Source organism: Petromyzon marinus, unplaced genomic scaffold (genome assembly GCF_048934315.1).
Source record: "Petromyzon marinus isolate PM22_M1 ecotype Great Lakes invasive population unplaced genomic scaffold, UKy_Petmar_22M1.pri1.0 PM_G_Scaffold_49, whole genome shotgun sequence".
NCBI lineage: Eukaryota > Metazoa > Chordata > Hyperoartia > Petromyzontiformes > Petromyzontidae > Petromyzon > Petromyzon marinus.
In genome coordinates this window covers 516,351-588,439 of record NW_027423001.1, presented here as the reverse complement: position 1 = coordinate 588,439, position 72,089 = coordinate 516,351, and the positions used below count along the sequence as shown (strand labels likewise).

The 72,089-nt window shown below is 45.5% G+C and overlaps 1 protein-coding gene and 1 long non-coding RNA gene across 3 annotated transcripts; both read right to left on the bottom strand.

The window, feature by feature from the left end:
- Window positions 1–4,550: 4,550 nt before the first annotated feature.
- LOC142917413 (uncharacterized) lies at window positions 4,551–13,884 on the bottom strand. 2 transcript variants are annotated; one of them, XR_012936982.1, is made up of 6 exons: window positions 13,692–13,884; window positions 10,374–10,514; window positions 10,153–10,230; window positions 9,675–9,767; window positions 8,609–8,759; window positions 4,551–5,591 (listed from the first exon to the last, which is right to left on the bottom strand). It is a non-coding gene; the product is annotated as an uncharacterized LOC142917413 (long non-coding RNA). The 2 variants fall into 2 exon arrangements; XR_012936983.1 differs by lacking the exon at window positions 10,374–10,514 and having other exon boundaries at window positions 4,553–5,591.
- Window positions 13,885–25,715: 11,831 nt separating this feature from the next.
- LOC142917425 (heterogeneous nuclear ribonucleoprotein L-like) lies at window positions 25,716–33,697 on the bottom strand. The gene is made up of 7 exons (XM_076062088.1): window positions 33,447–33,697; window positions 31,463–31,581; window positions 28,957–29,194; window positions 28,490–28,575; window positions 28,262–28,358; window positions 26,691–26,824; window positions 25,716–25,749 (listed from the first exon to the last, which is right to left on the bottom strand). Exons 1-7 carry the CDS (start codon window positions 33,669–33,671, stop codon window positions 25,716–25,718), a joined length of 933 nt encoding a protein of 310 aa, XP_075918203.1. The 5' UTR covers window positions 33,672–33,697.
- Window positions 33,698–72,089: the final 38,392 nt, after the last annotated feature.

Sequence of the window (72,089 nt, the reverse complement as noted above, 5' to 3'; positions counted from 1 at the left end):
GTGGGAGCCAGAGGACATCCCTGTCGCACCCCAAGGTTAACAGGGAATGGCTCTGACTCCCGGCCACGTAGTTTTACCCGTGCCCGCTCACCATCATGAAGGTCCTTAATGATCGTGAGCAGAGGGTCAGGTACTCCAAAAGCACGAAGAACGACCCAGAGCCCAGGCCTACTGATGGTATCATAGGCCTTGACCAGTTCAATAAAGCAGAGATGTAGGTCTTGTTGGAATTCCCTACACCTCTGCTGTAGCAGACGGACAGAAAATATGGCATCTGTGCAGGACCGCCCTTTCCTGAAACCGCATTGGGGCTCCGCAAGCCTCTCCTCAGCGTGCCTGGCAAGGCGATGTTGAATAATCCTTGCCAAGACCTTTCCTGGTACACTGAGGAGTGAGATGCCCCTGTAGTTGTTACAGTCTGTGCGGTCCCCCTTCTTAAAAAGGGCGACCACCAGGTCATCCTTCCAATCCTGCGGAACCCGTCCAGTGGTCCAGACTGTTGTTATGATGTCATATAGGGCAGTCTGTGCACAAACGCTGCCCTCCCTCAGCATTTAGCTTAGGAGATCATCTCTGCCCGCTGCCTTTCCTGGTCTCAGACTCCGGATCGCCTTCAGTACTTCCTCAACAGATGGCACCTCAGCCAGCCACTCACAGGGGGTGACTTCTTCCAATATTTGAGGCACCGCAGCCTCAGCAGGGTCATCCTCACTTTGTGCCACGATGTTTTCCTGGCTGAGGGATTTTCCCTCCCCCAGGACCTCACAGAAATGCTCAGCAAATCTGCAAACCTGTTCCTGGGGGTCGGAGACTGGGTCACCGTTTTTTCCCCTAATGATGGTAATAGGTGTGGCGCTGCAGATTACTTTTTTGATGGAGTTAAATAGAGATTTGTGATCACGGGCCACTGAGGCAGACTCCATCTCCTCAGCAAACCCGCGACCACCACCCATCCTTGCAGCGCCTCACGGCTCTCCGAACCTCCGAGCGAAGGCTGCGGTAAGCCTCCTCATTCTTTGATGTGGGATTCTTTAGCCGATGTCAGTGGGCCTGTCGCTTTTTCTCAACCATCCTTAACACCTCCTCTGTCAGCCAGGGTCTCTGGGGAGGTCTGGACCACGTACCCAAAGCAGCCATTGCAGCTGCATGAGTCACAGTGCATGAGTCACAGTCCTAAACCTCGCCCATTTACCCTCGACATCAGGAGGAGTCGGGGACGATGCCAATCTCAGCCGCAAACGATGATGAAATTCTCGCTTGCAACTTTAATCAGATAACTGAGACCAGGCGACTTTAGGTTGGAATGGGGTCCTGGGTGTACACCCACCACCGTAGTGGAAGAATGGCAGGCGCATCTTACAGATGACTAGCCAATGGTCAGATGGCAGATCAGCTCCACGGTAGGTCCTGGTGTCAAGGACATGGGCTCGCATCCGCTGGTCCGTCACTATATAGTCCAGCAGATGTTCTTGCTTGGACCCGGCATGCATCCATGATGTTGTGTGGATGCGCCGATGCCGGAACAGCGTGTTGGTAATTACAAGCCCATGGGCTGCACAAAAATCTAGCAGCCTCCTACCGTTGTTATTGAGCTGATCTGGCCCATTCCCTCCAATCACTCCAGACCAGGTGCCAGTATCATGACCAACTAGGGCATTGAAGTCACCCAACATGATGACTCTATCCTAAGGGGCCACTTTAGCCAGTACCTGTGACAGGAGGTCATGAAGGCATCTGACTCATTGGCTTTGCCTGCATCCCTCCACGGATGTTCATCTTCGGTGGGGACATAAGTAACCACGACCACCATTCCTCGCCTCCGGTTGATGGGAAGGCGAGCCCAAAGTAGCCTGGGACTTACAGCTTCCCACACCTCACCGCCACGCTCCCACGCTCCCTTCATTCTTTTGTTCAAAAGAAGAGCCACACCGTGTTGTTTGGCAGTCTGCTGCCCCGAGTAGAGGACTGTCCACCCCTCATGGTGGCAGGAGCCAGAGCCGGTCCACCGGACCTCTTGAATGCCACAGAGATCCAGGCGGTACTGGTCCAGCTCCCGACAGAGGAGTGGCAACCTCTCCTTCGCAGTGAGCATTCAAACATTCCACGTGGCCACCCGTAGTGGCTTTTCGTTGTTTCTGGAGGAGCCCCGAGGGTAAATATTCAATCTCCTGGCTCCGCCAATTGGGGTTTGGCCAGGAGACGTCATAGACGCCTGGTCCCCCGGGGCCTCCGGCACAAGCTTATTAGTTACATATTTCAGTTTAACTCGTGGTTTAGTGGTAATTAATTGAAGGTGGAGGGGTTACCAGCCCCTCGCACCCATCCAGAGCCCCCGTTTAGCCCCTGTGGTGGACACAGATGCCATGAGGGGAGGAGCCAATCAAAAATTGGACCTCCCCCCACAGCACTGTCCACGACAGAGTTGCCCGTCCGGCACCGCGAGGAGGTAGGGGGTTGTTTTGCCGGACACAGTGTATATACACACAGTGACACACACACAGTGACACAGTGACACACATTGTGTGCACACGCAGTGTACACACACATAGTGTACACACAGTGACCCACACACAGTGACACAGTGACACACACACACAGTGACACACACATACAGTGACACAGTGACACACACACACAGCGACAGTGACACACACACACAGTGACACACACAGTGACACAGTGACACACACACAGTGACACACACACACAGTGACACAGTGACACAACAACAATCGCCATTCGCCACTAAGTGGCAGTGACGTCACCACGACGCTTGTGCCAGGCACAGTGACACACAGTGACACAGTGACACACACAGCGACACACAGTGACACACAGTGACACATACAGTGTATACACATAGTGTACATACACACAGTGTACAAACACTCACAGTGTATACGCAATAATGTCCACGTTGTTGCTAAGCTCACACACCCAAGGGAGGGAGCAATGGAAAATGAATCTAAATCAACTTAAACTCCAACTCTGTGACGTCACCACTCTCCATTACCTCATCGGCGTGAAACGCCAGGGGGAGGTGTACCTCGCTAGTGACATCATGTCACTAAGGTATTCACCCCTCCCCCGTCCACAGCGCTCTTGAGCGTGACGTGACCTCCGCTTGTGTCACTGCCGATATCGTTCCAGTGGCAATCCTTATTTGGGCAAAGCTACGCCCAGTGACTGGCGGCTCATTAACATAATGTATCCGTTAAAGCCGTTGCGAGTTTATTGCGACGGGTTCAGCGCCCAGCCCCTACCCCTCGACATATGGGCCGGTCTCATTAACATAATTTATTCAGTTAGTGAGCCGATGTGGGAGGGAAGTGACGTCATACTACTTCCTGCTGTCGCGAGGCAACAGGAAGCTGCCGTGTGCGCGCTTGCACTGAAATCCGAGGTGAGAAATTCTCATCGTTGTGGTGGTGGTGGTTGTTGTTGTTGTTTACCAAGGTAGAGCCTCTCTCTCGTAGGGATGTCAGTTGAGTAGCAGCGAGCATGGGAATCGATGTCCAGGTTGGAACTTTACAACGCGGGGCCTAGCCACGCGGGGCCTTGCCTCCTGCCCTCGCCTGATTACATTTACTTTAATTATCTCACTTAAGTTTAATTTGTCTTCACCCGGCTCGCCACTTAGTAACTTTGTTTTATTGTAAATATTCACACAGTTTTCATTTTCTTTTGTTAGCAGGCCAAGCCCGCTTGAGCTGCTATACCGCTCTTGTTATCAGAAGCGACCTGCCCACAACAAGACAAGGTGAGGCTTTGTCAACGTGTGTGAATGTTTTGACTTAAAACTTTGGTGACTGCAGGAATTAATATTCTTGGTTCTTTCGGTAAAGTCACGTAGATAGAAAATAAAATAAAAGGTAATAATTTTTCTTTTTTACAATGAAGCAAAAAACCCCACAACGTTTCTATGGCAACATTAATGTTGAAGATGCGAGGGCTTACAGGAATATTTATGACATTTGCCCTCTCATTGCGTGCCATGACAGTGCTGTTTGTACAGTCACACATAGTCACTGTAAGATGTTTTTCTCGGTCGTGTTTTTGTTTTGTTGCTTGTTGTGGTTGCACCCGATTCAAGAGCCGAATGGCTCACGGGACTATAACCAAAATAAATCAAACTGAAAATCAAAAAACTGAAACCGCGTGATGAATTTTGGGAAAGTTTTTCACTGCATCTCCAAATATATATAAACGGAAAAGTTGTGATTGTGTGTGTTGTCTGTTCAAAATGTTTAGCGTACTTAGCGACATGCAACAAACTGGAAATTTGCCATGTGGGTACTTTCCAGACTGTACACCGTGCAAACATTATACAAATACACTTTTGTGTTGTTTTTTGGGGGGGGGGGGGGGAGTTCAATAATGTATAGATTTTTTGCACGGCTAGTGAGCTGTGACGTCAAATCTGTCACGTGACCCTCGCATGTGGAAGCGTCACTCATTGTAGTGTAGCGGTTAGCGTTGTCTGTGTGTGCGTCTGTGTGTGTGTCTGTGTCTGTCTGTGTGTGTGTCTGTGTGTGTGTCTGTGTGTGTCTGTGTGTATCTGTGTGTGTGTCTGTGTGTGTATGTGTCTGTGTGTGTGTGAAAGCGTAACGCATTGCAGTGTAGTGGTTAGCGCTACGCCGCGCTACGAACCCGGCGACCCGAGTTCGATTCCCACTCACGGCCACCACCGGTGACGATTATTTTAACCGGTCCTGGGCCTCCCCTAGGTCGACTCAGCCTCAAACGAGTACCTGCTGTGGTGTGTGAACATCGCCACTGGGGAGACAAAGGCGGCCGGACGTGGTGAATCCAAGTCCCGGGCGAAGCCGGGTAGTGGTCTTATATTCATAATCAGATTTTTTTTATTTCGACTCCAGGAAAATCGGTGAAATGGAAGCCAACGATAGGCCCCAGTTGTGGGCCCTTCTTAACCTGCTAACAAAATATTATTATTCTTTGTCAGTGATGTCCTCACCTAAGCGTGTGAGACGAGACGGACGCACGAGACTCTAGTCTCCCGTTGCTGTACATCACTCACAGAGCACCACAGCGCCCCCCCCAGATCCACAACAGCGTTCGCCCCGCGAGACTCTGGCACCTTCTCCCTGCCTCAGCTGGACCATCAACAACGGCAACATTTGTGTCAACAACAGCAGCAACAGCTAACTTGGCATGTTCCGCAGCACGGAACAACTTCAGGGCGGAACAACTTCGCAACTCGTGTTTAAAATCGTCACGCAAGACGGCTCTCCGCGAGACGTCGTGGGCACACGGCGCGTTACTTTTATCCCCGAATAAAACTCGGACAACGTGAATGCGTGGAAACGAGAAACGATGTCGGAACGCAACGGGGCATCGCAAATCGTGAAGATTTTTGCGAGAGCGAGAAAGAAAAGCTTCCTTCTAGACGTCGCCGCCGCAGCGCCACGACGGCACCAGCGTGAGCAGAAGCGCCGTGGGCCAAGCGGCACCGGGGCAGCAAGACGCCTTGCTGGTGGCGGACGCCCGCCCCGCTGACGTCGTCGCCGCCGCTGACGTCGTCGCTGATGACGTCGTCACCGCTGATGACGTCGCTGATGATGTCGTCGCCGCTGCAAAGGGGCAAGCGGAGAAACGAGACGTCAGTCGCCATCGCTATGATGAGAGCGATGTACGAGTACCGGGGGGGCCTCTTACAACCCTCCGCCTCCTCCTCCATCTCCACCACCACCAACACCACCAACATCACCACCAACACCACCACCACCAACATCACCACCACCAACACCACCACCACCAACATCACCACCACCAACATCACCAACACCACCAACACCACCACCAATACCACCAACACCACCAACACCAACACCACCAACACCACTAACACCACCACCACCAACACCACTAACACCAACACCACCACCAACACCACCAACACCACCACCAACACCACCAACACCACCACCAACACCACAAACACCACCAACACCACCAACACCACTAACACCACCACCACCAACACCACCACCGCCACCATCTCCACCACCACCACCACCTCCTAGGGAATGGAAGATTTGTTGGAGGTTGTTGGTAGTTGAGTCTGAAACTTCTTCCTCACTTGTTCACTCTGCCACTCACCCAATCATTCAGAGAGACGATCCATCACACTACGTTTAAAACTATTTGGTAAATTAAAACGCCGACTGTCACATCATCGATGTCGGGTGCCCGATTGTAACTCCTCTGCGGTGAGTGGTGGACCACCACCACCACCACCACCACCCCCCGCGTGTCAACAACGCTCTTTGCCAAAACAGCAAACCCCTGCCCAGAGTTGCGATGCTGAGAATATTTTTATTGTCAAAGCGTTCTTTTATCTCCGTTTGACCGGAACTTTGTTGACTGCCCTCGATGTGTGCACCTCCGTGAGTCTATGGGAGCCTTTAACATTGAAGTCTATGGGAGCCTTTAACAGTGAAGTCTATGGGAGCCTTTAACAGTGAAGTCTATGGGAGCCTTTAACAGTGAAGTCTATGGGAGCCTTTAACAGTGAAGTCTATGGGAGCCTTTAACAGTGAAGTCTATGGGAGCCTTTAACATTGAAGTCTATGGGACCCTTTAACATTGAAGTCTATGGGAGCCTTTAACAGTGAAGTCTATGGGAGCCTTTAACATTTAAGTCTATGGGAGCCTTTAACATTGAAGTCTATGGGAGCCTTTAACATTGAAGTCTATGGGAGCCTTTAACATTGAAGTCTATGGGACCCTTTAACATTGAAGTCTATGGGAGCCTTTAACATTGAAGTCTATGGGAGCCTTTAACATTGAAATCTATGGGAGCCTTTAACATTGAAGTCTATGGGAGCCTTTAACATTGAAGTCTGTGGGAGCCTTTAACATTGAAGTCTATGGGAGCCTGTAACATTGAAGTCTATGGGAGCCTTTAACATTGAAGTCTATGGGAGCCTTTAACATTGAAGTCTATGGGAGCCTTTAACATTGAAGTCTATGGGAGCCTTTAACATTGAAGTCTATGGGAGCCTTTAACAGTGAAGTCTATGGGAGCCTTTAACATTTAAGTCTATGGGAGCCTTTAACATTGAAGTCTATGGGAGCCTTTAACATTGAAGTCTATGGGAGCCTTTAACATTGAAGTCTATGGGACCCTTTAACATTGAAGTCTATGGGAGCCTTTAACATTGAAGTCTATGGGAGCCTTTAACATTGAAGTCTATGGGAGCCTTTAACATTGAAGTCTATGGGAGCCTTTAACATTGAAGTCTGTGGGAGCCTTTAACATTGGAGTCTATGGGAGCCTTTAACATTGAAGTCTATGGGAGCCTTTAACATTGAAGTCTGTGGGAGCCTTTAACATTGAAGTCTGTGGGAGCCTTTAACATTGAAGTCTATGGGAGCCTGTAACATTGAAGTCTATGGGAGCCTTTAACATTGAAGTCTATGGGAGCCTTTAACATTGAAGTCTATGGGAGCCTTTAACATTGAAGTCTATGGGAGCCTTTAACATTGAAGTATATGGGAGCCTTTAACATTGAAGCCTATGGGAGCCTTTAATATTGAAGTATATGGGAGCCTTTAACATTGAAGTATATGGGAGCCTTTAACATTGAAGACTATGGGAGCCTTTAACATTGAAGTCTATGGGAGCCTTTAACATTGAAGTCTATGGGAGCCTTTAACATTGAAGTCTGTCGGAGCCTTTAACATTGAAGTCTATGGGAGCCTTTAATATTGAAGTATATGGGAGCCTTTAACATTGAAGCATATGGGAGCCTTTAACATTGAAGACTATGGGAGCCTTTAACATTGAAGTCTATGGGAGCCTTTATCATTGAAGTCTATGGGAGCCTTTAACATTGAAGTCTGTCGGAGCCTTTAACATTGAAGTCTGTGGGAGCCTTTAACATTGAAGACTATGGGAGCCTTTAACGTTGAAGTCTATGGGAGCCTTTAACATTGAAGACTATGGGAGCCTTTAACATTGAAGTCTATGGGAGTCTTTAACATTGAAGTCTATGGGAGCCTTTAACATTAAAGTCTATGGGAGCCTTTAACATTGAAGTCTATGGGAGCCTTTAACATTGAAGTCTATGGGAGCCTTTAATATTGAAGTCTATGGGAGCCTTTAACATTGAAGTCTATGGGAGTGTTCTATGTTGAACTTCTTTCGCTCCGCACGTGGCCAGCCATGCAAACCCGCTGGCGGCATTCACAAAACAGACTCAGCTCCCGTGCCTCTGATTAGCACGGTTGGCCACGTAGGGTGCGAAAGAAGTTCAGGTCACGTACACATACAGAGAGACCCACGGACACCCAGGTCCACGGAGGCACAGATTAGCACGGTTGGCCACGTAGGGTGCGAAAGAAGTTCAGGGCACGTACAGCCCTCGCGACAGGGAGCGTCGAGGCGCGATGACGGCGTGCCGAACGAACGAGGAGCCTCTTCGTCGTCAGGGCCGTCGTTTGCGACATGGCCGGGTAGCTTCTGAAAAGCTGCACGGCTCGGTGGGCATCAGGCGGTGAAATAAACAAAAAGAGTCTCCAGCGAGCGGAGAGCGAGAGGAGAGGCGGAGAGGGACGGACGCTCTGGCGCGGCGTTCGGTCTCACCACAGGATGGTTGCGGGCGGCCACGCCAACACCGAGCACTCAATGTACACCGCCTCTCCCTCTCTCGCCCTGTACATCCTGTCTGGCTCCAACAGCATTTGCAGGGCGCTGGCTGTGTGAGGTGGTCGTCGGGGGGCTGCCGCGTCCCCCCCTACGAGTCGTGGAGGGGGGGGGGGTCGTAGAAGGCGATTCGCACAAAGTGGGTTTTTAAAAAATATAAAAAAATCGATTTTCAGAACCCTCTCTCCCTCTCGCCTGCGAGGTTCTGCGGCTCGGAGTGGTTGTTTCTCACGTTGGCCTCTCGTCACCGTGGCGGTCGCGTGGATTTCTCCCTCCGGGTCCTTCCGGGCGTCTCTCCCCCCGCACCGCGCTCAGAATCGACGTCGCGCATTTCAAAGCGTTTGGGCCGCGAAACAAAAAAATGTCCGCGCCCGCTGACGACGGCGACGGCCCGGTCGCCGGTGAAAAAGCGCCACGTAGCTCAGTGGGGCCCTTACCTGCCGGTCAAACACAAAAACAAAGTTTTTCGCAGTTTTAGTTTTCCTAACGAGGGGACGCCGGCCCGGCCCCCGGGGGTCGACGTGGGGGGGTCACGCCGGGGTCGCGGGTCGTGAGCGACAACTCCGTTGTTGTCCGCCCGGCGGTGGGAGTGAGCTCACCGCGGTGCTTCCCGTCTAGGCGGGTGGCACGCGGTGGGGTGAAGTGTGGGACACTTCAAGAGGTTTGGCTGGCGTGGTGGAGGAGTGGGGTCCAACGTGCCCTGCCTAGAGGGGAGCTACCTACAGCCCTCTGTGTAGTGAAGGACCTCCTCCTTATCCTCCTCCCCCTCCTCCTCCTCATCCTCCTCCTCCTCATCCTCCTCCTCATCCTCCTCATCCTCCTCATCCTCCTCTACCTCCTCCTCCTCCCCCTCCTCCTCCCCCTCCTCATCCTCCTCCTCCCTCCTCCTCCTATTCCTCCTTCCACCAACAGGGGCACGAGCAAGTACTTGCAGTGCTGCACCTTAACAAACTGCGTACTCAACTGGGCCCTGTACGTGTGTGTGTGTGATGTTGCAACCGTGCACCTTTCCGTCGTGTGTCCGGAGATTGCTGCTTTGCTGCATACACCTGATGTGAGCTTCTTTGGTACCGTACGTGGCCAGAGATGATAACCGCAGCTGTGGGCGAAAATACAGCAGAGTGTTAGTAGGGTCTCTGTGTGAGTAGTGTGTGGGTCTCTGTGTGAGTAGTGTGTGGGTCTCTGTGTGAGTAGTGTGTGTGTCTCTCTGTGAGTAGTGTGTGGGTCTCTGTGTGAGTAGTGTGTGGGTCTCTGTGTGAGTAGTGTGTGTGTCTCTCTGTGAGTAGTGTGTGGGTCTCTGTGTGAGTAGTCTGTGGGTCTCTGTGTGAGTAGTGTGTGGGTCTCTGTGTGAGTAGTCTGTGGGTCTCTGTGTGTGAGTAGTGTGTGGGTCTCTGAGTGAGTAGTGTGTGGGTCTCTGTGTGAGTAGTCTGTGGGTCTCTGTGTCTGAGTAGTGTGTGTAGTGTGTGTGTCACACAGATACCCACAAGTGTTTCGAGTACTCTATCCCGCTTGAACGTCGAAGTGCTTCGTTGAAGCCATCTTTTGCAAGAGCCGGGGCGCTTCTGAAAAAAAAAAGAGCCACGAAGCTCAGTGGGCATTGCCTGGTGAAGTCAAAAGAGTCGAGTTTAGTCGATGGCCTTTAGTGGGAGTAGCGTTGAGGGGGGGCATCGTCTCAAGTGGGGTAGCGGCGCTGTTTGCTACTCACGGTCAAGGGGCAGGGCGAAGGGGTTGTGACGGTCGCCCAGCACAACGACCAGCAAGGCCACTAAACGAGTGGTGGTGTGGAAAGCCTCCATTGGGGGGGGGGGGGTGGCAGATGGTCGGCCTGGCGGCTTCCTTCACTTGGCTAGGAGGGGTGAAGGGGAGGGAGTAGGAGGAGCAGTGGGAATGATATTTATTTAGACTGCAAGAGGAGGAATCCAAAGCGCTACGAAGCTCTTTTTGTCACGCATGTCCAGCTGTGGCACTGGGTCAGAAACATGACAACAAACACAAAACAAAAACACGGCGTGAGTGCAGAGTTACAGGAAGAGTAAAACAAATCACTTTAAAAATATATATACTAATAAAACTAACCAATGTTTAATGTTGCCACGGGAAGCACACCACCGTGCTACATAGCTCTTTTTAAGAAGAGACATTGGCCCATAAACGGTGGGCTGATATCAAGTGGACATTCAGGGCAAAATACTCTAAACGCGTGGCGTTTCTGAATGTGGAGGGGAAAAAACCGGAGGACTCGCGGAGAAAAATCCACACGGCCGCGGGGAGCGAGAAACGTCAACTCCAAAGATAGAGCAGGGAGTGTCAGGGTCGGTATCAAACCCCACGACCTCCTGTGCACCAGGTGACAACCATGCCGGGTTAAAGACCTCCTCCTTCACAAGGGACAATTGGATGCATGCCTAAGGCTCCCTCATTGATGGACACGTTCCTCCTGCGTTGAGCAAAATGTTTAGGTTCTCATTTCGCAGAGGCTGCATTTTTTGCCACCGCAGAAAACGAACGTTGGGGGAAACGCCTCCTCACATCGGACTCTTTGGTTTTTGTTCGCTAAAGTCACGTAGGTAAAAAATAAATAATTTTTAAAAAACAACTCAATTTAAATCACGACGTTTCAGAGGCAGTAGCACAAGCTTCCGTCTTGAGGGGGAAACCGTCACAGCAAAATTGCTGCATCAAGTGAAGAGAACTGTTAAGACAATTCTAGATTTACAGCTTTCGTGACTGCTAGGATCCATACTCTTTGGTTCTATTCGGTAAAGTCACGTAGGTAAACAATAAAACAACAAAAATCACGACGTTTCGGCCACAACACAAACGGCCTTCATCAGGTGAAGGGATCAGGTTGTCTCGAGGACAGCGCTGGAGTGAAACACAGCCACGCTCAGACCGCGGACAGCTTAAAGGTCCACGGTCTGAGCTTGGCTGTGTTTCACTCCAGCGCTGTCCTCGAGACAGCCTGATCCCTTCATCTGATGAAGGCCGCTTGTGTTGTGGCCGAACCGTCGTGATTTTAGTTTTATTTTTTACCGTGACTTTACCGAATAAAACCAAAGAGGAACTCTAAGACACCCGAGATTGTATACAGGTTAAGGGGGGGGGGGGGGGGGAGAGACAAGAAGGGCCGTGGGGGGGGGGCTAAGTTAAGCCGCCTTCTGTTATGCTGCAGGGGGTTGGGGACGGAGAGATGGCCGTGTGCAGGTTGAAGAGCGTTACACACATGAACCAGAGGCAGGAGGCAGTAGTTAAGGTGACAAACTGGTTGCCTTGCAGATTATACTGCTGTAAACTATAAGGCTGCTAAAGTTTAATTTGGGTTTAACTTTCTTTTTTTACCTCCGCGACTTTACCGAAAAAAATCCAAAGAGTATGAATCCTTGTACATCACGAAAGCTTCAAATCTAGCGCCTCACATCGTGTTAGTTTGGCACCGATGTTCGTGCTGTTTTTTTTAAACTAGATCAATAAAACAACATTGATTACATAATAAAGTATAAAAGCTTTCGTGACTGCATAAAATTACTCATTGGTTTTTTCGGTAAAGTCACGTATGTAGACATTTTATTGTAGAAATACAATAAAATTATATTAAAAAACCAATGAGTAACATTGATTACAGCCCCAGCTCAGGTTTTTTTCCCATCAATGAAACAGCCCCTGGAGTGAGAGCACCTCCCAGGATAGAAACCAACACTGCCGCACGTCTGTCCAAGAGCTGTGTAAAAAAAACAATTGAGTTGAAAAAATGTCAAGCCGACAGGGAAAGGGGCCCCTGGCAACTGTGACCGCCAGCCAGGTCGATGTGTTGGTAATGAGAACGCGCAATTTTTTTGTATCCTTGGAAACACGGACTATGAATAAAACGAGATATTCTTAGCTCTTTCGGTAAAGTCACGTTGAAGGGAAAATAATAATAATAAAATATATAAAACAATAAAAATTCTCACGACGTTTCGACCATAACACAGACGGTTGTCATCAGGTCGAAACGCCGTGAGAATTTTTATTGTTTCTATATATTTTATATATTTTTTTTATTGTTTCCCTTCAACGTGACTTTACCGAAAGAGCTAAGAATATGAATTACCGCAGTCACGAAAGCTTTAAATCAAAATTTAAAACGAGATACTCGCAGAGTTTACGCTTCTGAATGTGCACTTGTTCAAGCGATTCACTCGGGTCTAAGAGGCAGACGCACGGTAAATTATTGGGCGGCACTTTGTAAGCTCCTAAGGTAGACAAAGCGAGCTTGAACACGACGCGCTCGAGTGAAGTCTTTGAGCGACGCATAGTTCATTTATTTGGTATAGCCCTGTGAGCCATTCGGCTCTTGAATCGGGTGCAACCGCAACAAACAAAAAACATGAACAAGAAAACATCTTAAAGTGATTATGTGACTGTGCAAACAGAAAATACAGGAAAAAATATCAAAATATTCCTGAAATAGCACCGTACACCAACGCTGTGTGCAAAAATCCCAGTGGGATGCAAGTCAAATAACAACAACAACCACAAGACAACTAAGATTAAAGCCATCAGTCTAACTCCGTACTACAATAAACAAAAACATGGCCAAAACCAAAAAAAACTTTTCGAAATCACCAAAATAAAAGCCATAAATCCAATGTAACAGTGATCATAGGGACTGTGACCGAATTTTTAACAATAAACTACATAAATAAATGATAACACAAATCTAGAGCCATAATTTAGGCCACTGAATAGCAGTGGCAGCTAGGGTTGTACAACTCCTCTAGAGCACATTGACACGCGTGCATTGCAAATAATTCAATTTTAAAACACGCAGCAAAGATTCGTTACAAAAGCCGAGCGGCAGCCTTCAGGCATCCTTTGGAAGCTTGCTAACCCACAACATAACCTAGAGACCATCTTCCAGGTCTCTATGGAGGCCATCGCATGACAGCGGCATCTGTAGCCGGCCAAAGTGCCGCCTCGGTCGGCTGGGCAATCTAGCCGAGACCGGTGACACTCCCGGAATAGGCCTCAACACGGCACTCACCAGCGCAACGCTGTGTAGGTGTCTGGGGGGGGGGGTCTTGAGCTATATCCTCCTTCGTGGTGAGGTTACAAACAAAACAATGTCCTCGTGTGTTCGTGGTGGAGGAGGAGATTCGACGCTCCGTGCCTTGAATCACGGGCAGGCGACTCGGCGGGGCTGCTATCACGTGAGGCCTTAGCAAGGCGCTTTTATAAATCGTAGTGCGGATAGGCGAACACGCAGTGCGAGCGAGGCTCAGATTCTGTAGAACTGATAAACACTGCCCATAGACTCAGCACTGCCCATAGACTCAGCACTGCCCATAGACTCAGCACTGCCCAGAGACTCAACACTGCCCATAGACTCAACACTGCCCATAGACTCAACACTGCACCATAGACTCAACACTGCACCATAATAGACTCAGCACTGCCCGTAGACTCAACACTGCCCGTAGACTCAACACTGCCCGTAGACTCAACACTGCCCATATACTCAACACTGCACCATAGACTCAACACTGCCCGTAGACTCAACACTGCCCATAGACTCAACACTGCCCATAGACTCAACACTGCCCATAGACTCAACACTGCCCCATAGACTCACCACTGTGATCTCTACATTGGGTCAAACTTAACATCTCTTAATGTTCGACGGCTTGTGCATCAGATCTTATTTATTCACGATGTACTTACAAATAAGACCGCAGACTACCTACTGGATCTCCTCTCTGTTTCAAAGAGCAAATTTGACCTCAGGTATTCGCTCATTTACCAGCTTCACATTCCTATTGCCGTACAAAAATTGGAGGAAGGGCCTTTGCTATTCATGACCCCAGGGTCTGGAATGCTCTTGCCAATAAACTGCAACTTGAATCACTACCTATGAGATCTTCACTCAAAACTGCTCTAGAGGAGTTGTACACCCCTAGCTGCCACTGCTATTCAGTGGCCTAAAATATGGCTCTAGATTTTGGTGTTATAATTCATTTATGTAGTTTATTGTAAAAAATTCGGTCACACTCCCTATGATCACTGTTACATTGCATTTATGGCTTTTATTTTGGTGATTTCGAAAAGTTTTTTGGTTCTGGCCATGTTAATGTTTATTGTAGTACGGATTTAGACTGATGGCCTTAATCTTAGTTGTATTGTGGTTGTTGTTATTTGACTTGCATCCCACTGGGATTTTTGCACACAGAGTTGGTGTACGGTGCTATTTCAGGAATATTTTGATATTTTTTTCCTGTATTTTCTGTTTGCACAGTCACATAATCACTTTAAGATGTTTTCTTGTTCATGTTTTTTGTTTGTTGCGGTTGCACCCGATTCAAGAGCCGAAATGCTCACAGGGCTATACCAAATAAATGAACTAAAATGAACTAATATCGAAAGGTACATTAACATAATTTATTCATACTCTAATTTATTTATTTACGTAGAAGCTCATTGTGGGAGGAGCGTATCCCGTCCCCCAGAAGTGACGTCATGTCACCTGCTGCCGCGTGACGTCACGAGGTAACAGGAAGCTATCGCTTCCTGCACTGAAATCCGAGGTGAGAAATTCTCATTGCGATTGTGGTGGTTGTTGTGGTGGTGGTTGTGGTGGTTGTTGTTGTTTACCAAGGTAGAGCCTCGCTCTCTCTCTGGTAGGGATGTCAGTTGAGTAGCAGCGAGCATGGGAATCGATGTCCAGGTTGGAACTTTACAACGCGGGGCCTAGCCACGCGGGGCCTTGCCTCCTGCCCTCGCTGATTGCGTTTACTTTAATTATCTCGCTTAAGTTTAATTTGTCTTCACCCGGCTCGCCACTTTGTAACTTTGTTTTATTGTGAATATTCACGCAGTTTTTATTTTCTTTTGTTAGCAGGCCAAGCCCGCTTGAGCTGCTATACCGCTCTTGTTATCAGAAGCGACCTGCCCACAACAACACAAGGTGAGGCTTTGTCAACGTGTGTGAATGTTTTGCCTTAAAACTTTGGTGACTGCAGGAATTAATATTCTTGGTTCTTTCGGTAAAGTCACGTAGATTGAAAATTAAGTGAAAATAACAATAAAATAAATGAATAATTCCAAATAAAGCAAAACAACTCACGTCGTTTTGATCGCAACACAAGTGGTCTTTTTTTATTTAAAGCTTTCGTGACTGCAGTAATTCATATTCTTAGTTTTTTCGGTAAAGTCACGTTGAAGGGAAACAACAAAATAATAAAATATATATAAAACAATAAAAAAATTCTCACGACGTTTCGACCATAACTCAAACGGTCGTCTTCAGGTGTGTTGGTTTGCATAAATTTATTTGTAAACGGCGCATTTATTTATTAAAAAAAAAACACGTTAGCGCCACGCGCAACGATTTGCCAGTTTATTTAGGACTAGTCCATCTATATTCTGAAAAGAGGAGGGGGGAGACGAAATTTTTTATAATGTATGCTGTCTGAAAGCCACTGTAAGCGTGAACAATCAAGACCTGAAATGGGTTATCAAATCTTTCCAATGATTGCTAAGATAGAATCCATCTTCTCGGTTGAAATTGTCTCTGTGCTTGTATATGTGGATAGCCTCATGAACGAATCTCTCATGGAAGCCAGATGGCTCACAAAGAACCTCTGTCTTGGAAAAGTCAATGGCATGTGAGCCTACTGAATTAGAACAATGATCTGCCACGGCCGAGGTGTTGGTCCTACCGTGTTTAAGGTCTGCTTTGTGTTCACGAATGCGGTCCGAGACATGGCGTTTGGTTTCTCCAATGTAACTACTACCACAGAGGCAACTTAGTTTGTAGACACCAGGGTATTGTATGTCCGGAATCACATCTTTTACAGACGGAACCAGATCACGGATTTTATGTAATGTGTTGAAACGGACCTGGATCTTGTGTTTATTCAAGATTTTGGAGATCTTTTTTGTGATCCCCGCAATGTAGGGTAAAGTGATGGTTTTGAAAGGCTCCTCAAGAGGGTTCTTCATTGTTTGAGTGATAGCTTTGCGGATTGTATAGTCGGAGTAACCATTAGCCCTAAGAGCTTGGTGTACGTGCTTGAGTTCACTGCTTATGTGTTCCTGGTCGGATATGCATTGGGCTCTATGATACAGAGTCTTGATGAGAGAATTCTTCTGTGATGGATGGTGGTGGGAATCCGGTTTCAGATAAGCATCCGTATGGGTAGCTTTCCTGTGGACAGAGTGGCTCATTGAACCATCAGGTCTCTTTTTAATTAGGACATCCAAAAAAGGTATCTTGCCATCTATTTCGACTTCCATGGTAAATCTGATGGCTGGGTGTATGGAATTGATGTGGTCGAAGAATTGGTCTACAGCAGGCCGGCCATGTGGCCAGATGACAAAAGTGTCATCCACGTACCTCTTCCATAAGGTTGGGCGCAGAGTGGCAGTCTGGATGGCGTCAGTCTCAAATTTCTCCATGAAAATGTTAGCTATAACTGCGGTTGAATCAGAAATTATTTTGTTGGTTTGTGTGACGAGGCTGTTGGTGGGATCTCTTTTTATTTTTGTATAACTACCATCGTCGAGTAATTCTTTAATTTTGTTGTTGTATTCTATTTTATCCATGATGACAGTAGCATTGCCTTTGTCAGCTGAGAGGACTACAATATCATTCCTCTTTTTTAATTTATATAATTCAAAACGCTCATCTTTTTTGAAAAGAATTCGTTTCGCATTAGAAGAAGTTACAGCAGCAGAGGTCAGTGTAAATGCGATTGGTATTACCCCAGAGTCGCGGCATCTCTTCAGGAAGGTGAGAGACTCGATCAGCTGAGCTTTCTTATCCCGGAGTTTGTTGAAGGATCTTAAAGTTATGTGAAAACCCTCCCCGTAGAGGCGATTAAATTTTGATTTAAAGCTTTCGTGACTGCAGTAATTCATATTCTTAGTTTTTTCGGTAAAGTCACGTTGAAGGGAAACAACAAAATAATAAAATATATATAAAACAATAAAAAAATTATCAGAATAATTTCTGATTCAACCACATTAATTGATCAATCTAAACAGTTTTCGTTGAAACCTTCTGCTGCCAGGCCACCAAGATTATACGGCTAACCAAAAATACATAAAGTAGATACACCCCTTCGTCCCATAGTCTCTACTATCGGCTCCCCCACCTACAAACTAGCTCGTTTTTTGTCTGAAATCCTGCGTCCATTCACTGGAAAGACCACCTCTGCGGTACAAAATTCTACTCACCTGGTATCGACAATCAAGGGTATTTCCCTGTCCCCAGACGACCTGCTTGTCAGTTTTGATGTAGTTTCCTTATTCACCAAGGTTCCTGTACCTGACACCATTGCAATCATTGAAGACTTGGTTTATCAAGGACTAAACACTGAGGTACCCCCCCTGGTGAGACACTGTTTAACCAATACATACTTCACTTGGAATGGAACTTTCTACAAACAAACTGAGGGCACCCCAATGGGCTCCCCCCTTTCTCCAGTTATAGCTAACATTTTCATGGAGAAATTTGAGACTGACGCCATCCAGACTGCCACTCTGCGCCCAACCTTATGGAAGAGGTACGTGGGTGACACTTTTGTCATCTGGCCACATGGCCGGCCTGCTCTAGACCAATTCTTCGACCACATCAATTCCATACACCCAGCCATCAGATTTACCATGGAAGTCGAAATAGATGGCAAGATACCTTTTTTGGATGTCCTAATTAAAAAGAGACCTGATGGTTCAATGAGCCACTCTGTCCACAGGAAAGCTACCCATACGGATGCTTATCTGAAACCGGATTCCCACCACCATCCATCACAGAAGAATTCTCTCATCAAGACTCTGTATCATAGAGCCCAATGCATATCCGACCAGGAACACATAAGCAGTGAACTCAAGCACGTACACCAAGCTCTTAGGGCTAATGGTTACTCCGACTATACAATCCGCAAAGCTATCACTCAAACAATGAAGAAGAACCCTCTTGAGGAGCCTTTCAAAACCATCACTTTACCCTACATTGCGGGGATCACAAAAAAGATCTCCAAAATCTTGAATAAACACAAGATCCAGGTCCGTTTCAACACATTACATAAAATCCGTGATCTGGTTCCGTCTGTAAAAGATGTGATTCCGGACATACAATACCCTGGTGTCTACAAACTAAGTTGCCTCTGTGGTAGTAGTTACATTGGAGAAACCAAACGCCATGTCTCGGACCGCATTCGTGAACACAAAGCAGACCTTAAACACGGTAGGACCAACACCTCGGCCGTGGCAGATCATTGTTCTAATTCAGTAGGCTCACATGCCATTGACTTTTCCAAGACAGAGGTTCTTTGTAAGCCATCTGGCTTCCATGAGAGATTCGTTCATGAGGCTATCCACATATACAAGCACAGAGACAATTTCAACCGAGAAGATGGATTCTATCTTAGCAATCATTGGAAAGATTTGATAAACCATTTCAGGTCTTAATTGATTGTTCACGCTTACAGTGGCTTTCAGACAGGATACATTATAAAAAATTTCGTCTCCCCCCTCCTCTTTTCAGAATATAGATGGACTAGTCCTAAATAAACTGCCAAATCGTTGCGCGTGGCGCTAACGTTTTTTTTAATAAATAAATGCGCCGTTTAAAAATAAATTTATGCAAACCAACACACCTGAAGACGACCGTTTGAGTTATGGTCGAAACGTCGTGAGAATTTTTTATTGTTTTATATATATTTTATTATTTTGTTGTTTCCCTTCAACGTGACTTTACCGAAAAAACTAAGAATACAAGTGGTCTTTATTTAATGTAATTGTATTATCAATTATTGTTATTTTCTATCTACGTAACTTTACCGAAAGAAACAAGAATACGTGTGGCAATGTCTATCGGTCAACGACACTAAACGGAGTGACGCGCAAACTCCAAATATACAGCAGGCGTCGGGGTCGGGATCGAACCCACGACTTCCTGTATACCAGGTGAGGTAGTTAACATCTCACCACGGAGAGAGACACGCAAACTCCTGTTAGCCTCAGCTATGTTCGTTGATCCTCAATTAATTACTTGGTGGAGTGATGAAGCATTCATGCCAAGCAGATGAAGGTGGCCAGGCATGATTCTAGACACGCCACCGCCTGTTTACCCAGTGACATTGTACAGTTTGTGTTTGCAGTAACGTCTATTAACTCTGTTGAACACGGAGGTTATAGCATAAGAATAGTTTATTTTTGTTTTCCTCTGGAACTTTTTGTAAGAATGGAAACAGGAGGTGAACACAGCACACACATGCAGCGGAAGTCGGAACTGTTCATCCCAGCATTCAAGGACATCTGAGCCTGGATTCACACCTCTAAGTGGCAATTGAACATTAATTTATGAATTTCTGCATAACACAAATAGTATTGTTTTCAACACCCTTTGCTATGTCAGCTGAATTTAGCTTTCATAAATATTCCTTTTGTAGCCAGACAGCCGAAATTGTGTGCTCGGAGTTTTGGGTGAACATTCATTTTGAAGATACGAGGACTTCCAGGCATGTTTATAACCATTTGCCCTCTCATTGTGTGCCATAACAGCCCTGTGATGAATTTGGGAAACGTTTTTACTACATCCTGAATATATGAATATAGACGTGTAAGTCACATGTGACTATATATGCATTCCTCTGTGCTTCGATACTGTCGTGTAGATGGTGTGGATATTATTTTTTTCTGTCTGCAGCTGACGCTTCCTCTGACGCTTCCTCTGCAGAATTGGTCTGATGGAGCAAATGCACTCAGCGCAGCTCGGTATGACAAGTCAACAATGCAACCAGCGTGCATACAGCACGGATCGGACTGGAAATTTGACACAGCACCAGAGAACTCACACAGGAGAGAAACCCTTCAAGTGCACTGTGTGTGGGAAGGCATTTGCACATTCATCAAATCTGCAAAGACACCAGAGAACACACACAGGAGTGAAACCCTTCAGGTGCACTGTGTGTGGGAAGTCATTTGCACATTCATAAAATCTGCAAAGACACCAGAGTACACACACGGGAGAGAAACCCTTCCAGTGCAGTGTGTGTGGGAAGGCATTTTCACTGTCATCTGTTCTTAAAGAACACCAGAGAACACACACAGGAGAGAAACCCTTCAAGTGCAGTGTGTGTGTGAAGGCATTTTCACAGTCATCTGTTCTTAAACAACACCAGAGAATACACACACGAGAGAAACCCTTCAGGTGCATTTTGTGCAGGATGATGTTTGCACATTCATCACATCTTAAAGTACACCAGAGAACACACACGGGAGAGAAACCCTTCAAGTGCACTCTGTGCGGGAAGGCGTTTTCACAGTCAACACATCTTAAAGTACACCAGAGAACACACACGGGAGGGAAACCATTCAAGTGCACTTTGTGTGGGAAGGCATTTTCACAGTCATCTGTTCTTAAAAAACACCAGAGAACACACACAGGAGAGAAACCCTGCAAGTGCACTGTGTGTGGGAAGGCATTTGCACATTCATCAAATCTGCAAAGACACCAGAGAACACACACAGGAGTGAAATCCTTCAGGTGCACTGTGTGTGGGAAGGCATTTGCACATTCATCAAATCTGCAACGACACCAGAGTACACACACGGGAGAGAAACCCTTCAGGTGCACTCTGCAGGAAGGCGTTTGCACAGTCACCACATCTTCAAGTACACCAGAGAACACAGAAGCATCAGATGATCCATAAGGAGTGGAGTCTGAAATCAGCTTGTGAAAGTCAAAAGTGCCACCATGAGCCCATCCCTCATGAAACACGAACCGGAAGAAAATCCCAGCTTGGACACTTTTAAAGTTATCGGGGTGAAATATGAAGAGGTGATGGTGAAGAGGGAAGAAGTGATGGTGAAGAGGGAATAAGTGAAGGTGAAATGTGAAGATGATTCAACTCCAAAATGGGACCTTCACATCGATGGAGGCAACGTGAAGCAGGAGGAGAATTCTGACTGTGAGGCAGAGCGAGGAAACTCCCAGCAGTTTGTGGAAGTGGAGGTGTGGGTGGACTTCCTAGACAATCCAAAGTCAAGTGGAGACCCGGTAGATGTGTAAGCCAGAGACGATGTCGCTACAATAGATGCACCTTTGTCACAGGCCTTTAATGACAAGAATGTGAAGTTGAACACTCAATTCCTAGATTCAACCTGCAGAGTAAGAGCGAGCGGCCAGTCTTTGTGGACCTGTGGATTGGGGAGATCTCTGACCAGGAGTGAGAGCCAAGAAGCCCCCAATCATTCACTATGTTATAATAATTGCATTTACTCGGTGCTTGCTTAATCGCCTCGGCAACTCGGAGTTTCGTATCTTATCTCGTCTGAAACACTCGAAGAGCATCCCCAAGTAGCAGCTGCCCCTGTGTGGTACAGGGTGGTGGCCCTGCACCGGCCTGCATTTATTATTTTTTCTGCCTGAGGACGACCGCTTGTGTTACGATCGAAACGTCGTTATCTATTATTATTTTTTCTGCCTACGTGACTTTACTGAAAGAACCAAAGAGTATGTGAACAAGAGGCTGTCAGTAGGGGGCGATGATTGATGTTTCATCTCAGTTTTGTAATTTGTCGCTAATGTTTAGAATTCGCCAGCATGCAATGGCCTACTCGTTTTGAATGACACTACAATAGTATGTGTTACATCCACTGTTAAGCAGACCGTGCGTATTTTTAAAATAGCTTCTTGTTAATACGATGTAACCTGATGCAGGATATTTCACTGCAGTAATTCAATTTTGTTAATATGCTTGTCAATAATTAAGAATGAATACTTGTCTGATTGTGTGTGTACATGTAACATTTTGTCTATGAGGGTCAAACATTGATTAAGTGTTCAAATCTAGATTGATTAAGTGATGTTAGGACAAAGTGTGTGTGTGTGTGTTTGGAAGTAACCTGTACAGATAACTCGGGTGAGATCCGTTGTTCTTGTGATACAGGTCAAAGCTACTTTTCTGTTTCACGAAGCGTTTGCCTCTGCAGCAACTCATCGTCTTTGAAATAGGGAGCACGCTCAGATCATTCATCAGTTACAAGGCATACCACTTAAAAGTTACACGTAACGGAGATGCATTCTCTACAACACGAATTGTTCATTTTGTGTTACGTGTTGATGTAGATGTTGTCTAACTAGGGCTATAAATGCCCTTTGCTGATTCACGTCTGGATGTTCCTACCTATCGGTTGAAGCAAGCCCCACTGTTGCAGTTGAGTCACTGTGCACCAATGAGGGTCCAAGCATTTTAGGGCCTTCGGCCAGGAAAGTCACAACATTTACGGCACACAAAGGACGCATTCACGCAAGCGCCCCGTGCTCCGTTTTGAAGATTTTAAATGAAACATCTTTGAATCGTGTTGTGTTTTGAATTAGATGATTGTTATTTCTTCATTAAAAGCTTATTTCATTTTACATCCGGAAGACTTCGTTGAAAAAGACATTTCGTGTGAATTTTCTCTCGTCGGTAAGTAGACAATGGCCTTGCCGGGGGTTCGGTTCGATGCGGACTTTCACCTGGTTGGGATTGCGGGATCGAGATAAGGCGACACGGAGCTGCTGGCCATCTGCAGATCGATTCCAACGTAATCGAACGTCTGTCCCTGCGCCTCCGTCGTTGGTACAGGGGGTGCGTGTCTCCGTTGTGTAGTTTCTGGATAATGTTTGGAATTGCCCCAATTTTGACCGTGACAACATGCAATGACCTGATAATTGTTTTTTTACCCTTTTATCTGGCAACAAAACTGACACCTTTTTTACAAGGAGTCATGTTTACATTGACCACAATACCTGCGGTCGGAATGCAAACAAAACAACAACTCTGATAATGTATGTGGCACTGTTCTTGAAATTGATTGGTCCACACCCGAGACAGCTTTCTTTAGAGCCTCGTCTCACGTTGGTGTTGGACCAGAAGACGCCAAAAAGAAAGTTGTCTCGGGTGTGGACCAATCAATTTCAAGGACAGTGCCACATACATTTCGATTTAAAGCTTTCGTGACTGCAATAATTCATCTTCTTTGGTTCTTTCGGTAAAGTCACGTAGAATGATAATAAAATAATAAATTGATAAAATAAAATAATAATATTCTCACGACGTTTCGGCCACAACACAAGCGGCCTTCATCAGGTGAAGGGGGCGAGACTGTCTGGTAGGACAGCGCTGGAGTGAAAGAGCCACGTTCAGATACGGCCTTTAAGCTGTGTGAGAGGAACAAAGCGCCTTGACAAAGGAATTAGCATATAATTTAGCATTGAAATGGCTGAATGATTAGCTTGTGACTGGTCACAGAAATAGCTATGTTAAAAGTTAAAGCATACACACCCGCAGAGGCACCCATTGTTAAAGGGATTAGCATAGAATTTAGCATTGAAATAGCTAAGTTAAGGCATACACATCTTGACAATGGAATTAGCATAGAATTTAGCATTGAGATAGCTGAGTGGTTAGCTTGTACCTGCTGCAGAAATAGAGCTTGTACCTGCTGCAGAAATATCTATGTTAAAGTCAGAGCATACACATTCACCGAGGCCCTTAGTACAAATCAAACAGGAGAATGTAAAAAGCCTCGTTTGCAAACAAAACTTTAGCAAGGCAGTCTAAACGTACGAGCGTCGAGGTAAATTCTCACCAACGGAGCGATTTTAAGCCCCAAACGCATCGGCACGCGTTCCGTTCGGCTTATTTCCAAGTCCCGTTCGCGGTGAATGCGGGCTTTCGTCGCTCCCGGCTTCTTCGCGGCGGTGCCGGTGGTTTGCCGGTCTGTCAGCGCCGTGTCCCCCGGTGCCTGCGGCTGGCTGCGGGTTATCCGATGGCCTCTGCCAAGCGGCACGTGGCGGTTGCGGTGCAGCGGATGCGGCGTGCTGCGCCGAGTGTTCCGTGACGTGGCGCTGCAGGCGTGGGGGGCGCGGTGTCCCCGGTTCCTACCAAGTGCCGACGAGTATGTTGCCAATGTCGCCGTTCGTGTCGTCGCTGTTCACGTCGATGGCTGTTGGCTGCCGGGCGCTTGATTGCTCGTGTGTTGCTTGCAAATTGCCTCCGTGTGCTTCTGTGTGCGGCAATGCTCGCAGATGCTCCTTGTCGCGTTGATGTTGGGAGTGAGGGAAATGCTCTTCGAAGCGTTTACGGAAATTTGGCAATAAAATCAAACCGCACCGTGTCCCTGAAGCTCCCTTGATAAAGTGGCGAGACTTACCTCTTCGGAAACTAATATCTGTGCGTACACACAATGTACTCGGGACAAAGATACCATTTTCCTGTTCAGGTTCAATCGTACCAAATTAAAAGGGTTACTTTATAATAAGTGATATTTTCAATCGTAAATATCGGCTTTTCTGACATCCTCTAAGCTTCTCCGCTTAGTACCCAGACACCACATAACGCAGTCAAGGTTTCTCAACCCTACAAAATATAAAAACGCAACGTGCAATGTCCACCTCAAATATGCCAGTGAAAGTTGGCATCTACTTCTGATCCAACAGACACACACCCTGGTAAATCTAAATACAAAGTAAAACCTTGGATTGCGAGTAACTTGGTCTGCGAGTGTTTTGCAAGACGAGTTAAAATTGTAAATAAATATTAACTTGATAAACGAGCGAGGTCTTGCAATACGAGTAGTGTACGTGTAGACACGCTTTGTACTGCCCAGCGTCACATGATCACACAACTGGTAGACGTGTAGACACGCTTTGTACTGCCGTGAGTCACGTGATCACACAACTGATAGACGAGTGTTATGATGTACGAGCGCTTTGGATTACAAACACGTTCCCGGAACAAATTATGCTCGCAATGCAAGGTTTTACACTGTAGTGTAAAAATGACCAGCCTTGATACACCCGAACAACCGAGTACCTGCCTATGGGCCACATGCACTTGACGTTGGGAAAATCTTCAAAGCTGATCAAAATCTAAAACGCCACCAACTTAATGGCAATGTCTATCGCATGTCCAGTACCAGGGCAACAGCTTTAATGGTAACAAAAAAATTAATCCAATGGATTATTGAACACTCCAGCAGCCACATGCCTCCTTGTGAATCCTGTTCTTCACAACATTCACTTATACTGCCAAATTGTTCTGAAGGGTAAACTAGAAAAAACAAAGTACACGGGCACGAGTTTAAAACCAATCTGCCCAGAGTAAACTACGCAAGCTTAGCATGGGCTAAAAAAACACAAAGATTATTTAGTTATATGTTGCGCTAGCTGTTACTACCCGGCTTCGCCCGGGACTTGGATCCACCACGCCCGGCCGCCTTTGTCTCCCCAGTGGCGATGTTCACACACCACAGCAGTTACTCGTTTGAGGCTGAGTCGACCTAGGGGAGGCTCAGGACCGGTTAAAATAATCGTCACCGGTGGTGGCGGTGAACGGGAATCGAACTTGGGTCGCCGGGTTCGTAGCGCAGCGTAGCGCTAACCGCTACACTACGGGTCACGTGACAGATTTGACGTCACAGCTCACTTGCCGTGCAAAAAATAAATGCATTATCGAGCTCCCCCCCCCCCAAAAACAAAAGTGTATTTGTGTAATGTTTGCACGGTGTACAGTCTGGAAAGTACCCACATGGCAAATTTCCAGTTTGTTGCATGTCGGGAAGTACGCTAAACATTTTGAACAGACACACATATTCACAACTTTGCCTTTTATATATATGGAGAAGATAGGTATAAACGAAAATAACCTTGACCAGCTCTACACAATTGCAGTGATTGATACAAAAGAGGGGAATGGCGTTTCAAATAACTTCCTGTGACAACGACCAAGTTCTGTAGATTGTAAACAGTACACCAATGTGCTTCAAGACAACCAAGTGTCTGCAGGTGTGACATTTTTCTGCAACCAAAATCTCAAGTGCAGAAGCTGCATTATCCTCTTGAGAACGCTCCAAACTTCCCCCTCTACTTGGCCACTGATCTTCAAGTATAACACGGCGAAGCCGGCCGCGTACAGAAATAGTCAATGCCTGTTTCATCACGCCGTGCACACCCCTCCCCTTGCGTTAAAAACGTCACCCCCCCCCCACACACCGAGGGCTCACCACCACCAGCTGTCGAGAGAGCGCGGCTCTGATATGCTCGATATTGGTCTTACCTTGCTTGAGGCCAGGGTTGGTGAAGTCCCAGGTCTCAGAGTCATTTTTAAACACATTCAGACGCGTCGCCTGTAAAGAGGACACAGCAGGGGGAAAAGATAAACATTATTCGTGGCCAGCATATAGGGCATAGATGCTGGGAAAAAATTATATAACTTTAGAACCTTCTTTGGTTCTTTCGGTAAAGTCTCCACGTAGAATGAGGATAAAAAAATAAAATAAAACAATAAAATTCTCACGACGTTTTGGCCACAACACAAGTGGCCTTCTTCAGGTGAAAGGAACAAACCTGTCGTCCCGACCTTGTGTTGTGGCCGAAACGTCGTGATAATTTGATTGTTTTATTTTATTATTTTATTCTCATTCTACGTGGTGACTTTACCGAAAGAACCAAAGAAGATGAATCCTTGCAGTCACGAAAGCTTTAAATCGAAACTTTAGAACCATTTAAAATTTACAAGCATAATAATTATTAAGCGGTCATTACCCCCGAGACAATTACGGCACGCAACTTGCGGTGAAGCCGAGGTACTTAACGCAACCCTTAACTTCCTGGGAGATGAATGAATAAGAGCTGCCACACGTAGGAAGTCAACGATAAGCTAAACTTTCGCACCGTACGTAGCAAAAGCATGCTTATCGGAGTTGTGGGAAAACAGTGGCCTTCTGCCACCAGTTTTTTTTTTAAGATCACGTGTTGATTATCCCTCTTCGTTGGACCAAGCTCCCTTCGTGTTTGCAGATAAAAATCGCTATCCCTCGGTGGCCTATTCAAATTCCAAACTTGTTTAATTGCACAAGTTTGGCATGCTCTGCCTAACTCGGTATTATTTATTCGCAGTGTTCCTCGTGTACTGTAAAGCGTTAGCCTTGATCGTATACCTCAAAAATGTTGAAGTGCCATAACCCCGTTATGAAAATGATGCATTCGTTATTACTGTTCTGTAATTTTATTTCCTGCTAACAATGTAACATCTCCCCTCAGGTACTCTGCAGGTCTCGCAAAGCAGTCTATGGCTGAATGTTAATCACCCGTCACCAAATAAAATCGAATTAAAAACCAACTCTACCCTTCCCACTGGATGCGAATTTTCCATTAACTGGCTCAGGGCACTGGCTCAGATGAGAACCACCCTCACACGGTAATATCAATTGGGAAAAGTTTGACTTTAGACAACGGCAAGGATGCCCGTCATGCACAATGGGTTGTTGTAGGTTGTGGGGCTGTGTGGTGGGCAGCTGTAAAATCCATTGGGTGCATTGTATTTCTATGCTGCCACAATATATGCTACACTCCTTTACCCCGCACACAGGTCAAATAACCCCCACAACAGGCATCGAGTGCGGAAGCCCTCATCTAGCAATGAATTGCCGTGTGTATTCAGCATTATTTGCTCACCAAAGTGGTCAATTCAGTATATTAAATGAAATCTTTGGTCTGCGGGTGAAAAAAACCAGGTTGTGGTGCACACACTTGTGAATGTACAAAGTATCGGTTGTACTTGCCCTCGCATACTCCACTATAAGAGTACAGCCGCCCGAATAGATGTCCGCTCCATTCAGAGATGAGTTCGCTCTCTCGGCGCTCTCAACCGAAACAAACGTGGCCAAAAATTAAGGAAAACACGACCATTTCATTTTAATAACAATACATTTAGCATCTCCAAAATAACACGTAAAATTACGTGAATGGCGGATATATCGTTACGGTTATGCATCTCGTTGAAAGGATATTCCACAAAGGCCTGCAGGCCATTCTTCCTGAAGATCACAATGCGTTGCAGAGGCCCAAATGGTTTGCAAATGTTGTAAAGCACATCCTGCAGGACCACATGGAGCACACAAACGCAGCGAGGTGATTTTGCACGCATTACCAAGTAAATTTGAAAAGCTTTTTTTCCAGTGAATTTTTAAGATCGAGCCATACAGGACATCAACGCTTTCCAAAATCAACATTAGGTCTATATATTGTTTTTTATTCAATGCCATTGGTAGACTTCGAAGCACAAACAAAAAACACGACTTCAATTGCCTCAAATGAACCAAAGGATCAATGTAATTTCCTTAGCAAAGCCATTCACTGTAATCCAAAACGTACATAATTTCACTCGTATAAATGAAACACGCGCGTGTGTGCGTGGCACACCCGACAAACTATTCACACATTAATGTCCAGCTGCTGTAAGTGTAACAATGCCCACCGTGGTGATGGGGTAGATGGGGTTGAGGATGGTGAAGAGCAGGACGTGGTTGCTGTTGCCGTTGTCCCCCGGGACACCAGGGCGCCAAAGCTTCTGGCTGGTAGAGAAGTTAAAGTAGGCCGGCTGCCCACACACGTAGACGGAGCCCTTGGACAAGTAGTCGACGCAGCTGCGGGAGCTCTCCGGGTCTTCAAACTCCACCAGCGCCTGCCGCGTCTTGGGTATCATCACCACGTAGCTGCACGGAGGGAGCGATTCAAACGAGTGCCGTTATTCAAAGATGTGGCCGACTTTAAAACGCGTGCCTGTTGTTGTTAATGTTAAACACGAGGTTGGTCTGCTCCAAGTCACCTCATTTGATCTCAAGAAATGTTTCAATGCATGCAACGGAGTGGAGACTGGTTGGATGCAGGTTAGATGCCACGTCCCATTTCAGTTTGGCAGTGTAGTACGTTGGAATTGAATGTACTGTAAGAATATAATTATATTTAAAATACATCTTTAGGGTAATATAGTCTTCTTCTGTCGATGTATCACCTGACAAACGAAGCCTCTTCAAACGTACATAAACAAGGTACGTGTGTGCACCATTTCAATACGAGATATTAATTTTTAACACGGTTACTAATCACATTTGAACGTGTGCCGCTTTTGTCAGATGGCACAACAAAAGCAGCAGCGGCACTTTAATTCGGAGGGAATTCGTGACTTGGGAAAATTGAAAAACAAACGGTTTTTGTTTCGATTTAAAGCTTTCGTGACTGCAAGGATGAATCTTCTTTGGTTCTTTCGGTAAAGTCACCAACACGTAGAATGAGAATAAAATAATAAATTAATACAATAAAATAACACAATTCTCACGACGTTTCGGCCACAACATAAGTGGCCTTCATCAGGTGAAGGGACGAAACTGTCCCATTTCAGTTTGGCAGTCTCGTCCCTTCACCTGATGAAGGCCACTTGTGTTGTGGCCCGAAACGTCGTGAGAATTTTATCGTGTTATTTTAATTTTGATCGATTTATTATTTTATTCTCATTCTACGCCGTGGTGACTTTACCGAAAGAACCCCAAAGATGATGAAGCGGTTTTTGGTTGGTCACTTGAGGCTGTAAAGGCCCCGAGTAAGCCACGCCCGGCGTCGCCGATCACGCCGTGACGTGGGCAACGCCGCGCCCTCTCGTCTGCCGCCACACGCGGCCACGACTTTTTATTTACGGAAGTGGTTCTTGAGCTTTAACCTGCAGCCTTGCCACCCCCCCTTTGGTTCTCAATATTTTTTTTAAAACGTACAATGTTTATTAATTTAGAGGTTTGATGGAACAAAGTAGCAGTGCTTACGTGCCCGTGCTCAATGTGTTTCGATGATTTACCTTGTTAAAAATAATCTGGCACGTCTTGCGCCCCCAGAAAGGGCATCTCCCACCCCGTGCTTAAGAACCATCGAGTATTTTCGTGTTATGCAATTTCTTGAGTTGTCGAAGCGAAAATCGGTAATATTCGAATTTCCAAGGTCTACGTTCACTCCACGTCCGCAAACACCACCACCACAACAATAATAACAATAACAACAATAATAACAACAATAATAATAATAATAACAATAATAATAACAACAATAATAACACCAATAATAATAACAACTATAATAACAATAATCTTTGTTTTTTTCGGTAAAGTCACGTATAAATAAGAAATAATAAAATAACATAATAGCGTACGACGTTTCGGTTGCAACACAAGCAGCCATCATCAGGTACAGAAGAGCTAAATTTACGAGAGAGGGGAGACACATAACCTCAGATGTATACACAGACACCCAAGTAGGGGGAACTAACACCGACACAATAGGGGACACAGAGAGAGAAGCATACCAAACAGACAAGAGTTTAGCAGAATTTGGAAACCAAATAAAGCAACACAGACGGTCGGTCAAAACACAATTAACGCAAAGCCTGGTTGATTACGTTATTTCAAAGATTGCTAAATTGCAAGTTAAGTATGAAATTTAAGATACAGACGGCACACACACACATAGACATTAAAGTAGAGCGGACCAGCACAGGTACAAGCACACAGTGAAGTCGCCTTAAATAGGCAGAGAAGGCAAGGCTGAGAGACAATGGGACATATTAGCATGAGAAGGCAAGGCTGAGAGACAATGGGACATTTTAGCATCAGGTATGCATAGAGCAAAGTGGAGCATGGCAGCAAACATTTGGAAGCACCAAGACCGACACACAGGCAGAGACAGCACAGAGAAACAAATCCAAGCACAGACACAAAGGCAGATACACAAGCAGAGACAACACACAGACAACACAAGACAACACAAAGACAGACACAAAGATACAGACCTTATACCTCCCCGTAGAGGCGGTTTAAACTTGGTTCAAAGCTTTCGTGACTGCAGGAATTAATCTTTGGTGTTTTCGGTAAACAACAATAATAACAATAATAATACAGCTTCCTTCCCCATGCGGGCAACGGTCACCACCGACTGCTCACCTGACTAGGCCAAAGTGCCGCATGGCCTCCACGAGGTCCGACTCGAGGGCTGTGTCCAAGAGTCCCCGCACGTGAACCACAGCCGACGGTGGGGGCTTGTGTGGGTCCTCAAACGTGTCCTGTGCACGTCGGCAAGGAAGCAAACTCAACACGACTATTGTGCAAAGCTGTTGTTTCCTCCTATACCGAGAAGACAGTTTTCAGTTTCATTTATTTGGTATAGCCCTGTGAGCCATTTGGCTCTTGAATCGGGTGCAACCGCAACAAACAAAAACATGAACAAGAAAAACATCTTACAGTGATTATGTGACTGTGCAAACAGAAAATCCAGGAAAAAACAGCAAAATAATCCTTGAAATAGCACAGTACACCAACGCTGTGTGCAAAAATCCCAGTGGGATGCAAGTCAAACAACAACAACCACAAGACAACTTAGATTAAGGCCATCAGTCTAACTCCGTACTACAACAAAACAAACATGGCCAAACCATAAAACTTTTTCAAAATCACCAAAATAAAGCCACGGCTAACATCGCCGGCAAGTGATATCGGAGCAGATGCAGACACTTGCATTAAAGGGGTTTTTAAATCTGCATCCGTTTGGCAAAAAATGGCCATAGCTCAGTGCCATCATTTCAGTAATCGCTAAGAACGTTCGCGAGTTTAACTTTAAATCTAAACGGCCCTCGAGTTACAAACTCTGGAACTCGCATCCCCCACCGCCAGGTGCGCTTTTGTAGACGCTGTAAAGTTTTATTATTCCGCAAAGTTTTTAATCACATTGGGGAGGGTCGAAGAGCTACCCCACGACGCCATCGCGTGGGACATTTAACACATCGGTATTTTAACTTAATTAGTATTTTAACTTTTGATTTAAAGCTTTCGTGACTGCAGGGATTAATATTCTTGGTTCTTCCGGTAAAGTCACCACGTAGAAGGGAAACAATAAAATAATAAAAATATAAAACAATACAATTCTCACGACGTTTTGACTGCAACACAAGAAGCAATCATCGTCAGGTGTGAAAACCACAGCAAGAAAATTTGAATAAAAGTGGCGTTTTTTTAACGTCAGCACCACGGAGAGCGATTTGAGAGTTTGTTCAGATGGACGAGTCCATCTATGTTCTGAAAGGAGGAGGGGGGAGACGAAAATAATGGATGCGGTCTGAAAGCCACCGTAAGCGTGAACAATTAAGACCCGAAATGGTTTAACAAATCCTTCCAATGATTGCTAAGCCAGAATCCATCTTCTCGGTTGAAATTGTCTCTGTGCTTGTATATGTGGATAGCCTCATGAACGAATCTCTCCTGGAAGGCAATGTTTTTATTCGTGGTCCGCCAGGAAATGTCTGTGTTGTTGGCCTGACTGGATGTGCTTCACATAATGTTGTTTCAGGTTTGTTGAATTCTCGTCTCTCATCTTTTGCTGTATTTACCTCCGTGATTTGTTCTTGACACCTGATGAAGATCGCTTGTGTTGTGATCGAAACGTCGTGATTGTTTTTTTAAATATAATTTAATTGTATTTCTACATACGTGACTTTACCGAAAAAAACAATGAGTAATGTTTTTATTGTTTCATATTTTTATTATTTTAGTTCAGTGCAAAGAGAATACACACCCTTAGAAGAGAAAACGCCGTCTAAAAAAATTACACTGGAAATAGCCCAAAGTGTTAACGAACACGAAATCCACGTTTACCAAAACGCGTTTTACTAAGCAGAGCCTAGCGATGCTGTGGTCCGCGTGGTCCATCCCCAACACCAACGAGAAGCTCTTCGCAACGGCACTGGAATCTGCGAGTTACAAAGCTAAACAATCACGTTAAATAATATAAACACGGCTGGTGGTGGTGGTGGCACGTCGCCTGAGTGAAGCCTCTGGCCCAGGCCTCACAAAGAGGCTCTGGGCGAGGAGGAGTAAAATAAACATCTTCTCGTTATAAAAACACCTCGTCAAGTCGCTCGTCACTGACGCTCACCATCGCGCTCGCCTGGACGCGGTCGTTGCCTTCGCCATTGACTCCCAGGCGCTTGGCCGCGTGCCGGGCGGCGGAGGCGGCGGCGGTGGTCAACATCGTGATGGCGTGGAGCGCCGGAGGGAATCGATTCGCGATCCTGTCGCTCGAAAACGACGCCCGCGCGGATCGCCGAGCGTCAGCGGCAGCAGCGGGCGGCGGCGGCGGGGCGATTCCAACGCGTGACATCGATTCTCGGATCGATGTGGCCTCTGGCGATGTTCGCGCGGCTTGGTGTGACCCCACAGCCACTCGTCACGTGATGCCTCTCTCGGCCGACTGGGGCCGGCGACGGAGATCTGAAGCAGTCGTGGGCCTCCCCCTAGGTCGGACTTGGACTACAATTAAATTTGATTATATTTTTATAATATTAAATAAATAATAATAAATGATAAATAATAATAAATGATAAATAAAAATAATCAAATTTGATTATTGTAAAATCATTATAAATAAATAAAAAATTCCAATAATCAAATTTTATTACTTTTAAATAAGAATAAATAAAAACCAAATTTTATTATTTTTAAAATAAGATTAAATAAATAAAAAAACATACATTAAAATAATAAAATTTGATTGTTTTAAATAATAAAGAAATATACATTATAAGTTAAAATAATCAAATTGGATTATTTTTAAATAATAATGATTAAATAATAAAATAATTGACATATTTCGATCACTTTTACATAATAAGTAAAGGCAGAAATATTTAATTAATAATTTAGCCTTTCTTTATAACCACATTTTATATTTTAAAATAATAATAAATAAAACTTACAAATAATCACATTTGATTATTTTAAATAATAAGTAAATAAAATTTCGTTTAAAATTTAACTAATCAAATTTGATTATATTTAAATAAGAATAAATAAATAAAAAGAATGAAATCTGATTATTATATGAATTAAAAAAAGAGGGATGACATTGTCATCCTCTCAGCCGACAAGGTCAATGCCACTGTCATCATGGATAAAATAGAATATAACAACAAAATTAAAGAATTACTCAATGATGGTAGCTATACAAAAATAAAAAGAGATCCCACCAACAGCCTCGTCATACAAACCAAAATCATTTCTGATTCAACCACATTAATTGATCAAACCAAACAGTTCTCGTTGAAACCTTCTGCTGCCAGGCCACCAAGATTATACGGCTTACCAAAAATACATGAAGTAGCACCCTTCGTCCCATCGTCTCTACTACAGTGAGGGAAAAAAGTATTTGATCCCCCGCTGATTTTGTACGTTTGCCCACTGACTCAACACTGCCCATAGACTCAACACTGCACCATAGACTCAACACTGCACCACCATAGACTCAACACTGTACCATAGACTCAGCACTGCACCATAGACTCAACACCACACCATAGACTCAACACTGCCCATAGACTCAACACTGCACCATAGACTCAACACTGCACCATAGACTCAACACTGCACCATAGACTCAACACTGCACCATAGACTCAACACTGCCCATAGACTCAACACTGCCCATATACTCAACACTGCACCATAGACTCAACACTGCACCATAGACTCAGCACTGCACCATAGACTCCACACTGCACCATAGACTCAGCACTGCACCATAGACTCAGCACTGCACCATAGACTCAACACTACACCATAGACTCAGCACTGCACCATAGACTCAGCACTGCACCATAGACTCAACACTGCACCATAGACTCAGCACTGTACCATAGACTCAGCACTGCACCATAGACTCAGCACTGCACCATAGACTCAACACTGCACCATAGACTCAGCACTGCACCATAGACTCAGCACTGTACCATAGACTCAACACTGCACCATAGACTCAACACTGCACCATAGACTCAACACTGCCCATAGACTCAACACTGCACCATAGACTCAACACCGCACCATAGACTTAACACTGCCCACTGACTCAACACTGCACCATAGACTCAACACTGCCCATAGACTCAGCACTGCACCATAGACTCAGCACTGCACCATAGACTCAACACTGCACCATAGACTCAACACCGCACCATAGACTCAACACTGCCCACTGACTCAACACTGCACCATAGACTCAGCACTACACCATAGACTCAACACTGCCCATAGGGGGATCCCTGCCTAGGGGTGTGAGGGGTCAAGGGGATCCCTGCCTAGGGGGTGTGAGGGGTCAAGGGGATCCCTGCCTAGGGGGTGTGAGGGGTCAAGGGGATCCCTGCCTAGGGGGTGTGAGGGGTCAAGGGGATCCCTGCCTAGGGGGTGTGAGGGGTTTTACTGGCACGAAGTTTTCGCCGAGGCTTCGCGGTCCGCCCCTCTAGGCCGCTGTAACTTTATTGACACCACGCGGTTCCTGTAACTTTATTGACACCACGTGGTGTCTGTAACTTTATTGACACCACGTGTGTCACTGTGTGTCGCTGTGTCACTGTTTGTGTACACTGTGTGTGTGTACACTGTGTCACTGTGTGTGTGTACACTGTGTGTGTACACTGTGTGTGTGTACACTGTGTGTGTGTACTGTGTGTCACTGTGTGTACACTGTGTGATGTACTGTGTGTCACTGTGTGTGTGTCGCTGTGTGTCACTGTGTGTGGGGAGCGATAGTGTAGCGGTTAGCGCGCTGCGCTATGAACCTGGCGACCCGGGTTCGATTCCCGCTCACGGCCAACACCAGTGACGATTATCTGAACCGGTCCCGGGCTTCCCCTAGGTCGACTCAGCCTAAAATGAGTACCTGGTGCGGTGTGTAAACATTGCCACTAGGGAGACAAAGGCGGTCGGGCGTGGTGCTGGCCACCCACCCCCTCGTGTACCGTTCAGGCCTTCATAGGTGCTCGCTAACAGCACTTGCCCCTACAGTCTAAGGCTATATGGGGGATCTTTGTATCTTTGTTTTTGTCACTGTGTGTGTCGCTGTGTCACTGTTTGTGTACACTGTGTGTGTACACTGTGTGTGTACACTGTGTGTGTGTACACTGTGTGTATACACTGTGTGTGTGTACACTGTGTTTGTGTACACTGTGTGTGTGTACACTGTGTGTGTACACTGTGTGTGTGTACACTATGTGTGTATACACTGTGTGTGTGTACACTGTGTGTGTACACTGTGTGTGTGTACACTGTGTGTGTACACTGTGTATACACTGTGTGTGTACACTGTGTGTGTGTACTGTGTGTACACTGTATGTGTGTATACACTGTGTGTGTGTACACTGTTTGTGTCCGCATTGAACCGAACCCCCGGCAAGGCCATCCACTTAACGTTGAGAGAAAATTCACACGAAATGTCCTTTTCAACGAAGTCTTCCAGATGTAAATTGATACAAGCTTTTAATGAAGAAATAAAATCATCTAATTCAAAACACAACACAATTCAAAGATGCTTCATTTTAAAACTTCAAAACGGAGCATGGGGTACTTGCGTGAATGCGTCCTTCGTGTGCAAATGTTGTGACTTTCCTGGCCTGAAGGCCGTCAATGTGTTGGACCCTTATTGGTGCACAGCGTCTCAACAACAGCAGTGGGGTTTGCTTCAACCGATAGGTACGAACATCCAGACGTCAATCAGCAAGGAGCATTTATAGTCCTAGCTAGACAAAATCTACGTCAACACGTAAGACAAAACTACAATTCGTGTTGTAGAGAATGTACCTCCTCCTATACGTGTAACTTTTAAGTGGTATGCCTTGTAACTGATAAATGATCCGAGCGTGCTCCCTATTTCAAAGACAATGAGTTGCTCCAGAGGCAGACGCTTTGTGAAACACCTGTATCACAAGAACAATGAGTCTCACCTGAGTTCTCTGTACAGGTTACTTTCAAACACACACACACTTTGTCCTAACATCACTTATTCAATGTTTGACCCTTATAGATGAAATGTTACAAGTATGCACAAAACCAGACAAGTATTCATTCTAAATTATTGACAGAAATATTAACAAAATTGGATTACTGCAGTGAAATATCCTGCATCACGTTACATCGTATTAACAAGCTTTTACAAAAAAGTTGCAAAGTCTGCTTCACAGTGTATGTAAAACATACTATTGTGTCATTCAAAACGAGGCCATTGCATGCTGGCGTCTGAGTGAAAATGTAGCAAATTCTAAACATTACCTACAAACTACACAACTGAGATGACACATCAATCATCGCCCCCTACTGACAGGCTCTTGTCCACATGCAGGCCGGTGCAGGGCCACCACCTTGTGCCACACAGGGGCAGCTGCTACTTGGGGATGCTCTTCGAGTGTTTCAGACGAGGTACGACACAAAACTCCGAGTTGCTGAGGCGATTAAGCAAGCACCGTGTAAATGCAATTATGATAACATAGTGAATGCTTGGGAGCTTATTGGCTCTTGCTCCTGGTTAGAGATCTACCCAACCCATGGGCCCACAAAGTGTGCAACTTCACATTCTTGTCATTAAGGGCCTGTGACAAACGTGCATCTATTGTAGCGACATCGTCTCTGGCTTACACATCTACCGGGTCTCCACTTGACTTTGTATTGTCTATGAGCAAGTCCACCCACATCTCCACTTCCACAAACTGCTGGGAGTTGCCTCACTCTGCCTCACAGTGAGAATTCTCCTCCTGCTTCACGATGTGAAAGTCCCATTTTGGAGTTGAATCTTCACATTTTACCTTCACTTCATCGCTCATCACTTCTTCACATTTCACCATCATCTCTTCATATTTCACCTTGATACCTTTAAAAGTGCCCAAGCTGGGATTTTCGTCCGGTTCTTGTTTCATGAGGGATAGGCTCATTGCGGCACTTTGACTTTCACAAGCTGATTTCAGACTCCACTCCTTGTGGATCTTCTGATGCTTTTGTGTTTTCTGGTGCACTTGAAGATGTAGTTTCTGTGCAAACGCCTTCCTGCACAGAGTGCACCTGAAGGGTTTCTCTCCCGTGTGTGTTCCCTGGTGTACTTGAAGATTTGATGAATCTGCAAACGGCTTCCCGCACAGAGTACACTTGAAGGGTTTCTCTCCCGTGTGTGTTCTCTGGTGTACTTGAAGATTTGATGAATGTGCAAACGCCTTCCCGCACAGAGTGCACCTGAAAGGTTTCTCTCCCGTGTGTGTTCTCTGGTGTTTTTTAAGGGCAGATGACCGTGAAAATACCTTCCCACAAACACTGCACTTGAAGGGTTTCTCTCCCGTGTGTGTTCTCTGGTGTGTTACAAGAGCACATGACTGTGCAAATGCCTTCATGCACACACTGCACTTGAAGGGTTTCTCTCCCGTGTGTGTTCTCTAGTGTACTTGAAGATGTGGTGACTGTGCAAACGTGATCCCGCACACAGTGCACCTGAAGGGTTTCTCTCCCGTGTGTGTTCTCTGGTGTTTTTTAAGGGCAGATGACCATGAAAATGCCATCCCACAAACACCGCACTTGAAGGGTTTCTCTCCCGTGTGTTCTCTGGTGTGTTTTAAGAGCAAATGAACCTGAAAATGTTTTCCCACAAACACTGCACTTGAAGGGTTTCTCTCCCGTGTGTGTTCTCTGGTGTGTTTTAAGAGCAGATGACTGTGCAAACGCCTTCCCACACACAGTGCACTTGAAGGGTTTCTCTCCCGTGTGTGTTCTCTGGTGTGTTACAAGATTACATGACTGTGCAAACGCCATCCCGCACATCGTGCACCTGAAGGGTTTCTCTCCCGTGTGTGTTCTCTGGTGGTTCTGAAAAACTGATGGCCATGCAAATGCCTTGTTACACACAGTACATTTGAAGGGTTTCTCTCCTGTGTGACTTCTCTGGTGCCGTGTCAGATTTCCAGTCCGGTCCGTGCTGTATGCACGCTGGTCGCATTGTTGACTTGTCATACCGAGCTGCGCTGAGTGCCTTTGCTCCATCAGACCAATTCTGCAGAGGAAGCGTCAGCTGTAGACAGAAAAAAAGAATATCCACACCATCTACACGTCAGGCACAGAGGAATGCACACGTGACTTACACGTCTATACTTATTAATATATTCATGATGTAGTGAAAAAGTTTCCCAAATTAATCAGATTTGATGAACGTGCAAATGCCTTCACGCACACACTGCAACTTGAAGGGTTTCTCTCCCATGTGTGTTCTCTGGTGTACTTTAATATGTGGTGACTGTGCAAACGCCTTCACGTACAGAGTGCACCTGAAGGGTTTCTCTCCACGGGCTGTTATGGAACACAATGAGAGGGCAAATGTCATTAATATGCCTGGAAGCCTTCATATCTTCCAAGATGAATGTTAACTCAAAACTCTAAGCACACAATTTCGGCTGTCTGACTACAAAATGAATATTTATGAGAGCTAAATTCAGCTGACATAGCAAAGGGTGTTGAAAACAATACTATTTGTGTTATGCAGAAATTAATGTTCAATCGCAACTTAGAGGTGTGAATCCAGGCTCAGATGTCCTTGAATGCTGGGGTGAACAGTTCCGAATTCAGCTGCATGTGTGTGCTGTGTTCACCTCCTGTTTCCATTCTTATTAAGAGTTCCAGAGGAAAACAAAAATAAACTATTGTTTTGATATAACCTCCGTATTCAACAGAGTTAATAGACTTTACTGCAAACACAAACTTGACACTGTCACACACTGCCATGAGTATACAGGTGGCGGTGTGACCAGCACCATGCCTGGCCACCTTCATCTGCTCAGCATTAATTCTTCCTCACTCCACCAAGTAATGAATCGAGGATCAATCAACATAGCCGAGGCTATCCGTGTCTCTGTCTCTCTCTCCCCGTGGTGAAGGTGTTCCCCTCCACACATTCAGTCAACAGCGGCACGCGCTTAGCGTCTTTGACCGATAGATACATTGACACACGTATTGTTGGTTCTTTCAGTAAAGTCACGTAGATAGAAAATAAAAATAACAGATTAAATTTAATAAGATAAAGACCACTTGTGTTGAGATCGAAACGTCGTGGGGTTTTTGCTTTATTTTCAATTTTTCATTTAATTTTATTTGTATTTTATTTTCTATCTACGTGACTTTACCGAAAGAACCAAGAATATTAATTCCTGCAGTCACCAAAGTTTTAAGTCGAAACATTCACACACGTTGACAAAGCCTCACCTTGTGTTGTTGTGGGCAGGTCGCTTCTGATAACAAGAGCGGTATAGCAGCTCAAGCGGGCTTGGCCTGATAACAAAAGAAAATACAAATTGCGTGAATATTCACAATAAAACAAAGTTACAAAGTGGCGAGCCGGGTGAAGACAAATTAAACTTAAGCGAGATAATTAAAGAGAATGCAATCAGGCGAGGGCAGGAGGCAAGGCCCCGCGTGGCTAGGCCCCGCGCTGTAAAGTTCCAACCTGGACATCGATTCCCATGCTCGCTGCTACTCAACTGACATCCCTACGAGAGAGAGGCTCTACCTTGGTAAACAACAACAACAACCACCACCACAACCACAACCACCACAACGATGAGAATTTCTCACCTCGGATTTCAGTGCAAGCGCGCACACGGCAGCTTCCTGTTGCCTCGCGACAGCAGGAAGTAGTATGACGTCACTTCCCTCCCACGAGCGGCTCTGTAACTGAAGAAATTATATACTTAGTTTTTTCGGTAAAGTCATGTTGTTTCCCTTCAACGTGACTTTACCGAAAAAACTAAGAATATGAATTACTGCAGTCACGAAAGCTTTAAATCAAAATTTGAAGAAATTATGTTAATGAGGCCGGCCCATATGTCGAGCGATGGGGGCGTGGGCGCTGATCCCGTCGCAACAAACTCGCGACGGCTTTAACGGACACATTATGTTAATGAGCCACCAGTCACTGGGCGTAGCTTTGCCCAAATAAGGATTGCCACTGGAACGATATCGGCAGCGACCCTGGCGGAGGTGACGTCACGCTCAAGAGCGCGACGGACGGGTGAATACCTTGGTGACATGACGTCACTAGCGAGGTACACCTCCCCCTGGTGTTTCACGCCGATGAGGTAATGCAGAGTGGTGACGTCACAGAGTTGGAGTTTAAGTTGATTTAGATTCATTTTCCATTGCTCACTCCCTTTGGTGTGTGAGCTCAGCTACAACAACGTGGACATTATTGTGTATACACTGTGTGTGTGTGCACTGTGTGTATGCACACTATGTGTATACACTGTGTGTGTCACTGTGTCACTGTGTGTGTGTACACTGTGTATACCCTGTGTGTGTACACTGTGTCACTGTGTGTCACTGTGTGTGTGTACAGTGTGTATATACACTGTGTGTGTACACTGTGTATATACTGTATGTACAATGTGTGTGTACACTGTGTGTGTACACTGTGTGTGTACAATGTGTGTACATTGTGTGCACACTGTATGTACACTGTGTGTGTGTACACTGTGTATACACTGTGTGTACACTGTGTGTGTACACTGTGTGTGTGTACACTGTGTGTGTGTACACTGTGTGTACACTGTGTGTGTACACTGTGTGTGTGTGTGTACACTGTGTGTAGACTGTTTGTGTGTACACTGTTTGTGTCCGCATTGAACCGAACCCTACTTAATGACGAGAGAAAATTCACAAGAAATCTCCTTTTCAATGAAGTCTTCCAGATGTAAATTGATACAAGCTTTTAATGAAGAAATAAAATCATCTAACTCAAAACACAACACAATTCAAAGATGTTTCATTTTAAAACTTCAAAACGGAGCACGGGGTACTTGCGTGAATGCGTCCTTCGTGTGCAAATGTTGTGACTTTCCTGGCCTGAAGGCCGTCAATGTGTTGGACCCTTATTGGTGCCCAGCGTCTCAACAACAGCAGTGGAGTTTGCTTCAACCGATGGTTACGAACATCCAGACGTGAATCAGCAAGGTGAATTTCTAGTCCTTGTTAGACAAAATCTACGTCAACACGTAAGATAAAACTACAATTCGTGTTGTAGACAATGTACCTCCTCCTATACGTGTAACTTTCAAGTGGTATGCCTTGTAACTGATGAATGATCCGAGCGTGCTCCCTATTTCAAAGACAATGAGTTGCTTCAGAAGCAGACGCTTCGTGAAACACAAAAGTACCCTTTGACCTGTATCACAAGAACAACGGGTCTCACCTGAGTTCTCTGTATAGGTTACTTCCAAACACACACACACTTTGTCCTAACATCACTTATTCAATGTGTGACCCTCAGACAAAATGTTACATGCACGCGCACAATCAGACAAGTATTCATTCTAAATTATTGACGGGCATATTAACAAAATTGAATTACTGCAGCGAAATTGACTGCATCACGTTACATCGTATTAACAAGAAGTTATTTTACAAATACGCACCGTCTGCTTAACAGTGTATGTACAACGTACTATTGTTGCGTCAATCAAAACGAGTAGGCCATTGCATGCTGGCGTCTGGGTCAAAATGTAGCAAATTCTAAATACGCTACAAATAATAGATGACGGCGTTTCGATGGCAACACAAGCAATCGTCATCAGGTGGGACAAGCACAGCAGCAATAAGAAGAAACTGCTGAAGTAGTAGGCGCCTACTACTTCAGCAGTTTCTCTTGCTGTGGTTGTCCCACCTGATGACGATTGCTGGTGTTGTGATCTAAACGCCGTGACCTGTTATGTTTCTACCCACGTGGTGACTTTACCGAAAGAACTCAAGAGTGTGGATTCCTGCAGTCACGAAAGCTTCGAATCAAGATTGCCTACAAATGACACAACTGAGATGACGCATCAATCATCGCCCCCTACTGACAGGCTCTTGTCCACATGCAGGCTGGTGCAGGGCCACCACCTTGTGCCACACAGGGGCAGCTGCTACTTGGGGATGCTCTTCGAGTGCTTCAGACGAGGTACAAAACTCCGAGGTGCTGAGGCAGTTAAGCAAGCACCGTGTAAATGCAATTATTATGATAACATAGTGAATGCTTGGGGGCTTATTGTCTCTCACTCCTGGTGAGAGATTGACCCAACCCACAGGTCCACAAAGACTGGCCGCTCTTACTCTGCAGGATGAACCTAGGAGCAGAGTGTTCAACTTCACATTCTTGTCATTAAAGGCCTGTGACAAAGGTGCATCTATTGTAGCGACATTGTCTCTGGCTTACACATCTACCGGGTCTCCACTTGACTTTGTATTGTCTCGGAGGAAGTCCACCCACACTTCCACAAACTGCTGGGAGTTGCCTTGCTCTGCCTCACAGTCAGAATTCTCCTCCTGCTTCACGTTGCCTCCATCGATGTGAAGGTCCCATTTTAGAGTTTCATCTTCATCTTCACATTTCACCTTCACTTCTTCACTCTTCACCATCACCTCTTCCCTCTTCACCATCACTTCTTCCCTCTTCACCTTCACTTCTTCCCTCTTCACCATCACCTCTTCATATTTCACCTCGATACCTTTAAAAGTGTCCAAGCTGGGATTTTCTTCCGGGTCTTGTTTCAAGAGGGATGGGCTTATTGTGGCACTTTGACTTTCACAAGCTGATTTCAGACTCCACTCCTTGTGGATCTTCTGATGCTTCTGTGTTTTCCGGTGTTCTATAAGATGTGGTTGCTGTGCAAACGCCTTCCCGCACGGAGTGCACCTGAAGGGTTTCTCTCCCGTGTGTGTTCTCTGGTGTATTACAAGAGTAGATGAAAGTGTAAACGCCTTCCCACACAGAGGACACTTGAAGGGTTTCTCTCCCGTGTGTGTTCTCTGGTGTGTTACAAGATTACATGACTGTGTAAACGCCATCCTGCACATCGTGCACCTGAAGGGTTTCTCTCCCGTGTGTGTTCTCTGGTGTTTTACAAGATCAGATGACTGTGCAAATGCCTTCACGCAGACTGCACTTGAAGGGTTTCTCTCCCGTGTGTGTTCTCTGGTGTGTTTTAAGAACAAATGAACCTGAAAATGTCTTCCCACAAACACTGCACTTGAAGGGTTTCTCTCCCGTGTGTGTTCTCTGGTGTATTACAAGATTATATGACTGTGTAAACGCCACCCCGCACATCGTGCACCTGAAGGGTTTCTCTCCCGTGTGTGTTCTCTGGTGTTTTTTAAGAGTCGATTAATCTGAAAATGCCTTGTCACACACAGTGCACTTGAAGGGTTTCTCTCCTGTGCGAGTTCTCTGGTGCTGTGTCAAATTTCCAGTCCGATCCGTGCTGTATGCACGCTGGTCGCATTGTCGACTTGTCGTACCGAGCTGCTGTGCTGACTGCCTTTGCTCCATCAGACCAGCGTCAGCTGCAGACAGAAAATAAGAATATCCACACCATCGACACATCAGTATCGAGCCATGGAGGAATTAATATATACAGTCACACGTGACTTACACGTCTATATTCATTCATATATTCATGACTAGCTGCACTACCCGGCTTCGCCCGGGACTTGGATCCCCACGTCCGGCCGCCTTTGTCTCCCCAGTGGCGATGTTCACACCACAACAGTTACTCGTTTAAGGCTGAGTCGACCTAGGGGAGGCCCAGAAGTAGTTGAATTAATCATCACCGGTGGTGGCCGTGAGCGGGAATCAAACTCGGGTTGCCGGGTTCGTAGCGTAGCGTAGCGCTAACCGATACACTACAATGCATTACGCTTCCACACACACACAGACACACAGACACACACAGACAGACACACACACACACACACAGACACACACACAGACACACACACAGACACACACACACAGATACACACACACAAACACACACACAGACACACACACACAGACAACGCTAACCGCTACACTACAATGCGTTACGCTTCCACGTGCGCGGGTCACGTGACAGATTTGACATCACAGCTCACTTGCCGTGCAAAAAATCTATACATTATTGAGCTCCCCACCCCCCCCCAACAAAAACACAAAAGTGTATTTGTATAATGTCTGTATGGTGTACAGTCTGGAAAGTACCCACATGGCAAATTTCCAGTTTGTTGCATGTCGGGAAGTACGCTAAACATTTTGAACAGACACACACAATCACAACTTTGCCTTTTATAGATATTTGGAGATGCAGTGAAAAACTTTCCCAAATTCATCAAACGGTTTCAGTTTTTTTGATTTTCAGTTTGATTTATTTTGGTTATAGTCCCGTGAGCCATTCGGCTCTTGAATCGGGTGCAACCACAACAAGCAAAAAAACAAAAACACGACCAAGAAAATCATCTTACAGTGACTACGTGTGACTGTGCAAACAGCACTGTCATGGCACGCAATGAGAGGGCAAATGTCATAAATATTCCTGTAAGCACTCGCATCTTCAACATTAATGTTGCCATAGAAACGTTGTGGGGTTTTTTGCTTCATTTAAAAAAGAAAAATTATGTTATTTTTATTTTATTTTCTATTTACGTGACTTTACCGAAAGAACCAAGAATATTAATTCCTGCAGTCATCAAAGTTTTAAGTCAAAACATTCACACACGTTGACAAAGCCTCACCTTGTGTTGTTGTGGGCAGGTCGCTTCTGATAACAAGAGCGGTATAGCAGCTCAAGCGGGCTTGGCCTGCTAACAAAAGAAAATAAAAACTGCGTGAATATTTACAATAAAACAAAGTTACAAAGTGGCGAGCCGGGTGAAGACAAATTAAACTTAAGAGAGATAATTAAAGTGAATGCAATCAGGCGAGGGTAGGAGGCAAGGCCCCGCGTGGCTAGGCCCCGCGTTGTAAAGTTCCAACCTGGACATCGATTCCCATGCTCGCTGCTACTCAACTGACATCCCTACGGGAGAGAGAGAGGCTCTACCTTGGTAAACAACAACAACAACCACCACCACCACAACAACCACCACCACCACCACAATCGCAATGAGAATTTCTCACCTTGGACTTCAGTGCAGGAAGCGATAGCTTCCTGTTACCTCGTGACGTCACGCAGCAGCAGGTGATGTGACGTGACTTCCGGGGCACGAGATACGCTCCTCCCACAATGAGCGGCTCCATAAATAAATAAATTAGAGAATGAATTAATAATGATAATGCTGCCGTCCGTTACGTCGTGAGTGCTGAACCCGTCGCAATAAACTCGCGACGGCTTTAACGAACACATTATGTTAATGAGTTGCCGTCACTGGGCGTAGCTTTGCCCAAATAAGGATTAGCACTGGAACGATATCGTCAGTGACCCAAGCGGAGGTGACGTCACGTGCAAGAGCGCGGTGGAATACCTTGGTGACATGACGTCACTAGCGAGGTACACCTCCCCCTGGCGTTTCACGCCGATGAAGTAATGCTGAGTGGTGACGTCACAGAGCGGGATTGGAGTTTAAGTTGATTTAGATTCATTTTCATTGCTCCCTCGCTTGGATGCGTGGGCTCAGCTACAACAACGTGGACATTATTGTGTATACACTGTGTGTGTGTACACTGTGTGTATACTGTGTGTGTGTGTACACTGTGTGTGTACACAATGTGTGTGTGTGTACACTGTGTGTATACACTGTGTGTGTACAGTGTGTGTGCGTACACACTGTGTGTGTGTATATACTGTGTGTGTATACCCTGTGTGTGTGTATATACTGTGTGTGTACACTGTGTGTGTACACTGTGTGTGTGTGTACACTGTGTGTGTGCACACTGTGTGTGTGTGTACACTGTGTGAGTGTACACTGTGTGTGTGTACACTGTGTGTGTACACTGTGTGTACACTGTGTGTGTGTGTGTACACTGTGTATACACTGTGTACACTGTGTGTGTACTCTGTGTGTACACTGTGTGTGTGTACACTGTGTGTGTGTACTCTGTGTGTGTGTACACTGTGTGTGTGTGTACACTGTGTGTGTGTACACTATGTGTGTACACTGTGTGAGTGTACACTGTGTGTGTGTACACTGTGTGTGTACACTGTGTGTGTGTACACTGTGTGTGTGTACATTGTGTGTGTGTACACTGTGTGTATACACTGTGTGTGTACACCGTGTGTGTGTACACTGTGTGTGTGTATACACTGTGTGTACACTGTGTGTGTGTACACTGTGTGTGTACACTGTGTGTGTGTACACTGTGTGTGTACACTGTGTGTTTGTACACTGTGTGCGTGTGTCTACACTGTGTGTATACACTGTGTGTGTGTACACTGTGTGTGTACACTGTGTGTGTGTACACTGTGTGTACACTCTGTGTGTGTACACTGTGTGTGTATATACACTGTGTGTGTACACTGTGTGTGTGTGTGTACACTGTGTATGTGTACACTGTGTGTGTACACTGTGTGTGTGTACACTGTCTGTGTGTGTATACACTGTGTGTGTGTACACTGTGTGTACACTGTGTGTGTGTGTACACTGTGTGTGTGTACACTGTGTGTGTGTGTACACTGTGTGTGTGTACACTGTGTGTATACACTGTGTGTGTACAGTGTGTGTGTACACTGTGTGTGTGTACACTGTGTGTGTGTGTACACTCTGTGTATACACTGTGTGTATACACACTGTGTGTGTGTACACTGTGTGTGTACACTGTGTGTTTGTACACTGTGTGCGTGTGTCTACACTGTGTGTATACACTGTGTGTGTGTACACTGTGTGTGTACACTGTGTGTGTGTGTACACTGTGTGTACACTCTGTGTGTGTACACTGTGTGTGTACACTGTGTGTGTGTGTACACTGTGTGTACACTCTGTGTGTGTACACTGTGTGTGTGTGTACACTGTGTGTGTGTACACTGTGTGTGTACACTGTGTGTGTGTACACTGTGTGTGTGTGTACACTGTGTGTGTGTACACTGTGTGTATACACTGTGTGTGTACAGTGTGTGTGTACACTGTGTGTGTGTACACTGTGTGTGTGTGTACACTCTGTGTATACACTGTGTGTATACACACTGTGTGTGTGTACACTGTGTGTGTGTACACTGTGTGTGTACACTGTGGGGGGCACAGTCATCTCAGTCGACCAATGGGCATCTTTTCATCAATTTATTATTTTCCAATTTTCTTATTTTTTTGTTTTCTATTCACGTGACTGTTCCGAAAGAATCAAGAATATGGTAGCACATTCTCTATTTATTGCAGAGGTTCAAGGTTAAAATCCGACAGGCACACCTGGCTACCTCAGTAACATTCACCACAATATGCGCGGTCTGCTAAACGGCAGATGTAAAACATAACGTTGCGTCATTCACAACGCACAGGTCATTGCATGTTGGTGTCACGGTCAAAATTGGGTTAATTCCAAACATTATCCAGAAACTCCACAACGGAGACACGCACCCCCTGTACCAACGACGGAGGCACAGGGACAGACGCTCGATTACGTTGGAATCGATCTGCAGACGGCCAGCCGCTCCGTGTCGCCTCATCTCGACCCCGCAATCCCAACCAGGTGAAAGTCCGCATCGAACCGAACCCCCGGCAAGGCCATTGTCTACTTAACGACGAGAGAAAATTCACACGAAATGTCCTTTTCATTGAATAAGCTTTTAATGAGGAAATACAATTATACAATTCAAGACATAATACAATTAAAAGTTGTTTCATTTTCAAACTTCAAAACGGAGCATCGGGTACTTGCGTGGAAGTGTCGTTCGTGTGCAATTTTTTTCGTAACTTTCCTGGCCCAAGGCCGCAAATGGTTGTGAGGGGCGCCACAGGTGGTCAGGCTTGCTTCAACCCTTGGTTGTGAACATCCAGACGTGAATCAGCAAGGAGCATTCCAAATTTACACGCGACGTTGAGTGTCTCTCTCTGTGTCTCTGTATCCTAGTTGTCTCTGTCTCGTTCCCGTGTCTCTCTCCCCGTGTCTCTCTCCCCGTGTATGTCTCCTAGTGTCTCTTCGTGTCTCTTTCCCGTGTCTCTCCCCGTGTCTCTTTCCCCGTGTCTCTCTACCCAAACACGAACGATACAACAACACGACGTTCGGAGTGCAAAGTTGAGAGAGAGAGAAATGAGCATTTTCCCGGCGGGCGTAACTGGGTGGGGCCGTGGGCTTCCAGTTACTGTAGTGGCCTAGTGCGTGCTCCGTCCACTGCTGCCCTGAGGGAAAGTCGCGCTCTCTCCACTGCTGCCCTGGGGTGGGGTCGTGCTCTCTCCGCTGCTGCCCTGAGGGAGAGCCGTGCTCTCTCCACTGCTGCCCTGAGTCAGGGTCGTGCCCCGTCCACTGCTGGCCGGAGGGAGCCCCGTGCTCTCCACTACTGGCTTGAGGGAGAGCCGCACTATCTCCACCGCTGCCGTGAGGGAGCCAGACTCTCTCTCCTCTGCTGCCCTGAGGCAGGGTTGTGCTCCATCCACTGCTGCCCTGAGGGAATGCCGTGCTACGTCCACTGCTCCCCCGAGATGTCGCGGGCGCTGCCCCAGAGCAAGGAGGCGCTGCTGCAGTCATTCAACAAGCGGCTCAAGGACGACGTGCGCTCCATCCTGGACAACTTCACGGAGATCGTTCGAGACGGCCAAGGGTTGTGTGGGCTTCACTGGGGCCGTCTGGACGGGCAGCAGAGACACGAGAGGCCAAGAAACAACATTCCAGTCGTGGGCTGAGCTCAAGGAGGGCTAACTCGAGCACCATCCTGCGGCGGGGAAAGGAGGCGGTGCAAGCGTTTTTCAGCCGAGCCCACAACAGCCAAGAATCTGCTGTCTGGGAGAGGGGGGTGGGTGCTGTTAAACCCTAGCACATGGGCGAGAAGCCGTGCATGTATGACGAGTGCGGCAAGACGTTTTTCTCACGCTCGGCCTACAAGTATATATATTTTTCTATTCCACTTGTGTGTAAATCTGTGTATACCCGGATATTTTAGAGATGGCAATTCTCCTGCTGTGTGTCCTACTGCTGTCCCTCCCGGCCATATCTAGTGCCCCACTCAACTCTACAAACGGCTACCCTCGTTATTTTGCGTCAATACTTGTTGCTCGACTTGCCACTACACCTGCAAATGAAACAGCTCATAGACACTTTTACACTCCATCATTGTATCCTTTTAAACCCTATCTTTGTCCCATTACTTCACCAGCACTCCTTCCAAACTTCATTCTGCTCTTAAAAATAACACCATCTGCGAGCTGCTGCTATTCGTCCAAGGTTCGCCGCTCTTCATCCTTTCACAGAAAATACTTATGCAAACTGTTAATTCTACTTTTCTTATTTCTGGGTGGTATTGAGCTTCATCCTGGACCAAATGAAAAGAGCTAGTATAATTCTGTAGATTTTTCTGGCAGGAAAGGTGTTGGTGTTCTACATGTCAACATCAGAGGGCTTGTGATTAAATTAAGTCAACTAAAACTAGAAGTGGCAAATCTTGACCCGGACATTTTTTGCCTAACAGAAACATTTCTCACTCCTGCCGTCAATGACTTGCAGATTACGATTGAAAACTACAACCTTTTTCGGCTTGACCGAGGATCTAAAGGAGGTGGAATTGCCATCTATGCTCGTAACACTATTGCATGTTCACCAGCTCACTCCTTGTTTAAAAAATGTTGCTTTGAAGGTCTGGCTCTCAGAATAACTCTCCCAAATAATCAACAGATATTGGTAGTGTGCTGCTATAGACCGCCTTGTGGGAAGGATGTTGAAGCTGCATCGGCACTGAGAGAGCTTTTTGGGGGCGTCCCTAAAGGTGAAATTATTTTAGTGGGTGATCTAAATTGGAATTGGCTAAACCCGCTGGCCGTGGCCACAAATTTTACAGATGAATTTTACATGTTTCAATTAATAAATGTCCCCACAAGACCCAACCTAAAAAATCCGGGACAGTCAACTCTGCTTGACGTCCTATTGACAAATGCCCCTCACAATTTCGCACTGACTGGTGTTCTGGGTAATAACCTTAGTGATCACTCCTTCATTTTTGGTGTGAGATCATCAGCCAGACCCAAAGCCCCCCCTAAAATTGTTGAGAAGCACTCTATGAGGCACTTCAGCTCTCAGGCATTTACTAATGATGTGCTTCACTCGGATATTGATAAGGTCTGTGATATCCCCAACCTGACTACGGCTTGGGAGACTTTCAGGTACACATTTCTCCAAATTCTTAACAAACATGCTCCGTTGGTTAGATTTAAAACTAAAGGCAACCGCCCACCATGGTATGATCCTTTGATTACAAAGCTCATGAAAACTAGGGACAAGGCTTGGGCATGTGCTCAGAAAAGTAATTTGGCAAATGACTGGCTAGAATACAGGATTTTAAGGAATAGATGCGTAAAAAAAATACGACATGCAAAAAATGCCTACTTTTCCTCCACTCTCCTGGAATCACATGGAAATGCCAGGATTTTTGGAAAACAATCAAATCTATCGAAAAGGCATCTAAAACAGAAAATCTGCCCGTTGAGCTTCACCGAAATGGGGATCCCCAAAAAATAGTTGACAATTTTAACCTTCATTTTTCTGAAGCTGGTAATCTTTTTGATAATGTATTGGGAGTCACCCCTGCTCCTGCAAATTCCTACACCCCTGTCCAAACATTAAACGAATTTAGTTTCCAACCAATCCACGAAAGTAATGTTCTGAAACAACTGTCCTACCTCAAAGGGTCCTCCTCTACCGGAGCAGATAGTTTTCCCGTCTTTGCTCTACTAACTGTTGGTCACCTAATGTACAAACCTATAGCCCATATTTTCAACCTGTCCATCAAAGAAGCATCAGTTCCTCTAGAATGGAATCATTCCTATGTCCGTCCACTTCACAAAGGGGGCCCTAAAGATGATCCCAATAACTACCGACCTATCTCAATTTTGTCCCCATTGATGAAAATTTTTGAGAAATTTTTGAACTACCAAATTAGCAGTTTCCTGTCCACCAACAATATACTAGATCTAAAACAATCTGGGTTCTGGAAAAAATCCAGCACCACATCTGCTGCATTAGACTCTTTGAATCAAATTTACAATAGCCTTGATAATAAGCAGTACTGTGCCTTTTCTAGATTTAAATCTTTCGTGACTGCTAGGATCCATACTCTTTGGTTCTATTGGGTAAAGTCACGTAGATGAAAATAAAATAACAAAAAATCACGACGTTTCGGCCACAACACAAGCGGCCTTCATCAGGTGAAGGGACGAGACTGTCTGGAGGACAGCGCTGGAGTGGGAGAAGCCACGCTCAGATCACGACCTTTAAGCTGTGTGAGAAGAAACAAAGCGCCTTGACAAAGGAATTAGCATATAATTTAGCATTGAAATGGCTCATTGAAATAGCTAAGTTAAAGTATACACATCCGCAGAGGCACCCCTTGACAAAGGAATTAGCATAGAATTTAGCATTGAAATAGCTGAGTGATTAGCTTGTAACTGGTCACAGAAATAGCTATGTTAAAGTCAGAGCATATACATTCACCGAGGCACCTAGTACAAATCAAACAGGAGAATTTAGCGAAACACAACCACGCTCAGACTGCGGACCTTTAAACTGTGTGCGAGCAAACAAGGTGTTCTGACAAAGAAATTATCATAAAAATTAGCATTTGATTGGCCGATTTTAGAAAATAGGTGGTGTACGTGCCGGTGGACTTGCCGTTTGGCGCGGGGGGGGGGGGGGGGGAGAGGGGGAGTTTACCTATTGATGGTGTAGGATCCTAGCAGTCACGAAAGATTTTAGGAATGCATTTCGATTTAAAGCTTTCGTGACTGCAATGATTCATCTTCTTTGGTTCTTTCGGTAAAGTCACGTAGAATGAGAATAAAATAATAAATTGCTAAAATAAAATAACACAATAATATTCTCACGACGTTTCGGCCACAACACAAGCGGCCTTCATCAGGTGAAGGGACGAGACTGTCTGGTAGGACAGCGCTGGAGTGAAAGAGCCACGTTCAGATCACGGCCTTTAAGCTGTGTGAGAGGAACAAAGCGCCTTGACAAAGGAATTAGCATATAATTTAGCATTGAAATGGCTGAATGATTAGCTTGTGACTGGTCACAGAAATAGTTATGTTAAAAGTTAAAGCATACACATCCGCAGAGGCACCCCTTGACAATGGAATTAGCATAGAATTTAGCATTGAAATAGCTAAGTTAAAGCATACACATCTGCAGAGGCACCCCTTGACAATGGAATTAGCATAGAATTTAGCATTGAAATAGACGAGTGATTAGCTTGTAACTGCTCACAGAAATAGCTACGTTAAAGTCAGACCATACACATTCACCGAGGCACTTAGTACAAATCAAACAGGAGAATTTAGCATTGAAATAACTAGGCGAATTTAGCATTGAAATAACTGAGTGATTAGCTAGTGACTGGTCACAGTACTATATAGTGAACCAATAAAAACTAAAATATAAATTACCTTAATGTTATCAATAAACTCTATATTCTCCAATCAGCTAAGCTACCAACAATAAGTCGTTATATATCACAATCCTATATGGCGAAAAAATGGGTGGATTCTTACCCTCAACTTTAGCACCACGGATAGCTACGGGCCCCGTTCAGACGGACGAGTTCGTCCATGGTCGGAACAGAGGAGGGGGAGAGAGACAGCTGCGAGGCCCTAGTATACTCCATGTTGTAAAACCATACCATTAACCGTGGTGTGAGAGGTATTAAGAGGCAATGCTGGCGAAAGAGCTGCGGTCTGAAGGTCATCGTAAAAATACAATTAATTAAGAACAGAAATGATTTAAAACATCTTTCCAGTGGTTACTAAGCCAGAATCCATCTTCTCGGTTGAAATTGTCTCTGTGCTTGTATATGTGAATGGCCTCATGAACGAATCTCTCATGGTAGCCGGTTGGTTTGCAAAGAACCTCCGTCTTGGAGAAGTCAATGTCATGTGAGCCCACTGAATTATAACAGTGATCTGCCACGGCAGAGGAGTTCGTCCTACCGTGTTTCAAGTCTGCTTTATGTTCGCGGATGCGGTCCGAGATATGTCTTTTGGTTTCTCCAATGTAGCTACTACCACAGAGGCACTTTAGTTTGTAAATGCCCGGGCACTGTATGTCTGGAACAGCATCTTTTACAGATGGAACTAAATCACGGATTTTATGTACTGTGTTGAATCAGACCTGGATCTTGTGTTTATTCAGGATTTTGGAGATCTTTTTAGTGACCCCTGCAATGTAGGGTAAGGTGATGGTTTTGAGTGGCTCCACAAGAGGATCCTTCTTCATGACTGGAGTGATGGCTTTGCGGATTGTGTAGTCGGAGTAGCCATTAGCCCTGAGAGCCTGGTGTACGTGCTTGAGTTCACTGGTAATGTGTTCCTGGTCAAAAATGCATTGGGCTCTATGGTATAGAGTCTTGATGAGGGAGTTCTTCTGGGATGGATGGTGGTGGGAATCCGGTTTCAAGTAAGCATCTGTATGGGTAGCTTTCCTGTAGACAGAGTGGCTCATTGAACCATCATGTCTCCTTTTAATTAAGACATCCAAAAAGGGTAGTTTGCCATCTTTTTCGACCTCCATGGTAAATCTGATGGCTGGGTGTATGGAATTGATGTGGTCGCGGAATTGGTCTAGAGCAGGCTGGCCATGTGGCCAGATGACAAAGGTGTCATCAACGTACCTCTTCCATAAGGTCGGGCGTAGAGTGGCAGTCTGGATGGCGTCAGTTTCAAATTTTTCCATGAATACGTTGGCTACAACCGGAGATAGGGGGGAGCCCATTGGGGTGCCCTCAGTTTGTTTGTAGAAAGTTCCATTCCAGGTGAAGTATGTGTTCGTTAAGCAATGTCTCACCAGGGGGGGTACATCAGTATGCAGTCCTTGATGAACCAGGTCTTCAATGATAGCGATGGTGTCAGGTACCGGGACTTTGGTGAACAAGGACACCACATCAAAACTGACAAGCAGGTCGTTTGGGGACAGGGAAATGCCTTTGATTGTCGATACAAGGTGAGTATAATTTAGTACCGCAGAGGTGGTTTTTCCAGGGAAAGGTCGCAGTATATCAGCAAGAAAACGTGCCAGTTTGTAGGTGGGGGAGCTGATAGTAGAGACGATGGGACGAAGGGGTGTATCTTCTTTGTGTATCTTTGGAAGGCCATATAATCTTGGTGGTCTGGCAGCAGAGGGTTTCAGCGAGAACTGTTTGATCTCATCAATTAATGCTGTTGAATCAGAGATGATTTTGTTCGTTTTGGTGACCAGGCTGTTGGTGGGATCTCTTTTTATTTTTGTATAGCTGCCATCGTTGAGTAGTTCTTGAATTTTGTTGTTATATTCTGTTTTGTCCATGATGACAGTGGCATTGCCTTTGTCGGCTGAGAGGACGACAATATCATCCCTCTTTTTTAATTGAGATAATTCAAAACGTTTGTCTTTGCTGATGTTGCTGGGTGGCAACTTAGCGTTTTTGAGGGTTGCTCTAGACCAATTCCGCGACCACATCAATTCTATACACCCAGCCATCAGATTTACCATGGAGGTCGAAAAAGATGGCAAACTACCCTTTTTGGATGTCTTAATTAAAAGGAGACATGATGGTTCAATGAGCCACTCTGTCTACAGGAAAGCTACCCATACAGATGCTTACTTGAAACCGGATTCCCACCACCATCCATCCCAGAAGAACTCCCTCATCAAGACTCTATACCATAGAGCCCAATGCATTTCCGACCAGGAACACATTACCAGTGAACTCAAGCACGTACACCAGGCTCTCAGGGCTAATGGCTACTCCGACTACACAATCCGCAAAGCCATCACTCCAGTCATGAAGAAGGATCCTCTTGTGGAGCCACTCAAAACCATCACCTTACCCTACATTGCAGGGGTCACTAAAAAGATCTCCAAAATCCTGAATAAACACAAGATCCAGGTCCGATTCAACACAGTACATAAAATCCGTGATTTAGTTCCATCTGTAAAAGATGCTGTTCCAGACATACAGTACCCGGGCATTTACAAACTAAAGTGCCTCTGTGGTAGTAGCTACATTGGAGAAACCAAAAGACATATCTCGGACCGCATCCGCGAACATAAAGCAGACTTGAAACACGGTAGGACGAACTCCTCTGCCGTGGCAGATCACTGTTATAATTCAGTGGGCTCACATGACATTGACTTCTCCAAGACGGAGGTTCTTTGCAAACCAACCGGCTACCATGAGAGATTCGTTCATGAGGCCATTCACATATACAAGCACAGAGACAATTTCAACCGAGAAGATGGATTCTGGCTTAGTAACCACTGGAAAGATGTTTTAAATCATTTCTGTTCTTAATTAATTGTATTTTTACGATGACCTTCAGACCGCAGCTCTTTCGCCAGCATTGCCTCTTAATACCTCTCACACCACGGTTAATGGTATGGTTTTACAACATGGAGTATACTAGGGCCTCGCAGCTGTCTCTCTCCCCCTCCTCTGTTCCGACCATGGACGAACTCGTCCGTCTGAACGGGGCCCGTAGCAATCCGTGGTGCTAAAGTTGAGGGCAAGAATCCACCCATTTTTTGCCATATAGCATTGTGATATATAACGACTTATTGTTGGTAGCTTAGCTGATTGGAGAATATAGAGTTTATTGATAACATTAAGGTAATTTATATTTTAGTTTTTATTGGTTCACTATATAGTACTGTGAATAGCTCAGATGTGTAGGCCTTGACTTCAACATAGTCATTTCTGTGACCAGTCACTAGCTAATCACTCAGTTATTTCAATGCTAAATTCGCCTAGTTATTTCAATGCTAAATTCTCCTGTTTGATTTGTACTAAGTGCCTCGGTGAATGTGTATGGTCTGACTTTAACGTAGCTATTTCTGTGAGCAGTTACAAGCTAATCACTCATCTATTTCAATGCTAAATTCTATGCTAATTCCATTGTCAAGGGGTGCCTCTGCGGATGTGTATGCTTTAACTTAGCTATTTCAATGCTAAATTCTATGCTAATTCCATTGTCAAGGGGTGCCTCTGCGGATGTGTATGCTTTAACTTTTAACATAACTATTTCTGTGACCAGTCACAAGCTAATCATTCAGCCATTTCAATGCTAAATTATATGCTAATTCCTTTGTCAAGGCGCGTTGTTCCTCTCACACAGCTTAAAGGCCGTGATCTGAACGTGGCTCTTTCACTCCAGCGCTGTCCTACCAGACAGTCTCGTCCCTTCACCTGATGAAGGCCGCTTGTGTTGTGGCCGAAACGTCGTGAGAATATTATTGTGTTATTTTATTTTATCAATTTATTATTTTATTCTCATTCTACGTGACTTTACCGAAAGAACCAAAGAAGATGAATAGGAATGCAGTTTTGAGCATGACTATTCATATTTCAGACTCATTTATGACAATAGATTCACGATTAAATTGCGATTTTGTTTTGCTCATCAATCTGGATACTGTTAATGATGCGCATGCCCATAAATTGTTGAAATGACTAGAAATGCAAGTTGTGTATACTCTCCAACCCCATTCCTCTACCTACCCATTCCCTTGACGGGCTCCGTGCCCACTTAAACCCAAGACGATGGCGGTGATGATTCCACCTCTCGCTGTAACAATCAAAGCACCTCCAACTTCTGAATGCAAAGGTGCTGGGTTGGTGCAACGCCAAAACACATCGTCAACGCCGCTCCCAAGCCCGCCCTACGTTAGTTACATCGTGAGAATCAACAAAATAAAAAGTTCCACAGAGGAAACTAAAATGACATTACATAATCCCCAAAGTCGCACGCGGTAGGCTACACGACTCGGAGAACAACGTCAGACTTCAAGACTTGCATCGCCATCATCATCATCATTTTTCGATTTAAAGCTTTCGTGACTGCAATGATTCATCTTCTTTGGTCTTTCGGTAAAGTCACGTAGAATGAGAATAAAATAATAAATTGATAAAATAAAATAACAATTTATTATTTTATTCTCATTCTACGTGACTTTACCGAAAGAACCAAAGAAGATCATCATCATTCTTCCTCTCCACAAGTCATCGCACGTCAATATTCAACAAGCTGCACACACGTGCAAGTCACCTCTCGACCCGCCACCTGCACAGTTAACGCGATCAGACCCGGGGGTCAAATTAAAATTGTGTCGTCTTTGGTGACGTATTACAATCGGTGTAATTTTAATGATGTACGTACAGCAACTGCTGTACGTACATCAAATTATATCATTGACAACGGGGTTCACTTTTGCGATATCTGCGTGCGGTCTTTAATTGTATAGATACGTAGTCAGTTCATTAGTATGGGGTTCCTCTATAAGGAATTGTAAAATGTATTACTTAATAATACGCTTCCAGGCCGCACTTAGCTTGTAGCAGTCAGAGCAGTTAAAATGACTGTACATGTGTAGGTATGAAATAAAAGAAATAGTTATTAAAACATTTAATTTAACGTAGGTATAAAATATATTTAAATAAAATATATTTAATTTACTAAAAAATGTAATTTAATTTAACGTAGATATAAAATAAATTTAATTTAAATAAATTAAATGTATTAAAAAATTAAATTTAATTTAACGTATGTATGAATTAAAATTTTATTTATTATAAATTTAAATTAAATTTAACGTAGGTATAAAATAAAATGTAATTAAATAAAAAAAATTGTTTTCTACCTCCGTGACTTTACCGAAAGACGCAAAGAGTGTGGACCCACGTGACATCAAGGCTGTCCTAGTCTAGGCAAGGCCTCAGGGTGTACCGGGCCTTTCACAACAACAGCCGCAGCAGCAACAACGGTTCTCTTGAGAAAATGCTTTAAAAAATAAAGTCAACGTAGCTTACCTTGACACTCGCGAACTTTAAAGATTAAAATAATTAAAACAAAACTAAACACTCACACGCACATGGGCGCGCGGTGGTCAGCGTGTAGGGCATTAAAAATGGTAGCGTCCTCCCGCGATCTGATTGGTCGCCGCGTGCCAAAGTGGGGAGGGGGGGGAGGGCCAGCGATCCGATTGGTCGAGAGACAAACCTGGGAGCGTCTCCGGTGTGCAGCGATTGGTCAACGGTTGTCCTATGCTAATTTTGGTATGCTAATTAATTTTAATCTGTATGCTAATGCAGTATATTTATCCATACTCATTAAGTTTAATGTTTATCCTAAATTAGTTAAAAATGTATGCTCGTTTAGTTAACATTCTATGATAGTATCGTTACATTTTTTTATGCTATGATTACAGCAGGCATACTGGCTGTGGTGGTACCTGATATGATTACAGCAGGCATACTGACTAGTGGTACCTGCTATAATTACAGCAGTACATACTGACTGTGGTGGGACCTGCTAAGGTGACAGCAGTGCATACTGCTTATATGCTTTATCACATGTCGTAAATGTGATAGTTTCATCCCATAAATGGTGTCCTTGACCGGCCCAGAGCAGACATTTCACCTTGCCTTAGAACCTGAGGTTGGGATAGCATTAGCAATTCCAAGTTCTTTAGGTGACCAATAGCAACGAATTATGTGGCAAAACATTTGAAATGAGTGGGTTATGACGTACTGTACTTCACTCTTATCGACCATTAACAAAAGTCTGTGTTACTGGCGTTGTGCTGCCTTGGCTGGTACCAACTTCTTCTTTGACCACGTGGACCACGCGGATGAATGGTCTACGCGAGTCGAGCGACCGATGGAGACTCTCAGGCGAAATCGTGGAAGTCGTGTGACAGAAGCCACGCGTGGAGGATAGATGCATGCTGGCGAGACGTCGTCTTCAGTTTAATTTAAGTTTCATGTGTCAGGTGTAGAGCCCTGTGAGCCGTGCGGCCCTTGACTCGGGTGCAACCGCAACAAAACAAAAACGTGAACATATTCATGTTGTGGGTCACTGTTGACGATGTGGGTCCCTACTGACGAGGTGAGTGTCCATATTCATGTTGTGGGTCACTGTTGACGATGTGGGTCCCTACTGACGAGGTGAGTGTCCATATTCATGTTGTGGGTCACTTTTGACGATGTGGGTCCCTACTGACGAGGTGAGTGTCCATATTCATGTTGTGGGTCACTGTTGATGATATGGGTCCCGATTGAAGATATGGGTCCGGATTAAAGAGGTGAGCGTCCCTTTTGATGTGGGTCTCTATTGACGAGGCGAGCATCCCTGTTGACGATGTTGGTCCCTGATGACGATTTGGGTCCGTGTTAACGATGTTAGCACTCAATTGGTCCTCGTCTAATAGCCTATATGTTCTACCATATGTAAACCCATACGACAATAAATGTTACAATACATAGCATGTATGAGAATTCAAATTCATGTCAACCACCACTCACCCTCCCCTCGACTCACTCCCACGCTCAGCCCTCCACTAGGGTACCCCCCCCCCCCGCCCACACCGGTGGCAGAGGGCCTTGTTGGACCCAAGACACCTCTCCTTCTTTCCACAGAGCTACAAGACAATCAGAGTCTAGTCGTCCTACACATCGTCAGCAAGACGGATGAGGTGAGCTACGTCTGGCTGTGTGTGGCGCCGAGCGTAAAGATTTTCTTCTCTTCTGCAGCGTGCGTCCACGTCAACTTTCACCACCAAGCGCGCCCAGACTCCTCCACGGCTCCGCTGCCTCTCCTGCCCTCGTCCTCCTGCTTCCGCTCCGTCCGATCGCCCCCCTCTCCTCCCGCCCCTTGCCGTCTCTCTTCACACGCGCACTCCAACCTCCCTCGCTTTCCACGTCAGGAGGTACGCCCGAGATCATTCGTCCTGCCCACACCAACGGCTCACCCATTGTCTGACTGTGTCTCCGTTCATGCAGGTAAGGGCACCATCACGGCGTAGCGGTTAGCGGCGCTGCGCCATTCTCGCTCACGGCCAATACCAGCGACAATTAGGGGCCGTCCGTGAATGACGTCACGCACCTAGAGGGGGGCGGGGTCAGACGTTTGTGACGATGTGTGACAAGGTGGGGGGTTTGAGAAATGTGACGTCACATCAAATTGCGCAACATTAAATAGACAACACGTTCTACTTAAATTTTGATTGAAAGCTTTCGTGACTCCAGTAATTCATATTCTTAGCTCTTTCGGTAAGGTCACATTGAAGGGAAACAATAAAATCATATATATTATTTGTTTCCCTTCAACGTGACTTTACTGAAAGAACTAATACGTTCTACTACATCAGAGTGCAGCGCCACATTAACAACGCACTACAATGACAATCGTTTAAAGCGATTTGAAGCATGTTTTATTTTTTTTGGGGGGGGGCAGAGGGGGGCAGAGCTTTGTGACGTCATATTTGAGGGGGAGGGGTCTGACTTTGTGACGTCGTGTGACAATGGGGGCGGGGGGGGGGGTCAAAAATCCTCTAAAATCACGTGACGTCATTTAAGGTCGGCCCCTTACCTGAAGCAGTCCTGAGCGTCACTTAGGTGGACTCAGCCATAATTAAGGAGGTGGTGAGGTGGGTGGGGGTGCTAACATCAGAATTTGAGAGACGAGCGGCCAGCCGTGGTTCTGTCCACACCAGCCCCTGGTGTTGTTCCATCGCGACCCTCACCGGTGCTCGCTAACAGCGCACGCCCAGTGGGAGTCGATGAGTCCGTGGGTTTCTGTGCGAGTCCGTGGGTCCATGTGTGGGTCTGTGGATGCGTCAGTCTACATTGGGGAGCCTTTGTCTTTGCAGTTTGGGGACTTGTGCAGCACTAGTGTGCAGTAGTGTATAGTGTAGTGTAGTGTGTAGTGTATAGTAGTACATATTGTAGTGTATAGTAGTGTATAGTGTAGTGTATAGTAGTGTATAGTGTAGTGTATAGTAGTGTATTGTGTAGTGTATAGTAGTGTATAGTGTAGTGTATAGTGTAGTGTATAGAAGTGTGTATAGTAGTGTACAGTGTAGTGTATAATAGTGTTTAATGTATATTGTAGTGTATAGTGTAGTGTATATTGTAGTGTATAGTAGTGTAGTGTATATAGTGTATAGTGTAGTGTATAGTAGTGTATAGTGTAGTGTATAGTGTAGTGTATAGTAGTGTGTAGTGCATATTGTAGTGTATATTGTAGTGTATAAGTGTAGAGTATAGTAGTGTAGTGTATTGTATAGTAGTGTATAGTGTAGTGTATAGTAGTGTAGATTGTAGTGTATAAGTGTATAGTGTAGTGTATAGTGTATTGTATAGTAGTGTATAGTGTAGTGTATAATAGAGTAGTGTATAGTGTAGTGTATAATAGTGTATTGTATAGTAGTGTATAGTGTAGTGTATAGTAGTGTATAGTACTGTAGTGTATAGTGTAGTGTATAATAGTGTTTATTGTAGTGTATAGTGTAGTGTATAGTGTAGTGTATAGTGTAGTGTATAGTGTGTAGTGTATAGTGTAGTGTATATAGGAGTGTATAGTGTAGTGTATAGTGTAGTGTATAGTAGTGTATAGCAGTGTAGTGTATAGTAGTGTATAGTGTAGTGTATAGTTTAGTATACTAGTTATCACGTGACTAGTGTAGCTAGCCAGGTGGTGACCACACCCGTGCGTGCATCTCCACTCGTCCGTGTCTGCAAGTAAGCGCTCGTGTGTGTATGTGCACCAGCGTGTTTGTTCGTGTCTGTATGTACGCACACTGTTGCACGTGGTTCGCTCGTGTGGGTGTGTAGTGGAACGCACTGCTCATGAAAACATTGCCTCGTTACACGGTAAATGATGCGGCACAACAGGAGGGCACTACAGGGATGAGGCTCTCCAGTCTTGGTGCTGTGAATTAAAAGAGCGCCAGGGTGGAGCGTCCTGTCCCTACAGCTCGTAGCTGTGACGGAGTGAGACAGCCACCATGGTTGCCAGGTAAGGGGAGACTTCACCCGGAACTCTCCTCCACACGTGTTCCCCGTGAACATTGTCGCATTAAACGTACGATCAGGAATCTTTAAAATATCAGACCTTTGTTGTTCCGCAAGAATATTAACGCTCAAACTGGTATCGAACTCTTCATGAATTCACTTGGTCAAACAGTTCAGGTACTCGGCAAAGCATTTCACCACCCGGTATGCAACAGTTAAACAATCTACTCCAAATCAACACCGAAATGTCAAATTATCATCCAACATTGACTTCCACATCGATGGAAGCCATTTGCCATGACGTCCAAGCCATTAAACACCGGAACAACGAATGTGCCATTCAAGTACATCTTGAAACCCATTATCTGAAGTAGTTTGTATTAAACAATAACTAAATAATAGAAACACGTTTACAATATTGAGCGAAGTTATAGTCACAGACTTTTTCCAACTTTAGCTCAACAGGACCACAAAAGCTCAGATATGTGGTGCATAATAAATGAATCAATCTGATTGAAATTATCAACTGGCCAAACACTTTTCGATTTCAACATCACCTTATAAAAGAATAACATTTTAAATATAAGCGCACAACTATATCTGTGATGAGCGCTGCACTTTCCGTTGTTTTCATGCAGGGGGCGCTGCAAACCTACGCACCCCCTGCATGGACGACGGAGGCGCAGGGACAGACGTTCGATTACGTTGGAATCGATCTGCGGACGGCGGTCTTCTCGCACGGCCAGCAGCTCGATGTCGCCTTATCTCGATCCCGCAATCCCAAACAGGTGAAAGTCCGCATCGAACCGAACCCCCGGCAAGGCCGTCTACTTAACGACGAGAGAAAATTCACACGAAATGTCCTTTTCAATGAAGTCTTCCAGATGTAAATTGATATAAGCTTTTAATGAAGAAATAAAATCATCTAATTCAAAACACAACACAATTCAAAGACGCTTCATTTTAAAACTTCAAAACGGAGCATGGGGTGCTTGCGTGAATGCGCCCTTCGTGTGCAAATGTTGTGACTTTCCTGGCCTGAAGGCCGTCAATGTGTTGGACCATTAAATGGTGCACAGCGTCTCAACAACAGCAGTGGGGTTTGCTTCAATCGATAGGTAACGAACATCCAGACGTGAATCAGCAAGGAGCATTTCTAGTCCCAGTTAGACAAAATCTACGTCAACACGTAAGACAAAACTACAATTCGTGTACAGAGAATGTACCTCCTCCTATACGTGTAACTTTTAAGTGGTATGCCTTGTAACTGATGAATGATCCGAGTGTGCTACCTATTTCAAAGACAATAAGTTGCTCCAGATGCTTCGTGGAACACAAAAATACCTTTTGACCTGTATCACAAGAACAATGGGTCTCACCTGAGTTCTCTGTACAGGTTACTTTCAAACACACACACACACTTTGTCCTAACATCACTTAGTCAATGTTTGACCCTTATAGATCAAATGTTACAAGTATGCACAAAACCAGACAAGTATACATTCTAAATTATTGACAGGCATATTAACAAAATTGGATTACTGCAGTGAAATATACTGCATCACGTTACATCGTATTAACAAGAAGCTTTGAATTTTTTTTGCACAGTGTGCTTCACAGTGAATGTCAAACATACTATTGTGTCATTCAAAACGAGTAGGCCATTGCATGCTGGCATCTGAGTGAAAATGTAGCAAATTCTAAACATTACCTACAAACTACACAACTGAGATGACGCATCAATCATCGCCCCCTACTGACAGGCTCTTGTCCACATGCAGGCTGGTGCAGGGCCACCACCTTGTGCCACATAGGGGCAGCTGCTACTTTGGGATGCTCTTCGAGTGTTTGTGATGAGACACTAAACTCCGAGTTGCTGGGGCGATTAAGCAAGCACCATGTAAAAGCAATTATTATGATAACATAGTGAATTGCTTGGGAGCTTATTGGCTCTTGCTCCTGGTTAGAGATCTACCCAACCCACGGACCCACAAAGACTGGCCGCCCTTACTCTGCAGGATGAACCTAGAAACTGATGTTCAACGTCACATTTCTGTCATTAAAGGCCTGTGACAAAGGTGCATCTATTGGAGCAACATCGTCTCTGGCTTACACATCTACCGGGTCTCCACTTAACTTTGTATTGTCTAGAAGCAAGTCCACCCACACCTCCACTTCCACAAACTGCTGGGAGTTGCCTCGCTCTGCCTCAGTCAGAATTCTCCTCCTGCTTCACGTTGCTTTCATCAATGTAAAGGTCCCATTCTGGAGATGAATCTTCATCTTCACATTTTACCTTCACTTCTTCGCTCTTCATCATCACTTCTTCACATTTCACCTTCACCTCTTCATATTTCACCTTTATACCTTTAAAAGTGTCCAAGCTGGGATTTTCGTCCGGTTCTTGTTTCATGAGGGATGGGCTCATTGTGGCACTTTGACTTTCACAAGCCGATTTCAGACTCCACTCCTTGTGGATCTTCCGATGCTTTTTGTTCTCTGGTGTCTTCGAAAATTTGATGAATGTGCAAATGCCTTCCCACAAACACTGCACTTGAAGGGTTTCTCTCCCATGTGTGTTCTCTGGTGTGTTACAAGATTACATGAATTTGAAAACGCCTTGCCGCACAGAGTACACTTGAAGGATTTCTCTCCTGTGTGTGTTCTCTGGTGTTTTTTAAGAGCAGATAACCATGAAAATACCTTCCCACAAACACTGCACTTGAAAGGTTTCTCTCCCGTGTGTGTTCTCTCGTGTTTTACAAGATTACATGACTGTGTAAACGCCATCCTGCACATCGTGCACCTGAAGGGTTTCTCTCCCGTGTGTGTTCTCTGGTGGTTCTGAAAAACTGATGGCCATGCAAATGCCTTGTTACACACAGTGCATTTGAAGGGTTTCTCTCCTTTGTGACTTCTCTGGTACCGTGTCAAATTTCCAGTCCGGTCCGTGCTGTATGCACGCTGGTCGCATTGTTGACTTGTCGTACCGAGCTGTGCTGACTGCCTTTGCTCCATCAGACCAATTCTGCAGAGGAAGCGTCAGCTGCAGACATAAAAAAAGAATATCCACACCATCTACACGTCAGGCACAGAGGAATGCACACGTGACTTACACGTCTATACTTATTAATATATTCATGATGTAATGAAAAAGTTTCCCAAATTCATCAGATTTGATGAATCTGCAAACACCTTCCCGCACAGAGTGCACCTGAAGGGTTTCTCTCCACGGGCTGTTATGGCACACAATGAGAGGGAAAATGTCATTAATATGCCTGGAAGCCTTCATATCTTCAAGATGAATGTTAACCCAAAACTCTAAGCACACAATATCGGCTGTCTGACTACAAAGGAATATTTATGAGACCTAAATTCAGCTGACATAGCAAAGGGTGTTGAAAACAATACTATTTGTGTTATGCATAAATGCATTAATCAACGTTCAATCGCAACTCAGGTGTGAATCCAGGCTCATATGTCCTTGAATGCTGGGGATGAACAGATCCGACTTCAGCTGCATGTGTGTGCTGTGTTCACCTCCTGTTTCCATTCGTATAAAGAGTTCCAGAGGAAAACAAAAATAAACTATTGTTTTGATATAACCTCCGTGTTCAACAGAGTTAATAGACTTTACTGCAAACACAAACTTGACACTGTCACACACTGCCATGAGTAAACAGGTGGTGGTGTGACCAGAACCATGCCTGGCCACCTTCATCTGCTCAGCATTAATTCTTCCTCACTCCACCAAGTAATGAATCGAGGATCAATCAACATAGCCGAGGCTATCCGTGTTTCTGTCTCTCTCTCCCCGTGGTGGAGGTGTTCCCCTCCACACATTCAGAGTCAACAGCAGCACGCGCTTAGCGTCTTTGACCGATAGATACATTGACGCACGTATTGTTGGTTCTTTCAGTAAAGTCACGTAGATAGAAAATAAAAATAACAGATTAAATTTAATAAATAAAGACCACTTGTGTTGCGATCGAAACGTCGTGGGTTTTTTGCTTTATTTTCAATTTTTTTATTTTTCATTTAATTTATAATCTGTTATTTTCATTTAATTTTCTATCTATGTGACTTTAACGAAAGAACCAAGAATATTAATTCCTTCAGTCACCAAAGTTTTAAGTCAAAACATTCACACACGTTGACAAAGCCTCACCTTGTGTTGTTGTGGGCAGGTCGCTTCTGATTACAAGAGCGTTATAGCAGCTCAAGCGGGCTTGGCCTGCTAACAAAAGAAAATAAAAACTGCGTGAATATTGACAATAAAACAAAGTTACAAAGTGGCGAGCCGGGTGAAGACAAATTAAACTTAAGCGAGATAATTAAAGCGAATGCAATCAAGCGAGGGCAGGAGGCAAGGCCCCGCGTGGCTAGGCCCCGCGTTGTAAAGTTCCAACCTGGACATCGATTCCCATGCTCGCTGCTACTCAACTGACATCCCTACGAGAGAGAGAGGCTCTACCTTGGTAAACAACAACAACCACCATCACCACTACCACCATGAGAATTTCTCACCTCGGATTTCAGTGCAAGCGCGGTTTGGCAGCCTCCTGTTACCTCGCGACACCACGCGTTTAAGCAGGTAACATGACGTCACTTTCGGGGTAAGAGACACGCCCCTCCCACAATGAGCGGCTCTGTAACTGAATAAATTATGTTAATGAGTTCGGGCCATATGTCGAGGGGTGGGGCGTGGCTGCTGAACCCGTCCAATAAACTCTCGACGGCTTCAACGAATACATTCACTTTAACATTATGTTAATGAGCCACCAGTCACTGGGCGTACCTTTGCCCAAATAAGGATTGCCACTGGATTGATATCGGCAGTGACCCAAGCGGAGGTGACGTCACGCTCAAGAGCGCCGTGGACGGGGTTGGAGGAGTGTGAATACCTTGGTGACATGACGTCACTAGCGAGGTATACCTCCCGCTGGCACTTCATGCCGATGAGGTCATGCTGAGTGGTGACGTCACAGAGCGGAGATGGAGTTTAAGTTGATTTAGATTCATTTTACATTGCTCCCTCCCTTGGGTGCGTGGGCTCAGCTACAACAACGTGGACATTATTGTGTATACACTGTGTGTGTTTACACTGTGTGTGTATACACTGTGTGTGTGTACACTATGTGTATACACTGTGTGTGTGTACACTGTGTGTGTACAATGTGTGTATACACTGTTTGTGTACACTGTGTGTGTGTGTACACTGTGTGTATACACTGTGTGTGTGTACACTGTGTGTATACACTGTGTATGTGTACACTGTGTGTGTACACTGTGTGTGTGTACACTGTGTGTATACACTGTGTCTGTGTGTACACTGTGTGTGTACACTGTGTGTGTATACAGTTTGTGTGTGTACACTGTGTGTGTGTACACTGTGTGTTTACACTGTGTGTGTACACTGTGTGTGGGTGTACACTGTGTGTGTACACTGTGTGTGTGTACACTGTGTGTGTGTGTGTACACTGTGTGTGTCTACACTGTGTGTGTGTACACTGTGTGTGTGTGTACACTGTGTGTGTACACTGTGTGTGTGTACACTGTGTGTGTGTACATTGTGTGTGTACATTGTGTGTATACACTGTGTGTGTGTACACTGTGTGTGTGTGTGTACACTGTGTGTGTCTACACTGTGTGTGTGTACACTGTGTGTGTGTGTACACTGTGTGTGTACACTGTGTCTGTGTGTACACTGTGTCTGTGTGTACACTGTGTGTGTGTACACTGTGTGTGTATATACACTGTGTGTGTGTACACTGTGTGTGTACACTGTGTGTGTACAGTGTGTGTGTGTACACTGTGTGTGTGTACACTGTGTGTGTACACTGTGTTTACACTGTGTGTGTGTACACTGTGTGTTTACACTGTGTGTACACTGTGTGTGTGTACACTGTGTGTGTGTACACTGTGTGTGTACTGTGTGTGTGTACACTGTGCGTGTGTGTACACTGTGTGTGTATACACTGTGTGTGTACTGTGTGTGTGTACACTATGTGTATACACTGTGTGTGTGTACACTGTGTGTGTACAATGTGTGTATACACTGTTTGTGTACACTGTGTGTGTGTGTACACTGTGTGTATACACTGTGTGTGTGTACACTGTGTGTATACACTGTGTATGTGTACACTGTGTGTGTACACTGTGTGTGTGTACACTGTGTGTATACACTGTGTCTGTGTGTACACTGTGTGTGTACACTGTGTGTGTATACAGTTTGTGTGTGTACACTGTGTGTGTGTACACTGTGTGTTTACACTGTGTGTGTACACTGTGTGTGGGTGTACACTGTGTGTGTACACTGTGTGTGTGTACACTGTGTGTGTGTGTGTACACTGTGTGTGTCTACACTGTGTGTGTGTACACTGTGTGTGTGTGTACACTGTGTGTGTACACTGTGTGTGTGTACACTGTGTGTGTGTACATTGTGTGTGTACATTGTGTGTATACACTGTGTGTGTGTACACTGTGTGTGTGTGTGTACACTGTGTGTGTCTACACCATTGTGTGTGTACACTGTGTGTGTGTGTACACTGTGTGTGTACACTGTGTCTGTGTGTACACTGTGTCTGTGTGTACACTGTGTGTGTGTACACTGTGTGTGTATATACACTGTGTGTGTGTACACTGTGTGTGTACACTGTGTGTGTACAGTGTGTGTGTGTACACTGTGTGTGTGTACACTGTGTGTGTACACTGTGTTTACACTGTGTGTGTGTACACTGTGTGTTTACACTGTGTGTACACTGTGTGTGTGTACACTGTGTGTGTGTACACTGTGTGTGTACTGTGTGTGTGTACACTGTGCGTGTGTGTACACTGTGTGTGTATACACTGTGTGTGTACTGTGTGTGTGTACACTGTGTTTACACTGTGTGTGTGTGTACACTGTGTGTGTACACTGTGTGTGTGTACACTGTGTGTGTACACTGTGTGTGTGTGTGTGTACACTGTGTGTGTGTACACTGTGTGTGTACTGTGTGTGTCTACACTGTGTTTACACTGTGTGTGTACACTGTGTGTGTTTACACTGTGTGTACACTGTGTGTGTGTACACTGTGTGTGTGTACACTGTGTGTATACACTGTGTGTGTACTGTGTGTGTGTGTACACTGTGCGTGTGTGTACACTGTGTGTGTGTATACACTGTGTGTGTACTGTGTGTGTGTACACTGTGTGTTTGCACTGTGTGTGTGTGTGTACACTGTGTGTGTTTAGACTCTGTGTGTACACTGTGTGTGTCGTTTGTGTTATGGTCGAAACGTCGTGAGAATTTTTATTGTTTTATATATATTATTATTTTATTGTTTCCCTTCAACGTGACTTTACCGAAAGAGCTAAGAATATTAATTACTGCAGTCACGAAAGCTTTAAATCAAAATTTCGTTTTTTTACGTCGCTTTCGAGATTTTTCCGCATTCACTTTTTGAACGTTAAAAAACGCGGATCCGTGAGTCGACATAAAGCGACAGACGCCGTCAGCAAACGCGCATCTTCGCCGTGAAGCCACAAGGCTTTCCGAGGGTCGGGCCCCGCTCAGAGTGGCTGGAGCCCCCCGCCGTTGGCGAAGTGGGCCATGCGGCCCGTGAAATGACGAGCCGAAAATTACTCGGGCAGAGCTCGCGGACTTTCGTGGGAATTTGTGATATGCGACTGCGCGTTCGTGTCTGAACTGGCCCGTATTACCACCAGCTGTGGTCTCAACAGGGGTTTCCCCCCGGTGTGTAATAAAGTAAACCTGTCAATTCTAGATACCAAGGTTCTTTGTAAACCCACGGGTTTTTATCACAGATTTGTTCACGAGGAAATTCAGATCTACAAACACAGACACAATTTCAACTGAGAAGATGGTTTCAAATTAAGCAACCATTGGAAAGTTGTTGTAAATCGAACCAAACATTAAACTAATTTTCAATTGTACAGTATATTTTTCAAGTAGTGGTACCCCAAACTTTCGCAGCCCTTAAAAATTCCTTTTTCACACCATCAATAGGTAAACTCCCCCTCCCCCCCCCCGCGCCAAACGGCAAGTTCACCCGCACGTACACCACCTCCATGCTGTCGGCCAATCAAATGCTAATTTTTATGCTAATTCCTTTGTCAAGGCACCTTGTTTCCTCGCACACAGCTTAAAGGTCGCGGTCTGAGCGTGGCTGTGTTTCACTCCAGCGCTGTCCTCGAGACAGCCTGATCCCTTCACCTGATGAAGGCCGCTTGTGTTGTGGCCGAAACGTCGTGATTTTTGTTGTTTTATTTTTTACCTACGTGGTGACTTTACCAAATAGAGCCAAAAAGTATAAACCTGTCAACCTAAAATAACCATTTGTCACATTAGACGCGGCTTAAAAACGTGCGTTGACGGAGACAAACTTGTACGTACGTACGTACGTTGAACTTCTTTCGCACCGTACGTAGCCAACCGCGCTAACCGGAGGTGCGGTCGGCTAAATCGCCGCGCGACGTCCGTGCGGCACAGGGCCCAGTCTACCGTGTGCCGCGGCCTCCCTTCGAGCCGGGAGTCTTCCCGAGCTGCTCCTCCGACGGGAGCGTGCGGCTTTGGAGGGTGGACCATGACGTCCCCCCGTGCCCACCCTGCGGTGCGGCTGCGCTGGACGCCGCCTGGTCCCCCCACAGCCCCGCGCTCGCTCGTGGCCGCGCTCGCCGTGGAGGCTCCGCGCGCGCGGGAACTGTCCAGCGGCACGTGCGTCAGGCCGCGTGCACGCTGCAGTGGCCGGGGTGTTAACCACACCTCGCCCGTTATGCAGCTCGCGGTGCGATCCCGAGGCCTGCGTATTTGGAGTTTTGCAGGCCTCTCTCCGCGTGGTTGCGTGGATTTTTCCTTCGGCTCCTCCGTTTTTTCCCTCCGCACGTAGGAAACATCGCGTCGGTCAGCTTCACAGTGGAACAGACTTCAGCCGCAGGCTGCGATGCCAAGGAGCGTGAAAGGCAGCAGCGGAGAGGCCGGTCGTCGCCGTGCCGGTTTTCTGTCGACGCTAGAAGCGAGCCGCTATGAGGGCACTGAAGGCGAC

What these genes read in the sequence shown, in the direction of transcription:
- LOC142917425 (XM_076062088.1), bottom strand. Translation starts at nt 33,671, where the DNA reads ATGTCACGCGTTGGAATCGCCCCGCCGCCGCCGCCCGCTGCTGCCGCT. An exon ending in GCGTCCAGGCGAGCGCGATG is followed by an intron (nt 31,582 to 33,446) that starts GTGAGCGTCAGT and finishes CGACGTGCACAG; the next exon opens with GACACGTTTGAGGACCCACA. An exon ending in CGGCACTTTGGCCTAGTCAG is followed by an intron (nt 29,195 to 31,462) that starts GTGAGCAGTCGG and finishes CCCTCCGTGCAG; the next exon opens with CTACGTGGTGATGATACCCA.